General features: G+C 37.1%; 1 protein-coding gene across 1 annotated transcript; it reads right to left on the bottom strand.

Moving 5' to 3' along the window:
• Window positions 1–22,671: 22,671 nt before the first annotated feature.
• On the bottom strand, window positions 22,672–50,668 carry LOC128858509 (abnormal pharyngeal pumping eat-20). The gene is made up of 7 exons (XM_054094861.1): window positions 50,403–50,668; window positions 38,182–38,320; window positions 29,978–30,136; window positions 29,581–29,772; window positions 24,328–24,388; window positions 24,101–24,231; window positions 22,672–23,979 (listed from the first exon to the last, which is right to left on the bottom strand). The coding sequence occupies exons 1-7, from the start codon at window positions 50,535–50,537 to the stop codon at window positions 22,931–22,933; spliced, it is 1,866 nt and encodes a 621-aa protein (XP_053950836.1). The 5' UTR covers window positions 50,538–50,668; the 3' UTR covers window positions 22,672–22,930.
• Window positions 50,669–72,089: the final 21,421 nt, after the last annotated feature.

Raw genomic sequence — 72,089 nt, 5'->3', positions numbered from 1 at the left:
ATAAAGGCATAAATAGTTAATATTTGTATGAAATTTATTCATTTTTCACGAAGCCTCGCGCCAGAAGGCAGTAAGATTAGAGGAGCGGATTTATAATATCACTTCATAGCTCAATTTTAGGTTTAAAACGCCAAAGGAAATAAATATTTCACACCATTTACGTACGATTTGTTTCCATACACTTACATATCAATACACAAGACACCATTTTTGCCACAACTAAAGTTTTTATCAAGCACTCGAAGCAATTTTCTTCTCGACTTATTCGCAGAAAAATCCTCGTAGTAACCGGAAATAATAAAATACGAACTCGAAATTTAACTAGCATTAATTTTATTTATGGTCCTCAAGTACCTTAAATTTTTTTTGTTTTAGTTTTTATAGTTTTTCAAAGAGTTTGTTTTCGGTTTTTAGTGTAAGTTGAATCAATTACTGTATCTGAAATGAGTTGCATTTAATTTAAGAAAAAACAGTTTCTGTATATACTTTTAATATTAAATAAAATACTTTAAAACTTTGGAATCGAATTGAACGGATTTTTTTTTATATTCATTTTAACTGGACCATAAATGTTTATTTTAGAAAGTGAAAGAAGTGCTTAACTAATATTATATTTTGCTGATGCTTGGCCGGGCAATTGACATTTCGTAGCAATTCGCGGTGTTAAAAACACCACCGGCGAACGTGGAAAAAAGATTGAACCTTACTGGTTGCGCTGAAAAGCGAACTGGTAGTATTCTAGTTACCAACAAGTACTTTTTACTGCAGGGTTTATTAACTCATGAGTTGAATAAAATATATTATAGAAGTATATATATATTTCTATGTATAGCCAAGTGCTTAGTGTAGACATTGGAGCATATATTGACATACGTATTTACATACCTACATATGCATGTAGATTTATTAAGAATCTGCAGGAGTAAATAAAATACTTTGAGCACTCAGCCGTGTTACATTGTGGTCATATTTATGGGTTTCCTTTGTTTTATGTTTGCTTTATTTCACACTGATTAACTGAATAGTTATTTGTTCGTGAATTTAAGATATTTCAGCAGAATTTAAATTAACTATACTTTTAGAAAGTGTATATGTATCGTATGAGTTTGTACATACATCATAAATCAGAAAAGGTGTTTAGACCGGGATGTGTTGATATTTTGTTTAAAAATTTTGGAATAAAAAATAGGCGTAAAAACACATCACTTCACAAAATCACACAAATCCTGTTGCAATAATCGTCCAATAAACTTTGATATTTAAATTTACTACTATTTTTTATTTGTCTATTTTATCTGATAACTAGCTGTCCCGACGAACTTTGTTCTGCCCTAGAGGCAATAAAAAAGCAGGTTTTTGATTTTATTAAGTTTATTTTTTTATTAATCAAATATTTCAATGAAGCTTTAATAGATTGTACGCTTCAGTTAAGCACCTTGCGATACACGACATTTTTTGTTTTATTATCAGGTGCAAGAACAAACAACGCAGATGGTTTTCCGACCCGTGAACATGCCATATACAGGGTGGCTGATGAAAACCGCTACCAAAAAAAAATTTATAACTTTTTTCTTTTTAAGTTATCTGTTCCATTTTTGTTTTAATTTGCAGATTGATCTTTAAAATTTATTAAAATGGATAACTGGGACACGCAAACAAGAATTTGGATAGTCCGCCGCTATCACGCACTGGAGTCCGTAGTTTTGGTACAGAGAGAGTACAGGCGGATGTTTGGCGGCGATCCCCCGAGCAGATGGACCATAATGAGACTGGTGAATAATTTTGCTGAGCAAGGAACAGTCGCAAGAAGGCCTTATCATCGAAACCCACCAGTTCGGACGGAGGAAACGATCCCTGCTGTAGCTGCAGCTATACAAAGCAATCCAAGGGTTTCAACAAGAAGCTTATCTGCTCAACTTGGTGTCAGCCGACAGTCTTTGCAAACAATAATGCACACAAATTTAGACTTATTTCCCTACAAAATTCAAATGGTTAACAAACTGAATGCAGCAGACTTGCCGATTCGCTTGGAATTTTGCCAGAAGATCCTGCAAATGGTGGAAGAAGACCAAAACATGTTAAACTGCCTTTTCATGTCTGATGAGGCCCATTTCGATTTAAACGGCAATGTGAACAAACAAAATTGTCGAATATGGAGTACTTCTAACCCACAGATACTCCACGAGACGGAATTGCATCCTCTTCGCGTGACAGTGTGGTGTGCGGTTTCTTCACGCTGTATTGCCGGGCCTTATTTTTTTGAAGAAAATGGTCACACCGTTACGGTTACTGGAGACCGTTATTTGAAAATGCTGAAAGAATTTTTCTATCCAGAACTACGCCGAAAGAGAATTCCTTTCAACTCTGTGTGGTTTCAACAAGATGGGGCAACGTCTCACATGGCCCAGACTGTTATGACAGAGTTGCGACGAAAATTTCCCAATAAACTGATTTCAAGAAACTCCGAATTTCGTTGGCCCCCCAGGTCGCCTGACCTTACTGCACCTGACTTTTTCTTGTGGGGTTTATGTAAACAAGAAGTTTATAAAACAAAGCCAACAAATTTGGATGAACTAAAACAATCCATTCGGGCAACAATTGCGGCTATTTCTGTCGCAACTCTCAAAGCAGCAATGAACAACTTTTTACTAAGATGCCGCACTTGTGTCAACGAGCATGGGGTGCATTTAAATTCAATTATTTTTAAAACTAGTTAAGCTACATTTAATAAAATTTAATGACCTTTAACTTGAAAAATAAAAAATAAATGAATTCCATACACTAAAAAAAAAGTTATTTGAGTTTCTTAATGTAGCAAAATTCATCAGCCACCCTGTATAATTGACCATGTGAGAAACATTGATTTTCTTGACTCAGACCACAAACTCTCAAGGATTGGCCTTGTGATTTTTTAATGGTCATGGCGAATGCAAGACGGATCGGAAATTGAAGACTTTTCAACTAACTAACGAAAGATCGGTTGGGATCATCGGGATCCTCGGAATGAGAACTTCTTCACCTTCAATTTTTCTTTTGAGTATCGTCGCGTAAATCACATTGTTCCATCAATTTACTTACCACCAAACGCGTACCGTTGCAAAGTTTTGGTGGGCTTACGTTTCGAAGCATGATTACTACGGAGCCAACTTTTAGGCGTAAATTGTGCGGCACATCCAAGGAGTTTAAAAATTCAATTGGATAGTTGGTGGCTTCATCTTCATTTGTTACACAGTCAATGGATTTGAATGAATGCATTGTTCCAATGATATCATTTTGAATTATGTAGTTTAGGTCATCTACATCTGTATTCTTAGCCGCTAAAATTGCTCGCTCACTCAACCATTCATTATTTTTGTAGTTATTAATGAGGTTTGGGAATACTTTATTGATAAGTTCGTCTTTCGGTGAGACAAAGTTACAGAAATTCTGAGGAAAAGAAATCAATCCGCTCGATTCGTCGACAGGTACTCGACCATTATCTCCGATAGTCAGTAATTGCTCAGAGAAATCTTCAGTAGATGTATCATTAAGTAATGCAACTCTCATGTTTGTTGTCAGCTGAAGTTTCTTCACATAGCGCTATAGATTCGATGATTTGAGGCAAGCGTTTATTTCGTCAGCAGCCGTTGATCTTGGAATTACTGGCAGTGTTTGGCGGAAGTCGCCAGACAGTAAAATCATTGCGCCTCCAAAACATCTCGAGTCATTGCGTATATCTTTCAATGTTCGGTTAAGTGCTTCTAATGCACGTTTATGCGCCATTGTGCATTCGTCCCAGATGATGATTTTCTATGCTGATAAGTTTTTTGAAATATTACATGTTGGTTCTTCAATTTTTTGAAGATTTAATGGCAATTTTAATGCTGAATGAGCCGTACGGCATCCTTCTAATAATGTGGCTGCTATTCCAGATGAAGCAACTGCAAGCGCAATTTTGGATTTCGCTCGAGCAGTGCCTAAAATTACTGACATGAGGAATGTCTTACCAGTTCCACTAGGGGCATCAAGGAAATATAAACCACCATTTCCATTATCAATTGCCTTCATTAATGTATCATAAACATCTTTTTGTTGGCGATTCAACAGTGGTACATTCGTTTGAACTACTAAATCTACTTGTTGATCTCTGTTATTCGCTCGACGATTTCGCACTGCCAACCGAGCCGTTTCACGGGCTGCCTCGCTTTGCTCTTGTGATTGAGAAGCACGAAGTTGAGCCATACTAACACGGCGCTCTTCACGGGCAATTCCTTCTGCTTCTTCAGTCGTTTCATTCGCAATGTTTCGTATCCTTCTTGGTTGCGTCATTGATAATGATGATTCAAGGAGAATACAAATTACTGTGATTATATATTTCTGACAAAATTTATAGGTATTATCAAATTTTCTACTTAGCCATAGACAAAATTACGTTTAGCTGTCATTTGCGTTTTGTTATACCACATTTTATAGTGACTTCACGGAAACGTGTTCGAATGGAATAAAAAGTATTCTATGTCCGTCTCCTGGTCCTAAGCTACCTCTCCACTGATTTTCAGCCAAATCGGTTCAGCCGTTCCCGAGTTATAAATAGTGTAACTAACATGACTTTCTTTTATATATATAGATTAAAACTTCATTTTAATTTAAAAGAAAAAATAAGCTCAGTAAAATAATTTTTTTTTCACTTGCTTTTGCAGGCACTTACCCGAAGCTTTTCACCATGATGCATTATCTTATATGCCATCTATGTATATGTATAAGCAGCTAGCGCGTAATTTCTTTATGAGGTATTTGACCGAACTTTATCACCCAATTTGTAGTGCGCGTCTAGATGTTGTTCCACAAATGGAGGTACCTTCAATCCTATGCCACCCCCGAACGTTGAACGGCTTTTTGAGAAGCTGTTACATGCCAGAAATACGTTCGGAGGTTTGCCGTTGTTGGCTACGGGGCGACTGCCTTTAGAAAAAATCTTTTCTATCAATTGATGTTGTCAATAATGTGCGAATCAACACGACAACGGCGGTCACCTCAATATCAGACTGCCAAAACAGTTCAGTACTACTGTGAAATTTCTACATTTTCTTAAAAAAAAAAACGAACTTTTTATATAAATACCTACTTACTATATGTGACCTGGTCTATGAAAAGATACCTTACGTGTCAAAAAATCATTTTTCACTTTTTTGTTGATTCGAATAGTGTGTGAAAGGCTCTTTAAAATGGTGAAAACCAGAAAGTCATAATTTGTTTAAAAGTTTGTTAAAAGTAAAAAAAAAAAAAGAAAAGTACAAATACGAAAAAGACTGATTTTTTTGTCATGATACAAATTAGAATAACGAATGCAATAATTTGTGCAAATTAAAAACTGAACCATTCCTGGATAGTCTGAGGTGTAATGAATATGATACTGAAGTCTGTTTTCAAAAAATTTTTTACAAAAAATGTATTCATAACTTTATAAATGGTGGTTTTTAAGGATTTGTCAAAATTTTTGACTCGAATTGTGGCATTGTTTCAACATTAAAAGTTAATTAAAATATTTAAAAACTGTTATTCGGGGGTTTGCGAGGTTTAAAATCAAAATGGCGGACATATTTTTTAAAATTTAACGGATCCTCTTAAGATTCAATATACGAGGGTTTTTGGCATTGCTGATTACTTTTGAAATTGTAATCGGACGTGCACGGTCTTTAATTTTTTAATTACGCGGCGTTACAGGCATTATTCGTTATATTTCGCGCTTCCACCCTAAGCAAAGTGTTTTTTTAAATTAACATCATTATTATATTATTAATTATCTTCACAAAATAGGGAAGAATTTTCATGGCACGAGTCTGATATCGGATTTCAGAAATTCAATATGGCAGATCCAATATGGCGGACATATTTTTTCAAAATTCATCAGATCCGCTTGAAACTTTTCACTCGGGGGTTTTGGAGGTCGCTGATTACGAATCTGTTGTGAGATTTAAAAACATCAAAAAAGCTGATCCAATATGGCGGACATTTTTTTTTTGACAAGTTTATTAAAAGGCTTTTCAGAGTGAAGAGAAAGAATAGTACAAGTACAAAAAAAACTGATTCTATTTAAAAACTAAAATAATGAAAATATATCGACTTCTAAGAAAAAAAAAAACATTAATATAAAATATTATGTACAAAAATTTACGTTTTTCAAGTTTCTTCGATGCAGACTCCTTTTTTGATGTCATAGCTTCACATTTCTTCGATACCAACTGATTTTTTTTATAGGTTTTAATAGAAGATAAAATGGCTCAATATCCTCACTGTCTGCGAATTTTTTCGTTTTTACACAGTCATTGCAGATTATAAAGTGATGAAATTGCATAATGCCGACCTTTGATTTATAGAAGGATTTAAGATGGCTGTCCCATTCATACCAAACAACTGTTTCGGCCGATACAGCTTTATTATAACCACCAGGAGATGATTCAACAACGCACTGTAGTAAATCCTCATACGTGTCAATGTTACTTACTGCGTACTTAGCCTTGAAAATGCCGAAATGTCGATCTGGTGCGAACTTTGTATGACCCGTAAGGAGAAAATTTAATAAAATAGTTTTGTTAAGTCCTAGAGCTACTCGCCATTGCAGATACGATATCAGAACGTTGTTCTTATTCAGACCAACACAATTGTCACAGAAAAGAACCGAAGTTTCGTGGTACAATTGTTTGGCATTTGTTAGTACAACAATTGTTAGAGAGAAATTTGGTTACCAGCTCATGTTCCTCTTCATCCACAGTAGATAAATCTATCTTAACGAAAGCTTTTTCCATATCATCTTCTGAATGAGTGAAATATAGTTCACCATCATCATCGCTATTCGAACTAACATCATCGTCTTCATCGTTTTTAGGAACACATTTACTGTAAACGGCACTAAACACCTCGTCAACACTCATTTTTCACTATTTTGTGAACAAAAGACTAACAGAAATGATTACATAAACGTAGTAACAGAAAAGCCACGAAGTAGAATAAGGAGACGTAACGCAGCTGTCAACTTTAAAATTGTCAATTTGACATCATATTCGTAGTCAGGGGCTTTAAAAACCTTTACAAACATGTGTCACTTATTTATAGTTATTGTTGCTATTTGGAAAACTTAAATTATTTTTTCTATGTTTGGAGCGCCATCTTGGATATGCCATTTAAAATTTTTCAAACTTGACACCAGAATCGTATTCAGTACTTCGAAAAATTTTTGTCACCTGGTCTTATACGTTTTTTTGGCTTGGATGTCGGTACAAAAGCTAACTTATTTTTTAAAACGATTTCTGCGATTTGCATTAACTTTTTCTTATTTATTTATATATAAAAAATGTTTTTCACTGCTTCTGTGATTTTATTGATACTGTGATCTATGCTGAAGAAAATAAACCAAACCGGATTGAAAAATATTAATATTTAAACAAGTTACAAGGGTTTTTAGAAGTTTAAACTTTAACTGCTGTTTTCTCAAAAAATTGTTTTCGCACGTAAGGTACCTTTTCGTAGACCAGGTCACACATATATGTAGGTTGGGAAAAAAGAAATCCGATATCTCGTAAAATATCGATCAAACAATGTAAAGCTTATGCTCGTTGTCAATGTGACATTTCACATTCTTTAGCTGTTTTTTTTTTGTTCCATTCAGCTGTGAGCTATAGGGTGTTAACAATGGAAGTCAACAAAGCTAAAATTCGGTATCTGCATTTTAGAGTTTTTCTTTGATAAATGCGAAAATGCAAGCCAGACCGCTGAAATTGTGAATGGTGTTTATGGTGCCGATGCTGTAATAATAGGACTATGAATAAGTTCGTGCGGTTTTACAACAGATGGCGTAACTTGATTATTATTCCATCGATCCACATTTCCAAACATTCATTGGAGAGCTACTGTCGTAAGGCACAAACGTCAGTATAAGTTTTTTATTTGAAGCGTAAACAACAATATTTTTACCACACTTGAAAATGTCGAATTTCGTGCCAAATAATGTGTTTTTGCGGGGAATTCTTCTTCATTATTTTAATATGAAGAAAAAAGCAGCCGAAAGTCATCGTATCTTGGTGGAAGTTTATGGTGAGCATGCTCTATCTGAGCGAACGTGCCAGAAGTGGTTTGCACGCTTTAAAAGTGGTGATTTTGGCTTGGAAGACGAAGAACGCGAGGGTGCGCCGCCAAAGTTCATGGATACCGAATTGGAGGAATTGCTCGATCAAGATCCGGCTCAAACGCAAGAAGAGGTTGAAAAACTTTGGGAGTTGATCAATCAACCATTTCCAAACGTTTAAAAGCCATGGGAATGATCCGAAAGGTAGGCCATTGGGTGCCGTATGAATTGAAGCCAAGAGACGTTGAACGCCGTTTTATGGCATGCGAACAACTGCTTCAACGGCACAAAAGAAAGGGTTTTTTGCATCGAATTGTGACTGGCGATGAAAAGTGGGTCCATTACGACAATCCAAAACGTCGGGCAACGTATGGATACCCTGGCCATGCTTCAACATCGACGTCGGCGCAGAATATTCATGGCCTGAAGGTTATGCTGTGCATCTGGTGGGACCAGCTGGGTGTTGTGTATTATGAGCTACTGAAACCGAATGAAACGATTACGGGGGATGTCTACCGACGACAATTGATGCGTTTGAGCCGAGCACTGCGAGAAAAACGGCCGCAATACGCCGATAGACACGACAAAGTTATTTTGCAACATGACAATGCTCGGCCACATGTTGCACAAGTGGTCAAAACATACTTAGAAACGCTCAAATGGGATGTCCTACCCCACCCGCCGTATAGTCCAGACCTTGCGCCATCCGATTACTATCTCTTCCGATCGATGCAACATGGCCTGGCTGACCAGCACTTCCGTAATTACGATGAAGTCAAAAAATGGATCGATTCGTGGATTGCGGCAAAACCGACCGAATTTTTCACAAAGGGAATCCGTGAATTGCCAGAAAGATGGGAAAAAGTAGTAGTAAGCGATGGACAATATTTTGAATATTAAATTTGTAACCATTTTACGTCAATAAAGTTTAAAATTTCGAAAAAAACCGCACGAACTTATTCATAGTCCTATTAGCTAATTACGTGAATTTTGTTTTCGTCGATTCCGTTCAGGCATTTTTAATGCTAAAGAAAATGTCGATAAAATCACTGAAATAATCGAAGTTGACCGCCATGTTAGTACTCATAACACCGCCCAAGAGCTAAAGATTGACATCAACCAACAGTTTTAAATCATTTCCGCAAACATTTATATAAAAATAATGGATTTTTCCCCCGAACTAATGTTTTGAAACAAATATTTCTTATTAGTTAATACATTCGTCTTCTGCTATCTGCGCCCTTTGTAGGAATGCTGTTTGGGATGATGTTCACATCAGCTTAAGGGGGTAGTATGGTTAATTCGGTGTAAAACAAGCATATTTTTCGAAATTTTTTTTGTCGACACAGTTGATTTATTCAAAATTTTAAAATTACTTCATTATAAAGTCATATTTAAAGAATATTGTGTGAAATTTTCATTGATTTTTATGAAGAAATGAGTTGGTGGCAGCGAATCTTCGCGGACGTCTCATAAAAAAGTTTTATTGCGGTGTCCCTCAGAACTCATTACTGGATCAACTAAAATCAAAAAACCAGATTGATTTCATCAGCTAATAAAGTTTCGCAGGTAACAACGTCGAATTTTTTATTTTTTTTTTTTTTTTAAATTTTTTAAAGCGCTTTGAAATCAAAACACCGATTTTTCATAAAAAAACTTGAAAACTTTGTTGTTTTAAAATATGACAAAATTAAAAAAAAAAAAAAACTCGACGTCATTACCTCGTGAATAAAGTAAAGAAACAAAAAAACCAAATTTGAAAAGAATCGGTGCAGTAGATATGAATCTACAGTGGACACCGACCGTAAAAAAGGCAAGTATGAGAAAAACGCGTTTAAAGATTTGTGAAGATTTTTACAGCGTGAAATCCGGTTGGAGAGGTAGATACTTAATCCTTTGTGTCTTTGTCAATTTTACTCTAATGCACTTCAAACTTTCACACAATAATCTTAAGATGTTATAGAATAATTAAAAAAAAAAAAAAAAAATGAAAAAAAAAATACCATACTACCCCCTTAAACCCTAATTCGCGACGGTTTCTTTTCTTAGTTGTGGGGCTTCAAATCAGTTGAATATACCAAATGGTGTATCAAAATTGTAGAAATATGCAGAATAAAAGATTAACCGTTCTCGATGAAGTAACATAGAGAGTAAGTTTATTATTAACAGTTTGCTTATTCATAAGTAACGGAGAATTGTGTACATATGTATTTAGGTACTTCAATACTTCTTATAAAGGGTGGTTAAATTTCAAGGGCCGATGTTGAATGTGAACCACACCTAAACGTCAACAACACCGTTGGACTTCTTTCTTTGGGGTTATTTGAAAGAAAAGGTGTACGTCGATAAGATAGCAACAATTTAAGAGTTAAAGGATGAGATAATTCGGCACATTAATGGCATAGAACCTCAATTATGCCTCAGCGTCATCGAAAACTTGGACCATCGGATGGAGGTGTACCGTCGAAGCCGCGGTGGCCATTTGGTCGATATTTTGTTCTATACGTAATTGAATCATACCAATATTATCATAATGAAGAGAAATGACAATAATTTTCTAAAAAAATTCTATTTTATTCAAAATCAACACCGGCCCTTAAACTTAACCACCTTTTAGATAAGGAACTATTTGCATTTGGTGGTCTTTGGAGGTGTGCCGCCGAGGCCGCAGCAGCGATTTGGCCGATATTTTGTTCTATACGTAATTGAATCATACCAATATTATCATAATAAAGAGAAATGACAATAATTTCTTAAAAAAATTCTATTTTATTCAAGATCAACGCGCGCCCTTTAATCTTAACCACCCTTTACAATGAGAATAACTGTGAAAATGCAGATCGAAAGAGAATAAGAGAATACGCTGATAGAATAAACAGTAAGCGACTTAAACATCAGGACACTTAACAAAAATAATCGCTTTTTGTCAGCAATTCTCCCCCAACTTTTGACCCATGGCTGGTCCATTAGAGTTGCCTATCTAGTCCAGATAAACAGTGCATCAAAATAAGATAAATTGGAGGAATTCGTAATTACTATATATTTCAATAATCCTTACATGCGAGATTTTATTTATTTTTAAATTTCATTTATTTAAAGTCTAAAACATATTATTCGTTTTTACAGACCTCTTAAAGCTAATATGTATGAGCTTAAATTACTAAAGGTAATTGAATAAATTAAGAAAAAGATTAAAATTCATAAAATTCCTTATTTGTGTGATTAAAAGCAAGTGGAATAGAACTTAAGATCTCACTTAATTCTCTTACTGCGCGGCCAATAGAAGCATTACGCACATAATTCGTATTAGGCAATTTAAGATGAGATGGGTAAGTATTGCGTAGAGATCTAGTAGATGCATATATGAAAGGGAATGCTCCGTAATAGGGATGACTAATCAATTTCTCCTTTAATTAAACCAAAAACAAAAGTCAGAGAGTATAGACTTTCTACTCTCTAGATAGTTTAAATTAATTAAAATCAAACGCGAAAAATAGGATGCGCTAGGACCTGAGAATTTTAGCGCCCAGAGAGCATATTTAAGGAAAACCATCTGTGCGCGTTCAATTCTCTCAAATGCAATTAGTAGGAATACCTCCAAATAAATGTTGCATATTCTAATCTATAGAAATGTTATTTCATATTTTACCATAAATTTCATTGTAATCAACTTGTTTTTTTTTCAACCTTCTTCGAAATGAGCCAAAATAACGAATAAAACAAAAAATTCTTTTTCTCGCAAACCAAAATATTTTCAGCAATTATTTTGGGTTCTGCCAAAACCAATGAAAAAGGTAAGAAAATAAATTATTATACCTGCGATACTTAGAACTGAATTATAAATGTGGCGCATTTGCTACATATTCCCATACAAATGCATGTAAATACATAGGAGTCTGGACAGACCCGAGGTGCCCAGCCGAGGGTGGGTCAATAGCGCCATCCCTTCAAATATTTTACTAAAAATCCACATTTTCTGTATACAGTGAAATCTCGATATAACGGAGTAACGGTAAAGCGAATGCTTTGTTATATCTAAAGCTTATCATGTTTATAGAATATCAAATCCTTGATACAAAAAAAAAGTAGTGCACAATTAAAAAAAAAAATCGTTATAAGTATAGTTCTTATTTTCGGCTCAAGCAATAGAGAAAATTATACACTGTGGTGTATGCAAAAATATTAGGTTATTTTAGTTTGATTAGGCTTATTTTGATTATTCAAATTAACCGATTTTTTCTCAGATGTCAAATCGTCAAATATAAAGGGTATTTCTTTAAAATAAAACATGCACGAATTTAGATTCTTTTAGACTTTTATTCGAAATACGGCTCTTAACCCTTTCGGTACATCTTTTTATTGCGCCATCCAAAAAATCCAAATTTTTGTCTGAGTATTTATTTTAGGACCAATAACAATACAAATAATTTTTATTTTTTATTTTTTTTGTTAAGTGCTTTTTTTTAATGTTGCCATATAGCAACAAATGTTTTGTATTCGCTTCAATCGCAAATAAACTTCTTCTACAATCTAATGCAAGTTAACACCTTGCGAGAAATTTGTTGCCATATGGCAACAAGATTAGTTTTAAAAATTAGCACAGCTTTTAAAGCTGCGAGCGAAAAAATATTTATATGCCAAATGACAGATCGAACATTTTTCTATATACTTTATTCAAAAATTGTTGAAAACATTTGCCCAAAATGCCTCAATAATCTAAAAATGCAAAATACAAATTTCAGAGTGAAGTGCTATATGCCAGAAGGCTTTCTTTAAAAATGTTGTATTACCGATATATAATGGGCGGTTATTATTTATTATATTTCTGTTTAACCATTAAATTTCAATTTTTGAAAATATGTAACAAAAAAGTTGATATTTTTTACGGTTGCCTGTCTTATGTCTATGTTCCTTAAAACCAATTTTTCGAAAGTTTTTCACCGACCTTTGAATTGTCGACTGATCCGGACGATTATCTCCACCAATGAAGTCACGAATTTTGCTATATTGGGTAGTCGAAAAAGTCTTTTCGTATTTCTAATCAAACTTCAACTCATTTTTTATATTTATAATAAACTTTATCAAACCAAATATGTACCATTTTGGTCGACCACCTTTTGCCATTTTTCTTCTAGAGACATTATTCCATCAGTCTAAAACTTTTGTGGTTTCTCAGCGAAAAGCTGCGGCACGTAATTTTCACAGGCTTCTATTCAAGCCAACTTTACTCCATTAAGGGAGTACTGCATTGACCGAAGCAAATGGTAGTCCGATGGTGCAAGGTCAGGGCTATATGGTGGATGCATCAAAACTTCCCAGCCAAGCTCTCCCAGTTTTTGCCGAGTCATCAAAGATGTGTGTGGCCTAACGTTGTCCTGATGGAAGACGATGCCCTTTCTGCTGATCAGTTCTGGCCGTTTTTTTTCGATTGCGTGCTTCAATCTCATCAGTTGTTGACAGTAAAGTGTATAATCAATCGTTCGAGCAGGCTGGAGCATCTCATAGTGGATGACTCCTTTCCAATCCCACCAAACACACGGCATAACCTTTCGAGGCGTCAATCATGGCTTTGCGACCATTTGTTGAGCTTCACCACCCTTGCACCATGATCTTTTTCGCACATTATTGTCGTATTTGATCTAATTTTCGTCCCTGGTACCATTCGCTTCAGAAATGGTTCGATTTCATTTCGTTTCAGCAAAGAATCGCAGATGTTAATTTGGTCCATTAAATTTTTCACAGACAATTTATATGGTACCCAAACATCGAGCTTCTTTTTGTAACCAGCCTTTTTTAAATGGTTCAAAACCGTTTGATGGTGAATGTTTAGTGCCTTGGCGATGTCATGGCTGCTTATGTGACGGTCCTGGTCAATCTTTTCCATAATTTCATCGACTTTTTCAGTTTTGAATAATTTTAACACTTTGCGCTATTGCGTAAAATTGTACAACTGTCCACTTGAGAAATGATATGACATAAAAATAAGGCGCGCCTAGGAGTGACATCTAGGCTTCACTTAAGAAATATACTTTATAAAGCGGTGAAGAATGCTTCGCTTCGAAAAATGTTTGGATCTTTTTAATTTCAGTTTTGTCGGGTAGGCAAATCGACTCGCTCTTCAGTAGATAACTCATTTTTGACAACAATTAAATAAGTCTGATACTTCGCCATGTATGTAAAGGCGTTTGCTAATGGGTATTCAGAAGAATATATTCAATATTTGTTTGTTATGTCTATGCAGTATTTTTGTATGGACTTACATAAATAAGGTTTTTAAGGGACGCAGCAAAAAATTTGTCATATTGAATTTTTCGGTTTAGCAAGGTGCGTTTTATTGCGATTTTACTATATGTGACCTGGTCTACGAAAAGGTACCGTACGTGCGAAAACAAGTTTTCGAGAAAACAGCAGTTAAAGTTTAAAGTTCTAAAGTATCAATAAAATCACAGAAGCAGTGAAAAACATAAATAAATAAGAAAAAGTTAATGCAAATCGCAGAAATAAAATATAAAAACTTGAAAAACGTAAATTTTTCTAAAAAATTTCAAACGAATCCGATGAATTTTGAGTTTCGAAAAGCATATTGGATCCATCATTTAGAATCTTTTAAATTTGATATTGGATTCGCAATTAGCGACACCAAAACCCCTAAGTAACGAGTTTAGAAAGAATTCGATGCATTTCTCAAAATTTGTCCGCCATATTGGATCAGCTTTTTTGATTTTTTTAAATCTCACAACAGATTCGTAATCAGCGACCTCCAAAACCCCCGAGTGAAAAGTTTCAAGCGGATCTGATGAATTTTGAAAAAAATATGTCTGCCATATTGGATCCGCCATATTGAATTTCTGAAATCCGATATCAGACTCGTAATCAGCAATGCCAAAAACCCCCGTATATTGAATCTTAAGAGGATCCGTTAAATTTAAAAAAATATGTCCGCCATATTGAATCCGCCAGTTTGATTTTAAATAATCTCACTTCATATTCATATTTAGCGACCTAGCAAACCCCCGAATAAAAGTTTTTAAATATTTTAATTAACTTTTGATGTTGAAACAATGCCACAATTCGTGACAAAAATTTTGACAAATCCTTAAAAACCACCATTTATAAAGTTATGAATACATTTTTTGTAACAAATTTTTTGAAAACAGACTTCAGTATCGTATTCATTACACCTCAGACTGTCTAGGAATGGTTCAGTTTTCAATTTGCACAAATTATTGTCTTTGTCATTTTAATTTGTATCATGACAAAAAAATCAGTCTTTTTCGTATTTGTACTTTTCTTTTTTTTTACTTTTAACAAACTTTTAAACAAATTATGACTTTCTGGTTTTCACCATTTTAAAGAGCCTTTCACACACTATTCGAATCAACAAAAAAGTAAAAAATGATTTTTTGGCACGTAAGGTACCTTTTCATAGACCAGGTCACATATGCATATTGTTTTCTGTACGACTACGCGTGAATTTTCCGTGTGAGAATGACTATAAAATGTTCACGTACTGAATTTTCTTTCATAGATGTGCTCTATACGAACAACTGATTCACATCGTCAATAAAGCGGTAGTCATGTGCGCTGAGTCAGTACCTCTTGTTTAGCTTCATCACAAAATCTAGCAGATGCACGCTGTAGTTTGGTATCTTTAGATAGTTTTTAACAATTAAACGAGGGGTGCCTTTTATATGTCGAGATTTGGCAACCCTGGTGTTGCAATCGTTATGAAATACTAGCGCTATTTGTGTTCTTTACAGTAACTTAAACGATTCATCTCGGTCCAAAAATGGAATTAAATCGTGAACATTTTCGTGCGATTATTTTTTACAACTTTCGACGTGGATTAACTCAGCAACATTGCATGGCTCAACTTAATTCATTTTTTGGCGATGAAGCTTCATCAAGGACCAGTGTTTATCGATGGTATGGTGAACTCAATCATGGTCGTAGTTCACTCCAAGACGAATTTCGTGAAGGTCGTCCAAAATCAGTTGTTGTTCCGAAAACCATTGATGCTGTGCGCGAACTGATATTGCAAGATCGTCATGTGACCTATCGTGAGATTGAGACAATCTTAGGCATTAGTGGGACCAGCATACATTCAATATTGCATAAACATTTGACTGTCAAAAAAATTTGTTCGCAATTTGTCAATCGCTCAAAAAAAGGCTCGTGTCGATTGGTCGAAGGAAATGCTCAAAAAATACGATCGTGGGGCTTCGAAACACGTCTATGACCTCGTGACAGGTGATGAATCATGGATTTACGCGTATGAGCCCGAAAGTAAACAGCAGTCGACAGTATGGGTGTTTCAAGGTGAGCCAAATCCAACAAAAGTTGTTCGCGCACGAAGCACTTCCAAGCAAATGGTCGCCTGTTTTTTTCGGAAAAACTGGACATGTCGCAACCGTACCACTAGAACAACGCAGAACAGTAAATTCTGAGTGGTACACAACCATTTGTTTGCCAGTTGTCTTCTAAGAAATTAGGAAAACCAATCGCCAAAGACGGATCACTCTTCACCAGGACAATGCGAGCTCTCACACATCGGCTCAAACAACTGCATTTTTGAGCACCCAAAACATCGAATTAATGGGTCATCTGCCGTATAGTCCTGACTTGGCAATCTCTTACCTTTCCAGCAGCGCACCTACTAGACAGATAATACATCGTTACAACTTCCGGTGTTCGAGAAGCTTTTCTTAATAGAGCTTTTTTGGAGACCATCAATACCAAATATTTTTCTTGTGGAGTTTCACTGGTGTATATTCTGGAAACGTAATCTTAATTTATTGAACTCACCCTGGAGGTGGCTTTCAGCTCTAATGAAAATACACAGACATATATTACTATCGAGTAGTCGTTAATTAGCTTGATAATTTAGATACAAAGTTCTATTAATAAATTTCATGCTTAGCCATCCGTAAAAGAAAAACATTTTGTTGTAAAAGACGCCAAACATCACACAATTATAAGCATTAAAATCCATTCAGCTGCCAACAAATAGGCACAATTGCAATACCATTTAGTTCTCTTCTGGTTTGTTGGATGAGTTCAGCTACTCTATATATTCAGTTCCACCTACCAAATCCTATACAAAATATAATTAAATGAAAGTGCCAACAAAAGTTGAATGACAAAATGAATTCTTGATACAATTTCAAATTTGGAATATAAAATTAAAGAGAAGGCAAATGCAAAGGACACGTACGGATGAGTTCATAAAGAGAGCAATAGTGATGGTGACAAGCAGACAGAGACACAAAACTGGAAGTGTGGTTTGGGAGTATGTTGAAGAAGTCGGACGGTAGCGCATATCTCACAGAACAGGGAGAAGCTAAGCAAAGGCAATTTCAATGGCCACGCCAACAAAAGCTCACCAGTTGTAAATGCGGTTAGCAATAGAATGCTAACAAATATTCAGATTAAATGCTACCACGTCACGTCACGCTGCTCTCTCATTATAAGTTCACTTGATTCACCTGCTTACCTCAAATCCCCTTTTGTTGGCAACCAGTCGCCTGGGGCACTAATAAAGACGAAGAAGATTAAGACGAACGTAAAAAGACGATTGTGAAAGGTGAAATTATTAACTTGGCAGTTGGATCGCAAGAAGGCTAACTATAGCGAAAGCAAAAACAACAAAAACGACTTTAACGGAAATGGCATTTCCTCTGTCTGAGTGTGCGAAGTGATACAGCACAGCAGCAGTGGTACTTACAGAGCCAAACAATGCAGCCAACAGGAAATGCAATATTTCGTGGATGTGTTTGTGTGTGCGTTTGCTGGCAATAAATAGAAACTATTCATCTTGCATCGAAAATGAAACAGTCTCAGTGCTCAATAAAAGTGGATTTTCATTCAATGTCTGTAATTACTTCTTTGCGTTCCACTTAGTTTTGATGCGCCACCAAGCGAACCAAGCTAACAATGCCAAAAGTAGTGTGGCGGGTGTGGCAAGATGTTGATGATGATGGCGATGATGTAGGCGATGCTGCCAGGCAGCAAGCAAAGAAGAGAGTCGGGTGAATTTGGCAGGTGAAGAATTACGAATTTTAAAAGTTGCACCAACTTGTAAGTTACTGAACTTGCTGTTGGAACGTGCAACACAGGAGTGGCAGTATAATAACACAACAACAACACCAATAGCACCATGAATTGTGGAAGGCGATATGCACAATGTTGGCAATGGCGGGGGTGTGTGGGCTTTGGTGGTCGGCTGAGCAGGAAATTGCAATTATTGCAAGGAATTGCAAAGAGATTAAAAGTAGACAAGCAGCAGCAACAAGCGGCAGTTAAATGTGGCAGCAGCCGCCCTAGCTACAGCAACAGCAACTCGCTGCCGACTAGCAGATACTGCTACCTGCCAAAAGCGTTGTAGAAAAGAAAGTAACATGACGCTATGCTGCTTCTTTGTTATTCTTCTTCTTCTCATTCCACTTGCCCCTTGCAACATTTGATGAGGCAATCAGTGCGGAAAGCTTTCGCGCTTCGTAACATTCTTCCTTCCCTTATTTTTGTTGTTATTGCAGTTGCTGATCTTATTCTTCGTTGTTGGTTTTTCTGCACCATTTCACTGCTCTTATTCCTGTTGCAGCGTTTATTGTTGCTGCCTTGCTCATGTACGCAAATTAAAAATATTTTACAACAACAACATTGCTGGCATTCGTTTTTTATTGTTCTGTGTTGCAGCGGTCTGCGTTTATTTCGCGAATCAAGTTTTTCGATTGTAGTTTTTCATTTTAATTTTCATTTATGTAAATGAAATTTGCAGGGCTTGGCGGGATTTTTGTAGTTGGTTACTCTTTGGTGGGTTTAACGCAAACATTTCATTATCCTGACGGGAGTTTATTGTCGTGCTTGGAAAATTTTATTTTTCGAGATAATAAATGGTGGACATCAAGTAGTGGGAAATTTTAATTTCAGTGCACTGGAATCACAATGACTCGCAAGCTCGATAAGTGGAAATCGCGATATTTCGTAACAAAGTTCAATAACTTGGAAAACTGTGGAAAATTTTACCCCGAATTTATCCATATCCTTAGCTCTGTTTTAAAGTTTGGTTCCTGTGGGCAAAAAGTAAGGTGAATTTGGTTGTAAAATGAAAAATCTTTATTTATTCTTGTAAATCAATTTCATCCCCTTCAAAATAGTCCCCTCTCAATGAAATACACTTATGCCAACGATTTTTCCAATCCCCGAAACATGCCAAATAGTCCATTTCCGGTATAGCCATCAACACCTTCTTCGATTCAGCTTTTATCTCCTCAATCGACTCGAAACGCGTTCCCCGTAGTGGTCTCTTGAGTTTTGGGAATAGTCAGAAGTCACACGGAGCCAAATCAGGCGAATACGGTGGTTGCGGAACGATATGCGTGGAATTTTTGGCGAAATGGTCACGCAGAACGAGTGCAGTGTGAGTCGGTGCATTATCGTGATGCAAAAACCAAGAGTTGTTGGCCCATAATTCTGGTCTTTTTAGACGAATTGCTTCACGTAAACGACGCATAACGCTCAAATAATATTCCTTAGTAACAGTTTGGCCAGGTAGAAGGAATTCATAGTGCACCACACCACGAAAATCGAAAAAAACTGTCATCATGACCTTTATTTTTGAATGACTTTGACGTGCTCTTTTCGGTCTGCCTTCGCCTTTAGCACGATATTCGGTTGATTGGTTGGTTGTTTCAGGGTCGTAAGCATAAATCCAAGTCTCATCTCCCGTAATGATGCATTTGATCTTGTCCTGATAGTCTGAAAGCATTGTTTCACACACGTCAACGCGACGACTTTTTTCCAAGAAATTGAGAGTTTTCGGTACCAAACGAGATTTGACTTTTCGTAGGCCCAAATGGTCTTTCAAAATGGTTTTCACAGATCCTTCTGATACTCCGATCATATCAGTAAGGTTTTTAACAGTCAACCGACGATTTTTGAGCACTAACTCTTTCACTTTATTGACGTGTTGGTCATCTGTTGACGTCGATGGTCGTCCGGAGCGCTCCAAGTCATCAACACGTTCTCGATCCTCTTTGAAGTCCTTGTACTACTTATAAACATTTTTCTGCGACATGGTCGAATCTCCAAATGCCTTCTGCAACATGCTAAACATTTCCGCAGCCGAAATTTCATTCCGCAAACAAAATTTGATGGCACTTCTCTGCTCAATCAAATCAGACATTGTAAAAATCGAAAAATGCACTCTTGGTCGTTTGGTAAACACAATCGTAAATATATTACTGATAATGACATTCACATGAAAGTTGGCCCAGATGTTATTAACAGTGCTGCCAACTCATGAAAAAAATAACTAGAGCGAAATTTTAATCCCGCGAAGTTTGACAAATAAATTCACCTTACTTTTTGCCCACAGTATAATTGGCACGTACACCCTGTTTGGGTATTTGGCCGAGCTCCTCCTCGTACTTGTGGTGTACGCCTTGATGTTGTTGCACAAATGGAGGGACCTACAGCTTCAAGCCGATTCCGAACGGCAGATATTTTTATGAGGAGCTTTTTCATGGCAGAAATACACTCGGAGGTTTGCCATTGACTACCGAGGGGCGACCGCTATTAGAAAAATGTTTTTCTTAATTTTGGTGTTTTCACCGAGATTCGAACCGACGTTCTCTCTATGAATTCCGAATGGTAGTCGCGCACTAACCCATTCGGCTACGGCGGACGCCAATTAACAATCTTAAAACGTCTGGGAAAACAGTTATTGATGGGCTTGCAGTTCTTTGAAAAACGGTCCCGCCTTAATTGTATCCTTACAAATAATTTTTAATTTGTGAAAATATTCTGGAACTTTCATTGATGATTGGAAATTTATCTCAATTAGCCCAATTCACAACGGTGGCAGTAAGAATGTTGGTAATAGACTTATTTCTAAGCTATCTACTATCTATCAAATGGGTAACTACCACCCACAAGCGAGCTTGACAGGCTGGGAGAGGCTGCAGATGGACAAAACTGATGTTACCTGTCATGTCCGAGTCGCAAACCCTTCTGTCATTAGGCAGAGGGGAGCATAGACGGCTGGTTGGACTGCTGACGGGCCACTTTCTGTGGGCGAAGCTCATGGAAAGGTTGGACATCTCAGACAGTGTACTCTGCCCAGCTTGTGAAGAGGAGGATGAGACGGCGGACCACTTCCTTAGTGTCTGCCCCGCCTTCGCTCGAATCAGGTTTGAGGTCTTTGGCACTGATGTGCTACGAAGCGACCATCTTGGCTCCTTGGCACCACAAGATCTACTCAGATTTCTTCGGAGATCGGGTAGATTTAAAGAAAATTAAAAGCGAATCCAAGTGTAGTACAATGGACTCAATTAATGTCTGAGTGCTGCACTTGCTAGTTGTCCTGACAAAAAAAAAAAAGCTATCTACTGTGTCGAAACTCTATGAGAGTATCATTAAGAATAAGAAGTATTTTGCGCAAACATTTCTGAGCTCGCCAAACGATCTACAGTTTCGAATCCTGCTGTTTTTAGTGAATACTGCATTTCGTCTTTTTTTGATGGGTTTCAGCTTAATTGCGTCTATACTGATTTCTCTAAAGCTTTTGATAAAATTTCGCATTCTTTACTAATTCTTAAGTTGTCTTGTATGCGCTTTTATTCTGTGTTTCTAAATCGGATTTAAGTCCAAGTAAAAGACATTTCTTATGAACCTTTCTTCGTTTCATCTGTTGTTCCTCAAGAGAGTATACTAGAGCCGCTGTTTTTTGTTTTGTTTATAAATGACATAAGTAGCTGCTTTCGTTTCGCGAAATTCTTCATCTATGGTGATTATTTAAAATTATTTCCCAGAATTTCGAAACTAGATCACGCACTTGAGTTTCAAAGTGTCATTGATGTCCTGGAACTATAGTGTGCTTGTTCTTAGACTTCTTTAGACATCGAAAAAAGTTTGCATCTGTCATGGACATTTTCAGCCACCCAATCTTGTTTCACCATCGCTATGTATGAAGAAGCAGAGCTTTGCTGAACCACGTACGCTATCAATCCCGGGTTTCACTGCTGTCTCCAGAATCTGGATTGGAATGTTGCTCACAGAACCTAAAATCATAGCATAGTGTCACGAAACTTCATGTACATGACAACACGATTGGAATGTAGGATTGGAACATAGCCATCTGCTATTTGCATCTGTCTTGGTCAATATTTTTTTCGTCAGAAAAAAACCATAACTGCACAGGCGCTTCAATGGTTTTAATTTTGTTTACAAGTTGTTTTGATCGGATAACTTGCTGTTCTCGTGTTTGCTTCGACATAAACTGTCTTTGCGCATAACGCAAGATCATCTTCTGAACACCTTCTTTAATAATTCGATGGATAATACCCTCAGAAACATTAAGCTCCTTCGCTCCTAAGCAAAAGCCCTCAGTGATTTTGAAGGGGCCTCATCAATGATCGCCTGCACTTATTGAATAAATCCCGCTGATTGTAAAAAGTTATTATTGTTCCTTGTAAAGGGCTTATTGAATAGACTTTTTAAATAAATACAGAAATAGGTACTTTTCTTATAATTATTTTTTGTATATTTCACTATCTACTAAAGGTGCAATAAATAATTTCAAAATGGAAGTGCCAATGACATTGGGTAATACAAAGGTCATTCGTGCTTCCATCGTATTGCAAACGTTACTAATTGATGAATAAATATTACTTGTATTTAGACACATACATATATGTACATATGTTCCTATATATACGGGTATATATTTGACCTATGTTCTCAAATAACCACTACAATGAGTAATTAAATGAAATCAAACGGCGTTAAACAGTTGAAGCATTCGCCACCGGTACCAGAACTGAATATCTGCTATGCAACACTATTAAGCACATCTGGTATTAATTGGTCTTCATCATCCTCGTCCTCGTCCTCATCTTCATCGTCATCGTCATCATCACCATCATCGTCTTCCTCGTTGTCATCATTGTCATCGCTCTCCTCATATTCATCACCGTTAGCACCTTCATTAGCCGCATTAGTAGCGGAAGGAGTTGCTAAATTCGAATTTACCGCAGCCCCTGTATGAGTGACTTGATTATGAGTGGTTGGCTCGAGAAAGTGCAAGGGAATGGGCATAGGGCTTGAGAAGGCCGCTAGCGCATATGGTGAAGAAGTGCTGGTGTGTTGATTGGGAGGTAAATAGGTGCTTTTCATTGCAATATTTTCTTCTGTCTCTCGGCTGGGCACTGATGCATCGTGCGACTTCAAAGTGACTGCTGTTGCATTAATTAAATTCAAATGAGTATCTGCTGTTTTTGTAATTTTTGCAGCTACTACATCAGACGTATTTCTTGTCGATTGTAATTGTGCAACATTACCTTCTGTAGTAGATGTTAGTGGCTTAGTATTATTAAATTCGTTGGCCAATGTGGACTTAATGTCATTTATATTCGTCAACTTGTCAACGGCGAGCACAGTTGATGCAGTTTCTCTATTGAATTGTGGTTGAGCTTGTGCTGGCTTTGTGCTTACACTGATGGCTGTAAAATTGTCGGCTATTGATGATGTTGTTGCTGCCGTTGTTGGACTTGCTGCTGTTGTTGCTGTCATTACCGCATTATTTGTGGGTTCTACTTTATTCCCCAGCTGGTGATCACCGCCGTCATTAAAATTGCCCACATCAGTGCCATCCGCGTCATCGTCATTATTTTCCGTTTCAGCTGCCCAACTGGGCATTGGCGGCGGTGTGATGTGCGGTGCTGACGTTGAAGTCAACATAAACTCATCTAAAATCTCGCAATTTTTACCCAAATACCCTTTTTTGCATTCGCAGCGATAACTGCCATCATCCTTGGTGAATGGTATGCAATGCCCTTCATTTTCGCACGTATTCGGATGTTCATCGCAGTATGTCAGCTCTGTAAAGTAGTAAAAAAATGGAAATAAAAGTGCATGAAAATTAAAGAATTTCAATGTTTTCGCCTGAGTTTACTACTGCTTCTGGTGCAATTATTGGTTGTTATATTTTGTTCTACTCACTTTCATCGCACAGCATGCCACCCCAGCCAGGTTTACAATTGCACTCCCATGGCCGTTCACAATCGCCATTCACACAGCCTGGATAGGGAAAACATTGGTCACAATTTGGTCCTGTCCAACCAACTTTGCAGCTGCAAACAAAAACAAGCCGAGTATCAAATAACACCCACAAAAAGTGGTATCACAGTAATTCAATATGTTTTGTCATTTTCGGCGCAGAAACTCACCGGCATTCGCCCGGCTTGGCACAGTAGCCTCGCTGCTTGTGACAGCCCGTTGCACAAATAGCTAAACAAGAGTAATGAAAACAGTGAAAAACAATGAATAAATAAAAACAACAGAAAGCCACAAACTTTCTTACGGCCAGATATACACACAAGGTCACACAAACCGTTACACTTCTGTACGAAATTAACATAATTTGGTGTTACAGAAGAATTGTTTTTGATAAAAATATTGCCAAGCCATAAACATCATAAAAGACACATGTAGGTCGCTCCATTTGTGAAACAATATCAAAAATTCAAGAAAATTTGCGAAGTGCTTATATATACATTAGGCCGGGTCGATTTGTGGGGAGGCAAAAAAATCGCCCAATGCTCTGTGAAAATCATATTATAGGGATCAAAATAAGAAACTTTGCTGAAGGAACCATACCTCTAAAACGAATTCTGATTGAGTTAGTTTCTTTTCTCGTGTAAAGGCCAAAAATGGTGATATTTTGAAATGATTGTATGGGGAACCCCCCAGGGGAGTTCCAGGAGGTGTGCCACTGGCATGGGTGGATCGGCCGTCCAAAGTTAGTGGGGGTCGGTCATACATTTGGACTCGATTGGAGCACTCTAAATGGGTCAAAGTGTGATTTTTCGTTCGACCCAAATTGGGGGACATCAGAATTCGTTTTAGAGGTATGGTTTCTTCGGCAAAGTTTCTTGTTTTGATCCCTAGAATACGATTTTCACAGAGCAATGAGCGATTTTTAAATCGACCCGCCCTAATATACATATATACAATGACCAAAACCTTGGCAGTTGGAACAAGAATTGAAACCAACCGCTGATCGTACTCGATGCCCCTTTATTAATTGAGTTCAATATTGGTGGCTTTGTAAGAATGAAACATTTAGCAATTATTGCGACAAGTCCTCGTAGATAGACATTTGGATGTAAGGCTTGGCTAATATATGGTTAGGAGCTGGCAACAAAAGATCAATCTAAAATTTACAACGAATTTCATGATTAATTATTTCCAGAAAAAGGCAACCCTATCTGATTGGGTGTAAGTTTAAGTTTCGATAAACAGATTTTCTTTACTACCAATTCCTGTTTACTCCATTATTAATTTGTAATTGTGGCGATTATGTTATGAAAACGCTTTCTATAAAACTAAAACTGTAATATTCAGGGTTAGGATTTTAAGGCATTTGCCTATTTTGTCTGCGTGATCCTATCTGCTAACGAAATCAAGAATTACGCGTTTGACATCTTTTTTATACAAAATATAAATTTTTATTTTGCCTTTTTTGTGCCTTTTTTGATTTTATCGCCTTTTTCCGCCTTTTCTAGGTGCTTTACCTTTTTCTTGCCTTTTTATATTTAAAGCCTGACAAAGTACCTTGGATTTGGCACAGCTTTTTTGTTTTACAACACTGCTCTCTACTCTTCAGCTAATTTCTATTCCTTCTTCAGCTTGCGATATGATAAGTTTCTTTTTTTTGTAGATAAAACTTGACATTTTCAAAATCGTGCGTTAATTTTCTTCGTGAGTTAAATATTTGCGATAATTTAAAATGCCTAAGGCACACTCTTATAATTCCGTGAAAATCCGCGGCTATATAAAAGAATTTAGGGAAGACATACTTGCGACTGACGAAAAGATTCTCATTTGTTCATGCTGTGGAATAAAAGTAAATCACGACAAAAAACATCATATTCAACAACATCTTCAAACGCAAAAACACAAAAAAGCGGCGACATTGAAACTGGCTCCGAAGGCACAATATATAACTTCATTTTTAAATAATGCCACATCAAACGAGTTTTTCAGAGATCTCACCAAAATGATGGTAGCCTGCGATATACCTTTGATAAAAGCCAATCATAAAGAGTTCAGATCGTTTATGGAAAATATGTCCAAAAAAAAGTTCCTGATCAATCGACTATGCGGAAGTACTATTTAAAAGAAATTTATGAAAATGTTTTGGAAGAAATACGGTCGCATATTGGAAACAGCAGCATTTTTTGTCAATTGATGAGACTACGGGCAAAGCAGGCAGAATCGTTTGCAATGTCATTGTCGGTCATTTACGGCAAAGTGGCCGAGGCTTTCTTCTAACATCGGAAGTAATACAAAAGGTAAACGCTTCGAAAATTGCTAAACTCTTTGATGCCTTAGAAATTCTATGACCAGAAGAAGTAAAACGGGATAAAGTGCTGATATTTGTTACAGACGCTGCACCATATATGAAAAAAGCGTAGTTGGGATTCAGTTATTTTATCCACGAATGATTCATATTACATGAGTTGCGCACGGAGTTCACAGGGTATGTGAGAAACTGCGAAGCCAGTTCTGCCAATTGATTCCTTAGTTGCAAATATGGAGAAAATATTTTCAAAAAGCTCAACAAGAATTCGATTCTTTCAAGAAGAGCAACCAGATCTACCTCTACCACCTCAACCAGTAAGTTTTTTTTTAAATCCATGTATTTAGGTATAAATGATTAAAAAATTTGGTCTTGACACGCTGGGAAACTTGGTTGGAGGCAGTATCATATTATGCGAAAAATTTTAACGGAATCAAAGATGTTGTTGATGGTCTCAATGACGAGGCGGCTTGCGTTATTTTTGCAAAGAAATTGTTTGCAAACAAGGGAATTCGAGAGGATTTGGCTTATATTCAGGCTAACTTTGGGTTTATAGTAGGCGAAAGAAATTCATTCAAAATGCTTCAGAAAAGAGGTTACTTTTACACCTAAACATATTTACATACTTTTATATACTAGTTCAATCCGCTATTAACTTGTTCATCATGCATTGCCTTACGGACTATTTATATAAAATCGTTTTAATTTCAATATTTTCAAGTGCAGAACACATTTTTATTTCAGGACGATTTTAAATGACTTAAAAGTTGGATTTTAGAACGTAGATTTATACCGATTTACTACTTTTAATATTGAAATTAAAACGACCGTTTTCACCATCTTCAGTTAACGCTAAGTGGCACTATATTTGACAGAAATCGTCGGTGATCTGTCAGATAAGGTGCCAGTTAGCGTTAACTGAAGATGGCGAAAACGGCACTAATAAATATTGAGTTGAAAAATGCACGGTCTACGAATTAGTAGTGGATTACGCTAGTATATACTAAGATTGGTTTTTTAATAATTAATATATTGGCTCGCCTAAATATTGTATTGGATGCACTGCAGAATATAGAACACAATTTAAAACAGGCCAGAGGGCCAGTAGCTACAACAATATTGGAAAAATTTAACATGGTATTTCAAGCGAATCAAGGTCTGAAAGTGATAAAAAAAATGCCGGGATTCTGAATGGTGAAGAGTCGGTAGCATGGCCAGAAAATATAACCACAAACGAGGTGGAGAATTGGGCACCATTAGTCTCTGTGGATGTCGAGAGGAGCTTTAGTTCATTCAAATCAATGCTTCGTGATAATCGCATGAGGTTATTGCCCGAAAATTTTAAAAGGCATTTAGAGGCACTGTCCTACTATGATGGCAAAGGCGAAAAATCATAGTCAACCTCTTTATATATTTTTAAAAATATTTAACTGTACGTAAAAGAGTGTACATATTTATAAAATTTAAAAATAAATGCCTTTTTTTTGCCTTTTTTGAAAACTCATTTTGCCTATTTTCAAATGTTTGCTGCCTTTAAATCCTAACCCTGGTAATATTAGTTTGAGGAAAAAAAAATATTTTATTTTCTCGCTAGATTGTTGTAGTGGTCGATATTTCGTAAAAGTTTATGCTCGTTGTCAAGGTGACATTTAATACTAAACAATGCTTTTGATGCTTTTTGTTTGTTCCACTCAGTTGTTAGTTAAAGGGAACAATGGAAGTCAACAAAGAGGAAATTCGGTACATTTTACAGTTATTCTTTGATAAATACGAAATTGTGAATGATGTTTATGTTGCCGGTACTGAACAGGTAATTAATCACAATTTTGGTTTCGTCGATTCCGTTTAGGCATTTTTGATGTTAAAAAAATGTCGAAAATGTCGAAATAATCGAAGCTGACCTTCGACCATAAAACAGTTTTAAACTATTTGCGCAAAAATAATGGATTTATTTTACAAGCACCCAGAGCTGTTGATAAGTTTTAATCTGCTGTGTAGATTATGTTCGAAGAAATCATGTGGAGACTTGTGGATGGAGGACTTCCGTTTTCTTATAAATACCGGACAACTGTGCAGTTAGTAAATTTTCAGCATTCCTATATTGTGACGTAATTTGTTCCTATTTGAGATCATTAAAGAGTAATTTCTAATTATCTACGAATCCCATTAAGTCAAGCTCGTGGAGTAGGTGTAAGTAAGCAAGAATGACGAATACAAAGTTACGCCATACCAAAGGTCATGACGTGGGTACAGAAAGTAAAAAACGAAAAGAAGGGGAAGCAAAAGTAAGTGGAAAGCCTCGAATGATTGCATGAATAGTGCGCTCAAATATTTGCACGAGCTTATGTTTGCACACAAATGTTTGTTTATTTTCTGTATTAACGCCACTCAATTGTCTACTTCGTCATTAACAAAGTAACGGCAAAGGGATGACATCATTTTTGTATTCGGAAATACGTTGGATTCTTCTTTTGGAGACATCTTACTTACAGACCTAAGAACTTCCCTTTTTCATGCATTTAACTGTGGAGAAAAAGTTTCAAAGAACCTGTGCATAACATCGTAGATAATAAATAATAAATATTGTAGGCGTCGATGTCATTGCCTTACTTGTAAAATTTACTTGCTTTTAAGATTTACTCTTTAAGCTAATTTTATAAAACAAAAACAAAAAATAAATAGTAGATAATAGTAAGTACCAGTGTCTTCTTCTTTCTGTGGAATGTTCGTTTGGTTTCATATGCCAGGTAGGCATAGGTAGCTTGAGTAGAGAGACGTTCCTCAACCATAGTTATGCCCATCCTAAGGTTTATTTTTGGCGAAGCCAATGCGCATCGTCTTCAACTTCATCTCGAAATTGATATTTCACTTTGGCCTAGAATCTAGTATTATTCTGAAATACCTAGCTTATTTATTTGGACTCTACGAATTACATAAAATATAGTGATTAAAAATCAATGCTTTGAAAAATTCTATAAATCTTAAAAAGTGGACCGACAACCTCAAGCAGACACATTTACTAATACTACAACAATTTGCTTTGGAAATTGATCAGTTACGGAATTTTCCAATTAATTCTCACTCAAACCACACACTCGCACTCCGAGTTTGTCCTCACCTGTTTGGCACAACAGTCCAGTATAGCCTGGCAGGCAATTGCATTCGAGTGGCTTTTGACATGTGCCATGTTGGCAGCCAGGCAACACGGCGCAATCACTGCAGCTGCGGCCCGCCCAGCCTAGACGACAGCGACACTCACCAGGTGCCTCACAGTAGCCGCGTGTATTATGACAGCCCGAACGGCAGGTTGCTGGAAACAAACAAAAACAGCACCGAAATAAAAAGCAATTGAGATTGGAGCGGCTTTAAAAAGCAAGTAGCCGTATTTACTTTTGTTGTTATATCTACATATGTGTTTGTAAGAATGAATGATCTGCTAAAGACCTACATAAATTTTGCTTGAATATGAAAAATTTTAGCGAACACATATACATACATATATTATATTTACTTACGTTCGGTACAAAAGAGACCATCCCAACCAGGTTTGCAGATGCATTCGAATGGCCGGTTGCAGTAGCCATGTTGACAGCCTGGCAGTGGTATGCAGCGTTCACAAAATTCGCCTGTATAACCGATGCGACAGCGACACTCGTCCGGACGTTGGCAGTAGCCTAAAATGAATACAAATCTTTTCATTTGTGTTTTTACATGTAAAATGTTTGGGTTAGTGTAGATTTGCATGCATCGAGGTGTGTATTCTGTGATAAGCCTAAATAAGCCTGAAGAAGTCTGCAGTTGAGTTTGATATTAATAATTGGTCAATACCGATACGAACCAAAGTGGTTATACCCGCACATTTACGATAATAAATAACAATGAAAAACGATAAAATCGATTACTTGCATATGGGAAAAGCTACGAAAAGGAATTATTGAAACTTGTGAAAGAAATATTTCAAGCAGAAAATAATTTGGTTTATTAATAGGGAATCTGATGTTATTTTGATAGAATTTTCTTGCTTGAAATCTTGGTCATTCCGAAATTAAGTAAAGCGCAGCTTAATCGGAGATTAGGATATACGTAGAGAAAAACTTGCCACCTTAAAATGAAGATCGTCTGAGATAGAACCAGAAATCTACAATAATGCCGTGGAAAGTTGGGTTGATAAATTTTAAAAACCGCAACGAAACTATGAAATGGGGTAAAGAGGGATAAAATGCGGGGTAGCTAGAAAAACCAGACATCTATTCTGAATACTTGAATTTAATCTACAACATAATTTATTCATTTAACTGCCATACAATTGTCGTATACAAACGAGGATACTTATAAGGATACTGCATAAAAGGAAAACTGTGTAAGTTGTCGTTGGTAAGTACATGAAGTATGAGAATATTGTTGCTACAACAATAACATTGTACTACATGCATATACTGCAAACTATAAATAAGAGCTATTTTGTGCACCGAGTGCTTTAAATGTTCATATTGTACTGAATGACGCGGCGTATGAGTGATCTTAATGGGCAAATAATGGACTTTTCATTGTGACGGAACTGCTTTCGATTTCTCTAAAATGTGACGTATTCTTAACCCCAAGTAAATTTAAGAGCAAGAGCTAGCTTACTGCAGCTTATTTGAAAAGTATTGAAAGTGACACCAATGATCAAAATGTATGCGCCATTTTATTATTTCATATTTCATTTGAATACATAAACATTTTTTTTATTATTAGTTCAATTCTATTAGTTCAATTTTTGTTAAAGGTCGTTTGAAGTTCATGTGTTAGTGTATCTTTTACAATGGAAACAGCAGAGTGAAACGGAAACGTTCTGCGATAAAGTTCTTTGTTTTAGAAGGCACATTGAGTGCCAAGGGGTTTTGACGAAAACCCTCCCCGGGTGCCAAGAACATTTTTTGCTATAAACTGATGTAAAAGTAGAAAATATTCAGTTCTGCTCCAATCCCGGATGATTTTGTGGTTTATTTTGGATTTTATAGCGGTTTTTTATGTCGCACGTTTCCGTACGACATGGCACTGCACGACGGAATGGTAATCGTAAAAATCACTGTCGTACGAAAATGTGCGACGCGATTTTGTTTGCTATTTCTTAATTTTTTTTACGCATTTTCATTTACATTTATTTAAATTTTTTATTATATCTGGTTTTATTTCATTTTTTTTTTTTTTATTTGCCGTTTTTTGTTTTCTTTATATTTATTTTTCTTTATTTTCTTTCTTTTTTTATTTTTATTTTCTTTTATTTTTGTAGATTTGAGTTAGAAAAATGGCGAAGCGAAACCTTAAAGATCGTGAAATACTTGAAGCGTTGGAAGAAAGTGATGATGACTATGGTTTTTCTTTCGATGACTTGATTGATGAGAACTGGCTACCAGATGATTCGGACACTGACTCTGATAATAACAATGATACTAATAACATTGATAACGTAGTCGATTCTTCCGAAACAAACATTTGGACTGAATTTAGTTCTCGTCAAAAAACTTTTACATTCACTGGGCGATCAGGCTTGCAACAGCCTATTCCAGCAGATATTTCCTGTATCGATGCATTTCTCCTATTTGTTGACAACGACGTTATTGAAGTAATTGTATCAGAAACAAATAAATATGCTGAGGAATATGTAAATAAAGGTGCTCTTACCAGATTTTCTCAAAAAAAAAATTGGGTACTAACAACAGATTTTGAAATGAAGAAGTTCCTTGGCCTTCTTTTGTGGATGGGTTTGGTGAAGGTCGGGAGTTTAAAAGACTATTGGTCCAAAAATTCGCTCTACAACTTTTCAATTCCGGGGAAAATAATGTCACGTAATCGCTTTCAACTATTGCTTAGTTTCCTGCACTTCACAGACAATAACTCAATTGTACCAGGTGATAGGCTTGGTAAAATAAAACCACTATTGGACATGCTACAAATGAGATACCAAAGAACTTACATACCAGGTGGAAACATAGTAATTGATGAGACCCTTATTCCATGGCGAGGCAGACTATCATTCCGACAATATATACCAAATAAAGCTCATCCTTATGGTATAAAGCCTTTTAAGCTTTGTGCTACTGAAGGATTCACCTGGTCGTTGAAAATATACTCCGGAAAGTCATCAAGTGGATTGACAGAAGTCGGTTTGCGAGGTATAGTTGTTCTGAAGTGGAAAGATAAACGCGACGTCAGAATGCTATCTACGAAACATGTCCCGATAATGGTGTCCACAACAGATGGAGCACCTAATCCTGAAGAGCCTTCAACTAGTCGAGGAGCGAGACGTAAAAGACGAGCAACAAAAAAGCCATTGGCTGTGGTAGAATATAATAAGGGGAAAGCAGGCATTGATCTTTCCGATCAAATGGCTTCTTACTCAAATACCCTCCGCAAAGGGTTAAAATGGTATCGAAAGCTGGGAATTGAACTTTTACTCGGACTTTCCGTGGTTAATGCCTTTACTGTGTATAAAGCATCGTCGAATAATAAAAGCATGAGTATACGAACATTCCGTGAACACGTTGCTAAGGACCTACTAGGCCTTACATGCCCGCAGCCTGTACCGCAATGGCAGCTTTTCATCACCAAAAGAGTAGATGAAAATAATAAAACCATCCGGCGTGCTTGCGTTTTATGCTACGCTGAAGCAAAAAGAAAATTTAGTCGAAAGGAAGCAAGAAAGAACATAAAAAGGACAACTACGTACTGTCCGCAATACCCCAACACACCCCAATTGAGCATTGATTGCTTTCCAAAATATACGCATTTAAAAAATTAATGTAAATTGAAATTATCATATCTTAATTTTAATATTTTTCTATCTTTTTTATACTTTTTTCGAATGAATTCTAATAAATTTTCAAAGTTTAAAAGAACCTCCGAGTTTTTATCATAAAAACTGCACAAATGAAGATATCTCTATGAAGCTTGGACCAAAATTTAGGGCAAACATTAGGCTACTAGAAAAACAATAAAAAACCCCCGTAGAGTCAAACAGAAATGCACGACAATATCTAAGACTAGACAATGCCTGACGCACGTTTTCGTACGTCGTGGCACCCCAGGAAGTTTTTGGTGTCGCACGAAAATGTGTAGCCATGGCACTCAATGTGTTAATAAATAAATCTATTCAAAAAGTTGAATAAGTTTTAAAAAATTCATAGGTGTTGCATTTTGCATACAGCGGTGCAATTTAGATACATAATATTTTTTTTGATGACATTTGTTCTTCAACAGTAGCGGTTTGTTTCTGCTGACAAGTCCATTTTCATTAAAACGTCTTCGCACAAGTCTGCTTGAAATATTCATTTATTTCCAGCGTAATCGCAGGAGAGTACTAAAGAGGGTCACGCAATTTTTTTTTTTAATGATGGGCTTGTCTTGCTGAACTATTGTCATACTCAGCGATTGGAATCTCAGCGTGCTTTGTCTAATCTACAAGAAAGGAGACATAAAAGAGCCTTTCAAGCGTACTTTGTGAAAGACAAAAACCCTTCATCACAAAATGATTGGTATGGTTTCAGACCTGTGGTTTCGACCAAATATTCACATTACGCCAAGTCCTGGAGAGTACTTAAGAGAAGCAGATTGACACTCACCACCTTTTCGTTGATTACAAAGCTGAATTAGAGAGTATCAAAACGGATCGCCTGTATATCGCCATGTCTGAATTTGGTATTCTCGCAAAGCTCATTCGGCTTTGTAGGATGACTCTAATAAATACTATCAGCGCAGTGAGAATTTGAAAAGATCTTTCCGAGTCATATGAAACACAGCGGAGATTCAGACAAAGGGATTCCTTATCATGCGATTTTTTCAACTTGGTGATGAAGAAAACTATTCGCATCGCCAATATCGACATCTCCGGCAATATTTTCTATAAAAGAGTCATGCTGTTCGCTTACGCTGATGATATCTGAGTATTTTTTCGCTTCATTTCGAAGGTAAAATTGGCACTATTAATATTATCTGACTTAGGTTAGGTTAGGTTAGGTTTGGCAGCCGCATCGCACATAGAGACAACGATGCCACTTAGACCACGAAATGGGTCCGTTGTGAAGCCGCGGGGGCTGAGCTACATTTCCCTCTCCATATTAAACCATCCTGAGCTTTTGACAAAGCGTAAAAGGTTGTTGATACCTAAAATGTATAGATTATCTATATTCGTTAAGAAGTAGGATTTTAAAAATCGGTTCCTGCTTCTGGCTAGAGCTGGGCATGTGCAAAAAAGGTGTTGAATTGTCTCCAACTCCTCCTCATTTCTGCAGCTACGACAGAAATCATGCGTGTAAACGCCTAATCTCTTTGCATGATTTCCTATAAGACAATGTCCTGTGAGGGCCCCTACTAAGGTCCTGATTTGAAGTCTATTCAGTTTTATAATGCTCTTGGACAGACGTAAATTTAGCCTTGGCCATGTTTGCCTAGCAATTTCACAGGTGTTAACGCTAATCCATCTCTGATTTGTAGACCTGATTAATGCGCCCTTAATGAAAAGCTTACAAGTTGCGAGAGGTATCTCCATAAAATTACTTATGTCTGGCAAACAGGTACCTTCTCTTGCAAGTTGGTCTGCCCTACAGTTCCCTGGTATATCTCTGTGGCCTGGAACCCAGCACAAGATTATACGATATTGTTTGGCCATCTCATTTAGAGATTGGCGACAACGTAAGACACTCCTTGATGTTCTTTGGAATGCATCCAGGGCTCGTAGGGCAGCTTGGCTGTCTGATAGAATGCAGATATCCGTTGATGATATTCTGTTTATTTTTAGCCATTTTAAGGCTTGATGAATAGCGTTTATTTCCGCTTGAAAAACACTACAGTGATCCGGTAGTTTAAAGGATTCACTAATAGAAAGTTCTTCGCAAAATAACCCTGATCCTACACCGGTATCCATTTTAGACCCGTCCGTGTAAATCTTAACGGGTGTGTTGGGTGTTGGATCTTCTTCAAACCATTCCAGTCTAGAAGGGATTTTCATTAAGAAATTCCTTTCGAAGCAGAGAATGGGAGGATGATAATCGCAGTCACTGGGTATATCCGTGTAGGAGTCTAAGATGGTCGAATGTCCCTGTGTGACAGTCTTCCATTGTGAGCTCGCTTTGAGCCTTACAGCGGAGCAGGTCGCTAAGTATTTGCAGAAGAGATCTAGGGGTGGCAGATGTAGTATGATATCCAAAACCATGGATGGCGTGGTTTTCATGACGCCACATATTGCTAATTCCGCTGATCTCTGCACCTTATTCAATAAATTAGAATAGGTTTTTTTCTGAATAGCACACCACCAGACAACATTTCCATATAGAAGAATGGGTCTGACGACAGCAGTGTAAAGCCAATGAGCAACTTTAGGTTTAATTCCCCAGGTCTACCTAAAGCTCTCTTACAGGCATAAAAAGCTAGGTTCGCTTTCGTGACTCTTTCTAAGATGTTTGACTTCCAAGTCAGTTTCCTATCTGTGATTAGTCCCAAGTACTTGGTTTCTTCCGAAATCACAAGAGCTTCCCCCTTGAGCATATTTAGTTGAGGGATTTTGTGTTTCCTAGTGAACAATATAAGTTGTGTTTTGTCTGGGTTGACTCCTAGACCACACTTTCCTGCCCACCTAGAAAGTATTTCTAGAGCATTTTGTATTAGGTCTCTTAATGTAGATACAAATTCACCAGAGACAGCAATGACAACATCATCGGCGTAAGCTATCACCTTACAGCCCACCGATTCCAGTATTAACAGAAGTTTATTTACAACTGCGTTCCATAGAAATGGTGAGAGGACCCCGCCTTGCGGTGTACCTCTACTTACCAATCTCCTGAGCACCGATTCTCCTAGTTTCGCTTCAATGATTCTGCTATTTAGCATTTTGCCAATGAAGCCTACCAAGCCCGGTTCTACCCCAAGATCAGTGAGTGCTGCAGTAATTGCCCCCCCTTCGACATTGTTAAAGGCCCCTTCAATTTCAAGGAAAGCTGCTAAAGTAAATTCCTGTTTGTGCAGTGAACTCTCTGCCGTGTAAATAAGGTTATGTAGAGCCGTCTCTACCGATTTCCCTTTCGTGTAGGCATGTTGTGACGTAGAGATAAGATTTCTATCTATAGTTAGGCTTAAATGAAATTCTATCAACCTCTCCAAAGTTTTCAATAGGAAGGAAGAAAGAGATATCGGTCTTAAGTCTTTTGGATGGGTATGTGAGTTTTTACCCGCTTTTGGGATGAAAACAATTTTGACTTGTCTCCACTTAAGAGGTATATGACCGTAGAGAAAGCAACCTTTGAAGATTGCTAGCAGCCAGTGTGCTAGATATCCGGCGGTCTTTTGCAGTTCCACTGGGTAAATACCATCTGGACCCGGTGATGTAAAGTGTTTGAAACTTTCAATCGCCCATAAGAGCCGATCCTCAGATATATCATCTATTCTGACTTCACGACAGTGTACTGTGTCTTCCATATAATGCCTGGAAAATGAGTGTCGAGTAAAAGTTCTAAAGACTCTTTACTGGTTGTAGTGAACGTACCATCACTTTTCTGTAGCAGTTCCCAATTTTGAGGACTTCCCGCTAAGATCTTACGAAGTCTGGTGGTCTCAGTTGCCCCCTCAACCTCTTCACAAAAGAATTTCCAAGATTGCCTTTGGGCCTTCCTGATTTCCTTCTTGTAGATTTTCAGAGCATCTTTATAATCTTTCCAATCTTCTGCGAGACGTGTTTTCTTTGCCTTATTAAAAGCACTTCTGCTTGTTTTTTGAAGCTTGCTGACTTAGAGCAGATATATGTACATCATTTTGCTCGATAACTTTTGTCCCATCTGAAACTAGTTTCCTGATTCCGTGACTCAAGCAGCTTTTGGCCCCATTGGTCAAAAATATAAGCAGCCCATTTTCACAAACCTGTCATGAAGCCAGACTAATACCAGTAAAAAAGTTTTGTAAATGATTAAGAGTTTATGGCGGAGAGTTAAATATGTGTACTATTCTCTATAAATGAACCGACATTTGTGCTCTCTGTAATGACTTTTGGACGTTGTTGATAACATAGAGATAGCAAAACCTTTTTGTCTAAGGCTGCATTTACATAAGGCGATTTTCTAAGCGTTTCAACAAACAAAAATCGCTCTTGTAAATGGTGATTAACCAAAGTATTCGGCAAAAACATCGCTCGCCTTAAAGTAGGCAGCAATTCTTCCACCAACTTTTTCTCGGTGCCACTCTGAATTTCATACTATATGTGTAATTTTTTTTTAGTGTAAACGTATATCCGAAAAATACACTCAAAAATAGTTACCAAGTTATTTAAATGTTCTTTTTTCTGCATCTCTTAACAGTTAGTTTCTCTTTAAACTCTTTCAACTTTAGTTGCTCGCGTGAATGTTGTAGACGTGCAGCTAAAAAATTGTCAAGCGAAACAAATGGCAACTGTGATATTAAATATTTACTTTTGGAACTGAATTTATAAGAAGGTACGAGCATACTACATGCCTTAATTTTGACGCACAGAGTGAATTTGGGAAATGAGCTTTAACGATTTGCAAAAGCAAAAATGTACAAAAATGTATTTATTTAGGGAACTGGCTTGCCACAAGGTTTTATTCGTTTAATGAATCAGCCTTCATTTCCTCATACTCCTGCACTCAAATAAGCCAATTTTTATTGTATTCATCAATTTATTGTAATTATAGTACTCCTTGATTTATTTTTAGATTTGCCAATTTCATCTTACCATTCATTGGGTCGCATCCTTTTCGGCACTGCGGCACTTGACACAGGTCACCCTGCCATCCGGGCAGACATTTGACATTACCCTTTTCATCGCAAATGTAATGTAAATTAATTTTCTCCCGTTGCGTTTTTTGACAAGCCTGAAAATGATATAAAAATGTTCAGTCATTGAATTATGAATAGTTTTTGATATGTAATATTTAGAATTTTTATAAATAAGGAAATATACATATATTTTTAGTTATGAATCATAAATTATGGTTTAGAGTTGCATTTTTAACACGAGCGCCGATGTCAACGATAGGGTAAAATCGAAATGTATTTGCAAGAGATAGTCAAGGCGAATAGAATACAGAAGGTAACGCCTTCCGGAAGCCGTTACTTTATTTTTCGTGATTTTGGCAATCTTTGACGTTATGGACTATTTATATAATAGGACTATGAATAAGTTCGTGCGGTTTTTGTCGAAATTTGAAACTTTATTGACGTCAAATGGTTACAAATTTAATATTCAAAATATTGTCCATCGCTTACTACTACTTTTTCCCATCTTTCTGGCAATTCACGGATTCCCTTTGTGAAAAATTCGGTTGGTTTTGCCGCAATCCACGAATCGATCCATTTTTTGACTTCATCGTAATTACGGAAGTGCTGGTCAGCCAGGCCATGTTGCATCGATCGGAAGAGATAGTAATCGGATGGCGCAAGGTCTGGACTATACAGCGGGTGGGGTAGGACATCCCATTTGAGCGTTTCTAAGTATGTTTTGACCACTTGTGCAACATGTGGCCGAGCATTGTCATGTTGCAAAATAACTTTGTCGTGTCTATCGGCGTATTGCGGCCGTTTTTCTCGCAGTGCTCGGCTCAAACGCATCAATTGTCGTCGGTAGACATCCCCCGTAATCGTTTCATTCGGTTTCAGTAGCTCATAATACACAACACCCAGCTGGTCCCACCAGATACACAGCATAACCTTCAGGCCATGAATATTCTGCGCCGACGTCGATGTTGAAGCATGGCCAGGGTATCCATACGTTGCCCGACGTTTTGGATTGTCGTAATGGACCCACTTTTCATCGCCAGTCACAATTCGATGCAAAAACCCTTTCTTTTGTGCCGTTGAAGCAGTTGTTCGCATGCCATAAAACGGCGTTCAACGTCTCTTGGCTTCAATTCATACGGCACCCAATGGCCTACCTTTCGGATCATTCCCATGGCTTTTAAACGTTTGGAAATGGTTGATTGATCAACTCCCAAAGTTTTTGCAACCTCTTCTTGCGTTTGAGCCGGATCTTGATCGAGCAATTCCTCCAATTCGGTATCCATGAACTTTGGCGGCGCACCCTCGCGTTCTTCGTCTTCCAAGCCAAAATCACCACTTTTAAAGCGTGCAAACCACTTCTGGCACGTTCGCTCAGATAGAGCATGCTCACCATAAACTTCCACCAAGATACGATGACTTTCGGCTGCTTTTTTCTTCATATTAAAATAATGAAGAAGAATTCCCCGCAAAAACACATTATTTGGCACGAAATTCGACATTTTCAAGTGTGGTAAAAATATTGTTGTTTACGCTTCAAATAAAAAACTTATACTGACGTTTGTGCCTTACGACAGTAGCTCTCCAATGAATGTTTGGAAATGTGGATCGATGGAATAATAATCAAGTTACGCCATCTGTTGTAAAACCGTAACGAACTTATTCAAAGTCCTATTAGTATGGCTCGACTTCGTGCTTCTCAATCACAAGAACAAAGCGAGGCAGCCCGTGAAACGGCTCGGTTGGCAATGCGAAATCGTCGAGCGAATAACAGAGATCAACAAGTAGATCATTTTCGACGCACAAGAAGAGTGCTGATTGAATCAAGTGCTGATTTGAATCGAGAAGCTTTTCTATATAAGATTGCAACACTGATTACTTCTTGCATCCTAGCGTTTGCATTGAGCCATTAAACGTTGTTTGCGAGTATTGTGGCGCATTGAAGTTTTCCGGAGAAACGCCCGGATTGTGCTGCCTTAGTGGAAGAGTGGAATTGCCATTATTGAATTTTTTGGAGGCGCAATGATTTTACCGTTTGGCGACTTCCGCCAAACACTGCCAGTAATTCCAAGATCAGCTCCTGCTGCCATTAACAAATCAGAAGGCCAATCCTTGAAAGTTTGTGGTCTGAATCTAGAAAATCAATGTTTCTCTCATTGTCAATTATATGTGGCATGTTCACGGGTCGGAAAACCATCTGCGTTGTTTGTTCTTGCACCTGATAATAAAACAAAAAATGTCGTGTATCACAAGGTGCTTAACTGAAGAGTGCAATCTATTAAAGCATCATTAAAATACTTGATTAATAAAAAAATGAACTTAATAAAATCAAAAATCTGCTTTTTTAATGCCTCTAGGGCCGAACAAAGTTCGCCGGGTTAGCTAGTAATAATATATATTAAAAAAAAGAAACGGAAGTGATATTACATGTTTGTAAAAATTCAGTGAATGGTTTGGTGACATTTAAACAAAACAATTTAATGAGAACTAAAAGCGGCATGTTAATTTGTGAAAAGGCGAATTACAAAAATACCTCCAAATACAGTTTTTTTGCGTTTTAACCGATTACGCCGTGGCAAGAAAGTATTTGTGCCCATTCCAATCGACGAGGCTTGTCCGCAGGCAACAATCTTTGCATCAATTGAATCTTATACGGGAATAAATGCAAATCAATGCGGATAATTCGTTGTAAAGTGGTCCGAGCAATGCCCAACTGCTGAGAACGGCGATTTTGGGATGTCCTTGGCGACGTCTCAACACTGGCCCGTACAAGAGCAATATTCTCATCCGATCTCCTTGGTCGTACAAACCTTGGTCGCACCTTTCGTACAAACGTTCAATGGTTTTCTTAGAAGGCGCACTTTTCAAATTATTTAATTTTTTATACGCACGTTGAGTTTTCACAATTGACTTCTTTTGTTGAATGTAAATTTAAACAATTTGTGAGCGCTCGCGTGGCATGTACTGTCCATGGTAAAAATCTGCTTGGACTGACGCTTCCAACGCAGTATGTCATTAAGCGATCTGTCGTCTTTGTCAAAAGATACAGGGTTGCCAGATGGGTCCGTCGAATTTTGGCTATCCTGTATTTGGTAGTTTATATTGCTTTCGCCTACTCCTCCTCTTCACATGCAAGTATATTCCCGGTATATGACGTCGCAGCGAATTCAGAAGGCGCAAACTTTTATTTTATCATTCTTGCGATGTGGAGATATTAGAACTACCGATTTGATTTTTTTCTTCGTTCCCGGATTAATATGCCAAATTGGAATTTGTACATTAGGCGAGTTCTCTTTGTTTATTTACATTTTTATTGATTTTATCTTGTTAATTAATTCATTGCTTACATCAGATTGCATAGGACTCGTAGAGTTTTTCTTGAAGCGTGCATTCTGTTTTTAAAAATGGTTCACCAGATAAAGTACAATGATGTATTGCCCGATGTTCAAAAAAATTAAAAAAGATTATGCATAATAGGCCGGGTCGATTTGTGGGGAGGCAAAAAAATCGCCCATTGTTCTGTGAAAATCATATTCTAGGGATCAAAATAAGAAACTTTGCCGAAGGAACCATACCTCTAAAACGAATTCTGATGTCCCCCAATTTGGGTCGAACGAAAAATCCCACTTTGACAAAAAACTTGACAAGGTTCAGAGACTAGCATCTGTTCTCATAACTGGCGCGATGTCAACCACACCATCGAAAGCATTATATGCGACATTAAACTTCCTGCCAGTAGATCTGCAGGCAAAATATATCGCGCGCAGCACGGCAATAAGGCTGAACACTCTAAGCAAGTGGCCAAATAAGAGCTACGGTCACGGCAAAATCCTGGCTGGCACTTCGGAGATTCCCGGATTGGTAGACTATGCACTCCCACCCAGACTTGCCATTACATCGTTCACGACCCTCCTACCCTCAAGGGAAGAGTGGGAACGGGACGATGTAAGACAGGGCGAGTCTATCCATGTATACACAGATGGCTCAAAGCTCGAGGGCAGGGTGGGCGGAGGTGTATATTCCGGGGATCTCCTTCAGTTTTCGGCTCCCCGACTACTGTAGTGTCTTTCAGGCCGAACTGATGGCAATAACGAAAGCCGCGACACTGGTACAGTGTGATGCGATATGCGGAAATGACAACTACATTTTCACTGACATCCAGGCGGCGATAAAATCCCCCACAAAACAGCCGACAACCTCCAAGGTAGCCATGAAATGCCGCACATCTCTTAACGAGATGGCTGAGTCATTTCGTCTAAGGATAATATGGGTTCCTGGCCATCGCGACACTGAGGGTAACTGTAGAGCCGATGAACTAGCGAGACTCGGCACCAAGTTGACCGATGAGTGCATAGATAGTGACATAGGCATTCCCTTACAAACATGTAAGCTACTTATCCTTGAATAAATCGTAAGGAAAGCAAACGAAAGATGACGCAATGAAGCCACCTGCAAAATCGCCCATCAACTGTGGCCGACTCTTAGTGCTAAACGCACAGAATCTTTGCTAAGCCAAAGTAAACACAATCTTAGCACACTGATTTCAGTCATAACGGGACATTGCCTAATAGGTAGGCACGCCCAAAGGATGGGTGTGCAAGCACACGACTTCTGTAGAAGTTGTCTTGATGAGGAAAAGGAGGAGACAATCTTGCACCTTCTGTGCCATTGTCCTGCTCTATCCAGACGGAGATTTGCTATTCTAGGCAAACAATTTTTTAACGAATTGGAAGATCTCAGTTCCACAGAAATAGGAGATCTTTTAAAATTTTTGAAAAGCGCACAATGGTTTTAGGAGAAATAGGGAAAGCTCCCCCACGCGGCATCACAATGGGCTATGAGCCTGAGTGTGTCCCACAGGACAACCGCTTCAACCTAACCTAACCTACCCTAGAAATGGCAATGAAAGGGCGGAAAGAACCCTTGGAAGGAAAACCGAGTGAGAGAGAGTCCAGTTTACACAAAAGAATTCTCTGTGACACAGTGTCAAGGAGAAATCAGTGTAGATACAATCAACTTGAAATCCACACGAAAATGATTCAATAAGATGTCCCCGGTACAGAGACCTAAATTACCAAAATTAAGGGATGAAAACTAAGCATATTGAGGAATATGTATATACATATATTATACAATATTATATCTACATACATATACGTATTATGATACATATTATAAGTATATGTATAGAAATATGAGTTGCGCTTACATCTTTTTTGGGTGTTGGCCGAGCACCTCCTCTTATATGGGGCGTGGGTCTAGATGTTGTTCCACAAATGGAGGGACCTGCAGTTTTAGGCCGACTTCGCAGTGTTTATTGACCCTGCGCACTTCCGAATGGTAGTCACGTATCAACTAATTCGGGTACGGCGGCCGTCCTAATTGTATTATTTATTGCTTTAATGTTTTTGTATACGCTTTCTAATGCCATTGCATTTACGTAGCATTTACATACATATGTACATATACACGATTTCTGTTCAAAAATAAGGTGAATTTTTAAATTTCGCGGGCTACGTACAGTCAATTTTTCGATTATTATTATTTTTTATAATATGTTGGTACACTCGTCTAGAAGATAATATTTACGGTTTTAGCAATATAGCATTTTTAGTTTGCTTCTGAGAGGCATAAATAAGTCAAGTGTTTTGCGTGTTACGCGATTTTCTGCTCAAATTTTTTCGTAAGTTTTTCAAAAAAATGCGCTCTATTATATGAAAAAAAACCTCATAAAATAAACTTGAGAATTTCTATAAAAGTCCCAAACATTTTAACAAATGCAAAAATTGCCATTTAATTTTTCAACTTTTTAATTAAATTTTTCAGAAAATTTCTGGGTACACAGTTTTTCGCCCATTCAATTTTGGCACATGTTTGGTAGTCTTTCTCAACATCCACCGTTGCGGACGGGTTGGTGCGTGTCTACCAGTCGGTAGTACCCGTTTCGAGTGCCCGAGCATGAAATATCAAATGATAGCAACCGTTTTCTATAATCGCAGTTGCCCCTCAGCTGGCGAAGGTTCGAGTGTATTTCTTCTTATAAAGAGCGGTCTTCCGTTCAGATGTGAAAAAACCTCTAACTGGTGGAGGAGCTCGGTCAACCAACCAACAAAGGATATGTTGAAAAGTATTGAGGGCAAATATTAAAAAATATGCATTTTTATGTGGTCGTCCAATAATTTTATATAACTTCTGTAATCATTTTCCGGAAGCTGTGAAAAATACTGTTTTACAGCAAGAATGATAGAAAGAACATTGCGCCCATCAGACAGTGCGTGACGTCACGTTTGCCAAGTAGTGCAGTGTTGCCAACCATTTGCTCTTCACAATAAATTTAGTGCTTTTTTATACTGAAAATGCGACAATTTTTAAGTTTGGTGTTTGTTTCTTTTTGTTTTCAATTTAAGGCTACCGAAACTGTGAGATAAAAAAAATTTATTATTAAACAAAGTAAGGTTAAAAAAGGTCACTCTGAGAAGATTTTAGTCCTAATAAAAATTTGTTGATTCTTATAAATTTTAGTATTTTGAAAGTGAAATTTTAATTTATTTTCTTTTTGAGGTTATGCCAGAATATTAAATCTTCTTCTCTTAACTCTTCTTAACTTTGAACACCTTTTAAAAGCGTTTGAATTTACTGAATGCGAGTTAAAACTATATAAATGTAATCGTTTCGTCCGGTCCTCATTCCTTAGTGGGACATAGGGCATCAAGAGATGTATTCACAGTAAAAATAAGCAACAAAACACCAGAAAATACTGAAAATACCATAACGACATTTTTACAAAAAGAATACTTTATTGTGTTACATAACCTGAAATACAGCAAATAAGTCATTCCCTTAACAAAAGAGTTTCTTTTACCAAAAAAACTCATAAATTAAATTGTACATTTCGATAACACATTTATTTAAAACAAAACGCACATTTTAAAGACAATTTGTCACGCATACAAAGTTTTTCAAGTAATTCAATAAAAATTTGGTATTTTATTTTCTTTAAATGCGTTTTTATATCCAAAGCTAGGCAACACTGCAATAGCGGGACATAGATTTGACTGCTGAAAGGAGAAGCAGAAAAAGTTGGAAATTAAAAATGTTAATAAAGTGAAAAATGTCATATTGGCTGATAAGAAATATAAAAAAGCTTATATCACACGCTTTATTGAGGTTCTTACTATTCCAATTTTTCACTGCACATTTCATTTTTCCTTATTTTTCACTTATAAACTTTCACGAATTATCTTATTCTTGCGTAAATATTCACTAAAACGTTTGGTTAATTAACGCACATTTCAAAAAAGAAACGAATATTCATAAACATCAACAATAACCGCAATCATGGGCAATGTGACCAGATCTTGAAAAAAAGTAAAATTAAATAAAACTAAGTGAATTATTGAACTAATTTTTAAAAAGTGTATATTTTACAAAGTTATAAACATTACATTTTAATTAGAACATATTACAAAAATTTCATGAAGAAATAACTAAAACTCGGAGACTAAATAACAAAAAAATTCTAAATCAAGTTACGAAAATATTAATCTGGCCATATTGGTGCTAAAACCACGTCACTCATTGTCAAATTCGCTGAGAGCAAAGTAACGGAGCCACGATGGGCGCCATCTCATTATTCTCTCCATCGTGGTTTTACAGTATTACCTGTAAAGTACTTCTTTCTTAAAAATTATTACTTTGTACTTTGTACATTTTTCGGAATTTATAGTGGTTCTGTGATACCCTCTCTGTGACAACAAAGAATCTCCTAATTTTTGCATATTTACATAAACTCGTGTGCATAAGAGTATGCACCCAAAAACAGAATTAAATCCTCTCAATCGCTTGACAAGCTTAAAGTCGCTTCGTTTACAGATTATTAAGCACCATGAATATTCTACAAGTCTGTAACGTTCCGTGCGCTATGTGCCTAACTGATGCCTTCACGCGGTAACCGACTTCTGGGAGGAAGTTCTTCATGAACCACGAGGTCAGCTATGAAACCTTTTATTTCAGTATACAAATGTATGTACAGTTAGTAACATAAATAAGTATACAGGAGCCTGATTTATGGAATTGTTTGACGCTAAAGCTTTCCTTAACATGTAATCAAAATATTTCATACATGGTAATTATGTACTGGGATAAGCTTTCATATGCGCCTTAATTTAGCGGTAAATTTTAGGTACCGTTATCCACACTTTGCCTTGTCTTTGATGCCAGCGAAATTTATGTCACACAAGTTAGTATACAGCAAACGATTGTTCAGTAAGCATAACATTTACTTTTACGTATTGATTAAAAAAGTTAAAGCTATTAAAAGGAAATAATTAAAGCGAGTATAAAAATTTAGGGGTACTTCCCTATAAATTTTTCCGACATTTTTAGTAATGGCACCAAAAGGAAAAGAGCTGTCTAATGATTTAAAAAAACTGATTATAAAATATCACAAGGAACGTAAATCATTGCGAGAAATCGGTCGTTTGATAGATAGGAGTTTTGCTATAGTTCAAAAAATTGTGAATAAATATAAAAGTGCGGGAAGCACCGCTAATAAAGAGCGTTGTGGGCGTCCGCCGCTCTTAAGTCCCAGAGAAAAAAGCTGAGTCGTCCGCAAAATCAGGACAAACCCCAAAATAAGTGCCCTCAAATTGAAATTTGAAGTTAAAAATGAGACTGGAAAACAATTTAGCACCCAAACTATTCGCCGGGTTTTGCATAGTGCTGGTTATCATGGGCGCAGTGTTAGGAAAAAGTCCTTCGTGAGTAGTGTCAATCGGAGTAAGCGGATTTCATTTGCAAAAGATCATGAAAAATATGACCAAACGTTTTGCAACCAAGTCATATCTTCTGATGAGTGTAAGTTCAGTATCTGTGGATCTGATGGCCGTGAAAACGTTTGGAGAAAAGTTAACGCGGAATTGGATCCAAACAATAGGACCGGCACTGTGAAGCATGGAGAGGGCTCTGTGATGGTTTGGTGATGTATGGCTGCGAACGGAGTTGGAAACTTGGTATTTATCGAAAATATTATGAGCCGATATGGTTATTTAAATATTTTGAAAAATAATTTAAAAGAAGGCGCAACGAAATTGGGCCTTGGAGGAACGTTTATCTTCCAGCAGGATAATGACCCCAAGCACACAGCCAACATTGTACGAGAGTGGCTGTTATATATTACAATGTGCGAAAACAGCTGAAAACACCGCCACAGCCCCCGGATACCAACCCAATCGAACATTTATAGGAACATTTAAAGCGGCAATACGTAAACATCCGATTAGAAATAAGGAACAATTGAAAAACGTGCTTCAAGAGGAATGGAATAAAATACCACCAGCTGTAACTGAAAACTTGGTGAAATCAATACCATCACGACTTAAAGCGATTGTAAAGTCTAATGGTTATTCTACCATATACTAGGATTTGATTTTAATTATGCTTTTGATTACACAAATTAATAATATGATGAACTGTATACTTGGCTCAAAATCACTAAGGTGCAGAATTCTCTTTGCTAGCAATTTAATGTCTTAAATCTTGACTTATTTGAGAAAAAAAACTAATAAATTACTTCAACTAACCTGTTTTGGTTTACATCAAACAATATAACTAATTAATAAAGCAAATTTTAAATAAAATCAATATACATGCATGGATAATCATTTGGGGAACGCGTCCTAATGTACAATCTTCAGCAACAAGTCCAAAATTTAATATAAAAATTTGAGGTAAGTTACCCATTTCATTACTCAATACACCGTATTTTTTATACAAAATTTAGTTTTAGAAAGGATACTAAAAGATTATTTATTTTTAACTATAAAAATGTCCAATATAGTTTGTCCGATATCGCACAAGTCATTTCAGTGAACGTATCGATAATAGATCAAAAATAATTTTAAGTGAATGCAGCCATTCGGTGTCTAACGTCAGTCGAGGAAGAAAACAATAACAAAGCGGACTGTCAGAGTACTTATCGTCAAATAAAATAAATCTAAATGATAAGTACCTTTCAATTCATTATTCGTAGAGCGTACATCAATAGTCCGTCAATTCGTGAACGTAATTATTACATTTAATTATTGATGAAATTCTTTTTTACGACACGAAATAACAAAGTAAACTCACATATTTTCCTATTGCCAAACCCAGATAGCATTTAAGATGGCCGCCGTCTAATCAAAGCGCCCGCTTATTTGAAATCGTCATTTCGTGAACGGTCATTTCGGAAACGTTCCCGGACATGATGACACGTTCCCAAAATGCCTGTTGCGTTCTCGGAATGATGAAATATTATTTCTAAGGACGAATCATTTACAATTTTTTAATAAATTTATTTTAAAATTTTGTTTCTTTATAATTACACCATAATGGAAACTCCTGATAAAGAAAAAAATAAAAAAAAATCTCAAAAAAAAACTTAAAAGGATAGTGCAGCTTATTTGCGCCAAAGAGAAAAGGCGAATGCTAGAAAAAGAAAGTTTTTAGATAAGATGACTGAAGAGCAGAAAGAAATTAAACGGGCTAAGGACAGAGAATATTATAGAAAAAAAGGCGAGGCTGGTCATGGTAAAGGCCCAATGGATGGTGTAGGAGGATACCTAAAAAGAGCTGCCAACAGACATGTCTTGATGGGTAATGATGTTAGAACAGCCTCAGAATTCGCCGATTTGTTCAAAAATGCTGCTATCGAAGTAAAAGTAATCCCAGAAGACAACGTGATTGAGGAGAAAAACCGCGTTCCAAAGTCTCTGGATGCTATTCCAGGCATAATGGATATCACAAAAGTGTACTGGCAAAAAGGACTAGACGTTTTAATACAATTATATCGATACGAACATTTTCATAAAGAGCTAAAACTATCGAAGCTTTCTAGCCTTTGTAATATGAGTGCAGTTGAACCTGAGGAGGTTTTTATGCCTGCAATTAAATCCCCTGTTGACGAAGAGCCCATGATCACAGATAACGATTTGAGTTTTGAAAATAGAGTAAGCATTTATAAATCTGTATACTGGTCATCTTCCTCGGACAATGAAGATTTAGAGACAATATCTCGTCGTCAGCAGATTAAAGTTAAACAGATTGATGTTGAAGCAAATACGTCTTATGGCAAAGAAAATATACATCCAAATCTCGTATCCCCTGGGACATTCTTGCTTGTTAAAGTTCCTACTGAGAAGCCAAATGTTTGCTTCAGATATGTTGGTACCTGCCAGACATGTGTCGATGACGATGATGGATAAATCTTACTAACCTTTTTGAGATCTCTGCGTAACAATATTAAAATTTAAGCTGGAACCTAAGGATATATCATATATTGATTTTGAGCAAATAATCAGTATTATTCCAACACCGACGCCAAAAAAAGAAAAAAGTCAAGAATATTATTATTTTGATAATGATATTGATGTTTTTGAAAAGTAATTAGTTTTGTAAAAAAATAAATAAATAAATAACTTAGTTATTTAAACCGTTGTTTATAATTTAAATATTTCATTATTTCTACCTAATTATATCAATATCATCATTTCGAGAACATTTTTGTCATTCCGGGAACGGTTGATCATTTTCGGAAACATTACAATTCACTCAATAAAATACGCATAAATGGAGGTATTCAATATTATATAATATACATACATATATAGATACATACCCATGTTTTTAAACAAAGCTCAAATTATGCGCTTTGTTTGGTTTTTGCGGATTTTATGGAACTTATGAAAACGTTCCCGAATTGATGGTTTTCTGCAAGATATTTACTACTAAGCAATATTACTAAAAAAATAAAGAATTCTGTGCGCTGCCCTGTAAAGGTTTAAAAATATACAAATTAAGCAACAGTATAAACTAATAGTCATGATTATAGCTTGCAATTTTTTTTGTCATAAAACCGATTTTGAAATTCGCAACCTTGGTGATTTTGAGCCACTTACTTTTGAGACATAAAGTTTTATAAAGTTTAATATAAAAAGCTACAGTTTTGTTCCTTTTTAAAATTTTGTCATTATTTGGATTAAATATGATTTTTGAATTTCATTCATGTAAATAAAACACAATTTTGCTATAACTTAGGTTGTTTGAAGGAATCGATTGGGGGAAAATTGAAAACGTATCCCGTGTATACTTACTTCTGTTACTAACTGTACATACTTAATCCATTGATTCGTTAAAACTTACCCTTTGCTTCCATTGTGGCACATCCGAATTTGCATATCTCAAATCATAATTTCGTTTGTGATATGAAATTGCCGACAGTAGTGCTGGTGTCAGCATAAAAAAAGCCAAATAAATTGGCCAATTAGAACTCATCATGCGTTTCTATTATTATTATTGTTTTTTTCACATGTAATCAAACAATTATGTAAGCAAAATATTTTTTATAAAATTTTGGCGAGTGCATTTATTTATATTATTTTCCTGGCAACGCCTGTAATACAATTCGCACTTTCTTCTGGCACAAATCCAAACAATGAAAACACCAATATGTATGTATGTATGTAGAAGTAAAAAATAAATAAATAAGTAAAATATGAAAGCAGAGCAAACGCATAAAATTGAAACAAAAAAATCACAACAAACAATAAATAAACATCACATGCGGGTAACTATAATTTGTGGTTCGTGTGCTTATTTGACATACATACATACATATGTCGGTACGACATGAAAGTGAGACAAAAGCGACGCGTAGCATGTTAAATTCTCGTTTAGCGCGTCTTGACTAGTGAAGCTACAAAAGCTCGCCAATGCGTCTGCGCGCACACCAGTCAGGTAAATAATAACAACAGGTGAATATAACATAAAAAAATGAAGTAAAAATAAAAACACTTTCGACATGTAGTAAATATGTAGTAGGTATTGGGAGAAATTTCGCTGACAAATTTAAAGTGGCAAGCCGCAATAATGAACGAGCACACAGTTTCGGCTTGCACGAAAGTGCAAAACGATATTTGTTCACGAAATTAGTGGATTTCATTTATGTAAATTCTTGGACTTTTCGAATAAATTGAAATTAAACATTTTCTTTTGCACATATTTTCGCACCTTAATTTTAATATTTAAATTAATGCAATAATATTCCGTTAGTTTCAAATATGTAGCACATGTAAATGTTTACAGTGTCCAACACGCATTTTACTTTTATGACCAAAGTCAATAGAACTGGGTTATGACGGCACATAAGTATTGAAGAAAGTACGTACATACAAGTAACCTTTAACAAAAAAAAAAAAAAAAAACAATTCAAACAGCAATAAGAGCTTCCGCATACGTATGTGTAACTAAGAAATTCAGTCACTATTTCGCAGATTATTTTTCATGCATTTGCACACTGATATTTAAATGAAAACAATTCATTGTCGGCTTTTTCAAAAATACCACTTCACAAGATTTAAAATACGCACACATACGCATGTATGTACATATGTATTCTTTAATTTTTATCAATGATTTTCACTGTTGCTTTCTTACGCTACCGATTGTCCAACTACTGCGCGCAGCTCTGTTCAAACTAAATTATTTTTGACCATTCAAATGCAGTTCAAGTCCATGGCAACGTGAAATGTGGCTTGAGTGTTTTTGATTTTCACTTCTTTATCATTTCGCAGAAGCCACAGTAGCTGAGCTTGAGTTTGAGTGAAAGTAGCTGAGTGCGGCTTTGTTGATAAGTTGATTTTGAAGTATGTCAACTAGTTTGCGTAAATCAGCTGTTGGAGTTGCTACAAGTTTTTCGATAGATTATATGGTTTTTGTTAAATTTATGTTGTCGCTTTATTATATGGACACTGCGAGGCGTACGCTGTGCGGAAAAGTCGTTCGGTATACAGTGTGTGGTGAAAGTGCCGGTCTTCTGAAAATTAATCAGCCGACACCTTTCCTTAGGTGCCCTCTTTGTGCCCCATTAATATGGTTTTCTTAATGTGAAAGTGAAAAGTTTGAAAAGCTTATAAGTTTCATCGCAAAAGATCAGATTTAATACTCATACTATAGGGTGGGCCATCTAAAATTTGCTTTTTGAATTGGCTATAAAAAAAAACTAATCAATATTTTTTCAAACTTTTTACTTTATTTTAAGGATTGAACATTGTCATTTATGAATGAAAAATAATATCGTTCAAATGACTGCCACGACTAGCTTTACAGTAGGCCATTCGATCAACTCAATTTTTAAGCACATTTTCGATTGGTTGCGCTCCAATTTCATGAATGGCAACTTCGATTTCGTGTTTTAAAGCATCAATCGGCTCTGCATGGTTCGCATAGCATTCGTCCTTAACATCTACCCACAAAAAATAGTCCAACGGGCTTAAATCACAGCTCCGAGGCGGCCAATTGATATCGGAATTTCGGCTGATTATTCGGTTTTCAAAAACGGTAGCCAAAAGTTCGAGTGTAACTTTGGCAGTGTGACAAGTTGCACCGCCCTGTTGAAACCAAATGTCGTCCATGTCATCCTCTTCAAGTTTTGGAAACAACTCGTTGAGCATTTCACGGTAACGCTCGCCATTTACTGTAACCGCGGCTCCTCGTTCATTTTCGAAAAAAATGGTCCGATGATGCCGCCAGACTAAAAACCGCACCAAACAGTGACTCGTTGTGTATGCATTTGCTTCTCTACAGTAACGTGTGGATTTTCTGAGCCCCAAATCCGACAATTTTGCTTATTGACGTAGCCACCGATGTGAAAATCAGAAAAGAAGAAGAAGACTCACCACTTTGGAAATAGGTTTTCAATAATTCGTAAATGTCAAACCTTTAAGTAAATTATGAACACATTTGACATGTTATTTGTGTTACCATTCTCAAAGAAATAGGTGGTTTGAAAAGCAAACGCTATATGCGAGCCTCCCGCCCCCCCTGTATTTGCATATATTCTTCTTTCACAGCATTACAACACGGTGGATGCGTGAAAGCTTCCTTCACAATGCTCCTCCAAAGCGTTCGATCTTGAGCTTTTGCTTCGTAGTTACGTATTCGCAAATCCTTGAGATCGTATTCCACTGCATCTATCCATCGGTTCTTCGATCTGCCTTTGGCCTCTACGCCCATCAGCTTTCGTGTTATGGCTTTCTTCACTGCACAGTCAGGATCTGGAATAATTGCTCGTTGGCATCGATCTTTTAAAGTCCGGCCAAAGACACCCGCACCAGTCCTACCGTCTGCCAGCTTCGACGAATTTGTGTACCAGATTTTTGAAACAGGTTTAATGTATAGATTACCTATGTATCTCGCAGGGCTCCCGAACTAAAATAGACAATTTTTAATTTCTAGACAGCTTTAGTACAGGAGTTAAGGCATCACGCATTTACGCTACAGGATTGGTCATGAATTTAGTTTCAAGCTCCATATGTCCTGGGCAATTTTCGAAAATTATGATCATAAATTTTGTTAAGTTTTAGTTTCCTGAGGTAATTTCCAACGTTACTTCTCTATTATTTATTAGTTCAATTTAAAAAAATCAGATCGAGTAAACCATCATGCTAAGGAAGCATAAGTGACTACTGACTATTTTTGACAAAGAAATAAATTCCAAGTAAGTCATTCTGTGGTGTAGACCTCATGTTGACGAAAACGATCCTGGTCACCTTGCTGGTAACGGCATCGTAGTGAATAGTCAAAGTTATTTCCATCAAGAACAACGCAATAATTCTAGTGCCGCTCTAATAAATATTTCAATACCACTTTTGTTGAACGAGTTATCTTTTGCCTCAAAATAGTACTGAGATTAAGCGAGCGACATTTCTTACCGGCCTGCATATTTCTAGGTCTGCCGGCTGCCCAATCTGGCGCACACGGTGAATGTGGGAGCAATTTGAATTTATATTCATATAGTTGTGCCATTGTTTCGACTGACTTATGACACGGTGCGTTGTCTTGATGAAAAAAAACGTTAGCAAACGCAGCACCCACTTTGAACAGAGCTTTCCTTTGATACCTTTACGATGCCAGCTAACCCACGCAACTTCACTTTTCGATCACATTTTACTACTACTTACTCTAGTAGTTATTGGTCACGTTATTGATAACCTAAAGGACAGACACTTTTACCCACTATTGAAATCCTACGGCCACTTTACCGTCTCAAAGTGACGATGGTGTACACTTTCAGTCAGTCAAAAACTATATAATCATCGAAGACCAGCAATTTCTGTAGACGGTGAAGCTGAACGATTATTATCCGCTAATAATAAAAGAACATCCTTCCTTCAGTATATAGATATGGTTTCAGCAAGATGGCGTCACGCAGCACACGGCGAAACTGCGCGATTTCTTCTCTAACAAGCCGATAAGCCTTTCCGGTGACATATCCTGGCCACCCAAGCCGCTCAATCTTACACATGTGGATTTTTTTCTGTGATCACCTCAAAAGTAAAGCCTATAAAACACACCCAGCGGCCATCTCAGCACTAAAACGTAATATCGTTAGCGAGGCTAATGACATCCCGACATCACTTCTCCAACGAGTGGCTTGGAGTACGAACGCCAGATTTCAAAAGTAAAGCCGACATTTAGAGGAAATAATTTCTAAAAATTAACTCCGCACTTGTTTTCTTTGTAATAGTTACTGAAATACAGTTTTATCATTAGTAACTCCTTTTTAATTTAGCTTTTCTTAAGGGGGGAGCCTGGTTTATGAGGTCTAAAAATAGCATCTCTTTGCGAGATTTTTTTTTTAAGGAAAACATTTATTTAGCACTGCAAAGTTTTTTCTATCTTTTAATGAACATTTAAAAAGTATAAAAAATTTTTCTAATGGTTAAAATAAGTTGAAAAAAATGTTTAACATAGAAATTAGTAGAGCGCTGCAACGCTGGAGTTTCCAACTGGCGTACAAGATACAGCTCGTAATTATTATCTAAAGCAAAAAATTCCAATGGATTTCTAATTAGCATGATTTTTTATTCTAGATGAACTAAGAAAACTGAGAGAAATTCTAAAATTTCAACTTTTTGGAGGTTTTAAAGAAAAAAATGCCTTTCTATAAAAAAAAAATTCACTTCAACTTGGTATAAAAATCTTGAAAAATTTTTGTTTATCTATTTTGTTAGTTCAAATAGAAGAGAATTTAATACTGAAGGGAACAAGCTATGATTCATTTCAAAAGGTTCATTAGTTTTTTTTTTATTCATGTAAGCCAATTCAAAGAAATCATAAAAATGAAAAGTCGAGAAAAGAAGATAAAGTTTGTACTATAGCTGTCCGGTCACAGCGTAACTACCTAACGCTCGCCTCCCTTTGGCTTTGTATCTACGGAAATATTGAGAATTAGGCTCTGTAACTTTGTGTGAATATTCTGAAATATATTAGGAATCGCTTAAAACGAAAAAAAAAAAAAATTGATTTTTTTGACCTTATAAACCAGGCTCCCCCCTTAAGTATATTTCCAAAGAGCGAATTTGGGTAGCACATCGAGCGTCTGTATTTGATGCATCCATTTTAGGTCGCTACTAATTTATTATATTTTTCATTTACACGAACGAGTATAAATCCTAGTTCTGTATATATGTATTCGTATGTATGTATGCATTGTAGTAATATTTTTAACTCGGCATGAATTTATACTGACCTGCTACAACAGTTCTAAGAGTTTTATTGTCTGTTAATGCACTAGTATGTGTGTGTTAATAAACGTGTGTATATTAGGTTTATCTCTGTTGTCAGCATGTGGCACAGATAAGTTTAGTTAAGATCTTTTTTATAACGGTTGTATAAGTTTTGCCGTATTTAAGTTTAAGCTCACATAAGTCCACATTACATATGTATACATAGCATATGCGCATATCCGATTGCCCTTCATTTACATAAAAGGACAACTTACGTTTCGGGCATAAAATGATTGCATTTTTGTTGTAGCTTCTTTTATTTTTCTGCAAGATTTTCATTTGCATACTTTCTGCAAATGCTTGAGCTGTGATTTTGTCGATTTGCTTGCGAACTCAATTTTTCCATCTTTTGATTGAGTAATATGACTCAATTCAAGGAAAACCTTTTTGAATTTCACGCAATGGCACTCTGAATATCAATTCGAATGCTCAACCGCGTCAAATATATCTGCGCTGCAAATTATTTTATCTTTATTTGGAAGTCATTAAATAAACTTTTGCGGAAATAAGTTTTTGCTGCTACAATTGCCTCAATAAAATGTGAAACTATTTTGCATAAATTTGCCCCAGCAGCAGCTACTTGTGCTTACCACAGCGATAAGTCGAAAGCCACCTCAAATATGCGGTCAGTCCTCTTGAACTTGTGTGAGTTGCTGCGCCGGAAAGAAAGTGTGTGCTTGTCGTCGTCTGTCTGCCAGGAACAGTATCACCCTCTCAAATCCAATTATGATCTTTGTTGTAACACTTTGCAACACTAAGGAATTTTCGGCATAAATTACACACATGTTGCATGAGCACTGGGTTCACTTGGGTCGCATTGTGCGGCCACTCAAAATTTCCATATTGTTATATCTGCATTGTTATGTGTGCGCATGTGTTAGTAACCACATAAGTACGTTTACTCTCATCACCCAAATAGGGAGTCAATGAAATATTGTATATGAGCACCAATATAATTGTTGCACACACATGCATGTATAGATTTGCATTCAGGTACTTACATACATTCTACCTACATGCTACTTGATTACATTATTTGTTGCAACGAGCTTCGATCCAATGTTTTTGGTTCCTCGCTGTTACGACACCACAACACTGGACACAGATTTTCCAAATTTATTTGGCCAACAGGTGGCGAGAGGTCCTTGTACCGATACCACATTGTGGCACTTTTGGAATGTATGGCAATTATTCTAATTTCAGTATTAATAGTATGTGCTAAGCTATGGCTTTTTGTGTGTACAAAAACAAATGTTTAATAACGATGCTTGTCTTGGGAATAATGTGACATGCAATGTGCAAAATATTGTTGCGGTCGATTCTTCTCGGCTTGAAAGTATTCGATGTTGAGAAAACAAAGTTTAAATGGCACTTTGTGTAAAAGTATACTCGTACGTTGCTTGCACTTTGTTAGAATTATAGTAAACTACACAGGATGCGCTCAATAGAAGTTTCCTATTGAAATTTATAAATTCATCAGTAAACTACATATGTTATGTAAGGCATGTTTCTGCTGTTACATTCCGGAATTTACTGAAACGTTTTATACAAAAGTGCGTCGACGACAAGAAGCTTTTTTCAACGACGACAAGAAGCACTTTCACGTAGGCGCAAATAGTACACCGCGGCTAAGGTATGAGTAAGCTCCTCGACTTCTGGCAAGAACATTTAATGGAACAAATTACTTACTTAGGTGGCCATAACAACCCGTTACCCCCGTTACGGCCCACCTCACTAGCTCTCTCCAGGCGTCTCTGCTCCGCGCGCGCCTTCTCCAATTCTGTACACCAAGCGAGCATAGGATTTCCTCTACCTGGTCTTTCCACCGGAGCAATGGTCTTCCTCTGCGTCGGCTCCCTTGGACTTCGCCCTCGAACACCTTCTTTGCTGGAGTTTCTTCATCCATACGCACGACATGCCCTAGCCAACGCAGGTGTTGGATGGAGATGCGTTGAACTACGTCAATGTCGGCGTAGAGCTCATACAGCTCGAGGTTCATTCTTGAACGGTAGTCTTCGCCAACGCGCACAGGACCGAAGATCTCACGAAGAACTTTTCTCTCGAACACCCCAAAAGCGGCTGCATCGCTTTGTGACACTACCCATACCTCTGCGCCATAAAGCAACACGGGTGTGATGAGGGTCTTGCAGCTGACTGCTTTTTCTCTTTGTTCTTTTGTAAGCTGCGTTCTTCGCTGCAGTAGCTTCGCGACACTCTTCGTCGTACCGTTGGTTTCGTTTAGGTGGGCGTTGGAACCCAATGGTTTTTTCAGCGGCAGCTCGCATAGAGCGGGATATATGTGCCCAAAGTCCGCCTGCGTCTGCAGGTAGAGAATCGTGGAGGAGCAACTCCGAGAGGTGAGCGGAATAAGTTTCGGCAGTCCGTTGTGATATCAGCTTAGCGACGTCTAGCTTTCGTTGCGTAGTGGGGCGCACGTTCTTCGCATTGCATAACCGCATGCGTATCTTGGCTGCGACTAGATAGTGGTCAGAGTCGATGTTCACTCCACGGAACGTTCGCACATCCTACACACATGAAGCATGCCTTCCGTCGATCACAACATGATCAATTTGGTTGCGCGTTCTCTGATCAGGGGACAGCCAGGTGGCTTTATGGATGTTGAGGTGTTGGAATCTGGTGCTACTAACTACCATGTTTCGCGCCGCAGCGAATTCGATCAGCCTTAGACCATTGCTCGATGAGGTCTCGTGGAGGCTGAACTGACCGACAGTGGGATCGAGGACAGATTCTCTCCCAACCTTTGCGTTGAAGTCCCCGAGTACGATCTTCACGTCGTGGGCTAGGCAGCGGTCATATACTTGCTCGAGTCTCGCATAGAAATTGTCTTTGAAGGCATCGTCCTTTTCCTCCGTTGGGGCGTGCGCGCCAATCAGGCTTATGTTGAAGAACCGTGCCTTGATACGGATTGTGGCTAGCCTATCCCTTACAGGTGTGAACCTAGAGACGTGGGACCGAAGCCTCCCGCTTACAACTAATCCGCAGCCTAATTCGCGCCGGTCCGCATGGCAGCTGTAGTAGATATCGCAGCCTGCTTACTTAGAGTAGCCTTGTCCTGTCCATCTTATCTCCTGGATGGCGGTGATATCAGCCTTAATTTTTTCTGGATAGAGGCACCTTCCCTATTTAGGGTTCGGACATTCCAGGTGCATATCCGTAAATCGTAGTCCAGTTTTCGTTTGCGATGGTCGTCAACGTTGAGGGGTTCATTATCCGAGGCTATTGCGGTCTTCACTGGTTGTTTTTTGTTTTCCGTGGCGGGTCCCAAACCCAGCGCACAACCCAAATTTAATGTCCTGGAGGGGACATTCGTCTCACACATTCGTTCACTGCCCGGCGGGTGCTCAGCAGCTATCCAGGATGGCCAAGGAAAAGACAGGATCAAATCCAGGGGGCTGTGTGTCGACTTGGATAAAGCAAGTGACAAGGATAGATCCCTGGAGTTTGCCATGTTAAACCCAGTCAAGGCCGTTGACTTGTATTGCTAAATCCCATACAACAAATTATTGATAGTAAAATATCCTTGGTATGTGTCTTTGTTGAGTTTCTCCTCAAGCTAGTGGGCTGAGTGTTGAAATACAGATGATTTTGTGAGAAACACTCGGAGGGGATACCAGACAAGGGAAGTGGGAATGCTTTGATATTAAAGATCTTTGTAGTTTTGATGTTTCATTTCATAAATAAAAACTGGATGGTGAAAGATGGTTATTAGTATTTTTGTTATTATTATGAGGGAACTTAACACTGCCACTTGGAAGATCTATTAAGCCCCATTATTTATTCAAAGTATTTCCTCAATAAATTTCAGTAATTGTCTTTATATTTATTTTCTCTTCTGGTAAAATATGTTTACCCAGGTGTTTGTGTCGCTTATGTTTGGCGGTTTCATCCTCCTCCCTAAAGAACCTGCAGGTTCCATTGAAGTACGTTGTCGGTTCTTCTTCTTCTTAATTGGTGCGATAACCGCTTACGTGATTTTGGCCGAGTTTAACAAAGCGCGCCAGTTGTTTCTTTCTCGTGCTAACCGGCGCCAGTTGGGCACACCAAGTGAAGCCATGTACTTCTCCATTTGATCTTTCCAATGCAAAGGAGGCCTTCCTCTTCCTCTGCTACCACCAGCTAGTACTGCATCGAATAATTTCAGAGCCGGAACGTTTGTATCCATTCGGACGACATGACCAAGCCAGCGTAGCCGGCTTTTTTCGCTGTGTTATGTCTATATCGTCGAAAATCTCATACATCCTGCGATATTCGCCGTTGCCAACGTGCAAAGGTCCAAAAATCTTACGCAGAATCTTTCTCTCAAAAACTCCAAGCGTCGCCTCATCAGATGTTGTCATCGGCCACGCTTCTGCGCCATACGTTAGGACGGGCATGATGAGAGTCTTGTAGAGTGCTAGTTTCGTTCGTCGAGAGCGGAGTTTCCCACTCATTTGCCTACTTAGTCCAAAGTATAATAGCACTTGTTGGCAAGAGAGATTCTACGTTGGATTTCTAGGCCGACGTTGTTATGGGTGTTAATGTTGGTTGCTAAATATTCTCAGGTTAGTAAGATGATAATTTAATCTATTGTACAACACTCTGTTAGAACTCCTGTGATTATTCTAAAATTATGCTCATTTAATTCCATACAATTCTTAAATCGGTTAAAGCCACCCATCATTAATTTTGATTAAATCCGATTGTCCCAGGATCATCTTCTTTCATGGCTCAAGCTGCGAAAGATATTATACGGTTGGCTTTACTGCGGCCCATACTATTGAATTTATTTTTCAATACATAAATATTGGCTTTATTGAAAATGTATTATATTGTTATAATATCAAAGCGCGCATATTGACCTTTGAGGTCTTCGTATGTTTCCTATGACATTCAAATGAAGAACGAAATAGTTTAGAGTGCACTGCATGAGTTGTAGCATTTGTAGTATGTTTTGGAAAATTTCTGGCGAAGAGTTCATCAACGTTTAAATCACACCGAGCAGTGAGCTTATGGGGATGTAACCATACCTCAATAATGCCTCCGGATTTTATTCACCCTAAATCGGGCAATTTTGCTTGTTTACGTCAGATCTTCTTCTTGGCGCGTGGTGTCTTGAGTGTCAGTTGGACACACAAAGTGAAACGAAGTGTTCTTCGCCTGATCTTCGTGACGCAAAGTAAGCTTTTCTTACTTAGTCTAAGGACTAAGCATTTGTTGGCAAGAGAGATTCTCCGTTGGATTTCAAGACTGACATGACTATGTAATAATTGAGCCAAATATTACCCACGTTGCAAGAGTTGCCCTGACGTAAGAAAATTATTGATGAATTTTTTGGGTAAAAAAAGTGATGTCAAGTTGAAAAACAAATCTCTAAAAACACTCTTTACATCTTTTATGGGGTGATGGTTGCGATTGAACCAACAGAGTGAATTCTTGAGATTCACTTTAGAATAAAAATAACAAGTGCGCTATTAAATGTCAAAGTAATGTAGTAGTTTGCTTACTAAATATTGTCAGGTTTCATAGCTTAAGAGCCCTTTTAAATTATTGAAATTTGCGTTCTGCCCCATCTACGAACTTTTTATTTTTTATTAAATACCCAAAGTACACTTTGTTTGTGAACAAATCTCGAAAGCTGTAGAGAAAATCATTGTCACGTACAATTACCACACTCGAAACTGAAACTTCATAAAATAAATGCAAAAATGGCTGAATGTTGATATAGAGGGCTCATATGGCTGAAAGTAAAATATGGAGTTGCCGCAATAATGCAGCGGTTACACAAAACTGGAATAAAATGGTGGTAGTTTTTAATAAGTAGTTTGAACGTTTCACACTTCAACCAAGGCAAATGTCTTTCCGAGTACAACCACGCATAAGAAGAATTAAATATAAAAATGCGTGGGCTCTGACAAAAAAGTGAAAACTCAACTATCCAACTTGACTCGACACTCACACAAGAAGAAACTTTTGAGCAGCAAACTAACATCAAACAAATATTTGTAGAATTTTGGCTTTTTGGCTTACGGATGCAAGTGTAAGAGTGCGTGCGCATGTGTGTGTGTGGGGGTGAATGTGTGCGCGTAAAAAATAATATTTTAAGTTGCAAGGGACTACACACGTTTTATGGGTATTAATATACATATGCAGTTACAAGTAAGGGAGATATTTGGTTAAAAGTAGAGTGCAATGAACATGCACACACATCCAACGTGATTGCGGCTGCAACAAGCAGCTGCAATTTCATTATAAAGTAAACAGATAAGTTCGGTAAGTAAGTAAAGAATTGAAATAAACACAAAAGGAAACTAGGTAGACATAGTTTTTATTAAGAGTCTTTTTTTTTCTGGCAGAACTCCTCAGGTGTTTCAATCAGAAAATCACAAAAATTCACATTCAACACCGCAAACATTTGTTTTTCTTGGCCTATGTTTATGTCTGCCCAGATGCAATAGCTTTTACATATATGAACAGTGGGCACCTCGGTTTTATTATCTGCACATTGCTCCCATTCAACACTTAAAGCTGTCTGTAATGACGCCTTTGATGTTATTTTGTGCATTCTGATTATTCTTTCTAAGAGCTCCCAGACATGCTCAATTGGGTTCAGATCCGACGATTGAGGTGAAGTTTTAAGCTGCTTGCAGTGGTATATAAGCCATTCTTACTCGAGATAAGATAAGTGTTTTGGGTCATTGTCTTGTTGGAACAAGAACCCTCTAGCATTCAGTACGAGTTTAACGGCACTATCATGCAAATTATTCTTCAAAATGTTTCAATACAGATGTTTGTCCGCTTCATCATCAATAAAAACCATTTTTCCCACTCCAGATGCAACTATGCACCCCCAAACCACTGCATTTCCTTCTTCATGCTTATCGGTAGGAATACGATTTTTTTTTCATTTTTGAAGTGAAACTTCTTTAGCGGCGGTCTGATATTTGAGCGAGAATGGATAGTGAATTGGAAAAAATGTAACGTTTAGAGATTTCGTTACGCGAGAGAGAAAAAAAGATACAACGTAGAGAGGAGGAGAAAGAGAGCTATACATTTTCTATACCTAAGACATAGGCTTCATTGTAAGACAGAGTATACAGATATATAACATAGAGAGAAAGAGAGCTATACATCATATACAGCGGCACCAATCGGACGACGCACATCAACAATCCCGCTTAACAACAACAACACGATTAACGCTAAGCGATCACATTTACCATTAGTTTGTGCTTGTGCGACGACCATTCACAAGTCTCAGGGAAGCACGTATTCTGAAGTTGTTTACGAATATGATAAAAAACATTCGCAATCATTAGTTTACGTTGCTTTATCACGAGCCACTTGTATTGAACGTAACGAATGGAAATGATTTTATATTCTACCATGGTCGACGAGCATCAGTCAGTATGTCTCATTTACAAGATGAATTCCGGAGACTATCGTTAAATAGAATGGAAACTGTGGATAAACAAATAATCGATTTCATGACTCAGAGAAGAGGGCTATCTGAATGTACTCTTAATTGTCAGAGCCTACGAGCACATTCCGCAGATTTAACAGACTCTGTCATCCGCAAATCGAGTATAGTAATATACTTTTTTACGAAACTTGGTTAAACGATAACGAGGATATTAGTATTCCAAATTTCAATTGCGTCATCAAATATAAGCGACTAAATGTTAGAGCTGGTGGTGTGGCAATCTACCACAATCAAGATGGTAGCGTAAATATCGTCACACCAAACATGGAAATGACTGCAAGGCAGTCTCAGTCATATTCATCAACAGTCACACCAGTTGGCGATGTGTGCATTGCAGAATGTCAAACGCTGAATGGAAAAACTATTGTCATAGCCGCCATCTATATCTCACCGAACTAAAATCTTGATGACATAATATATTTCATTCACCGCTCACTACTGGTTTACAGCCACGTAGGTGCAAATGCACTTGGAAGAGGCGAAGACAAAATTCCATTGATTCTCGGGGGAGATTCCAACGTAAATTTCGGATCCAATGATTCTTTGCCGTAGATTCAATTTCTTCGAGAAACATTCGGTTTGCAGATAAACAATAACCCTAAAGAATCAACAACAAAATCCGGAACTACCCTAGATGCAATTTTCACACGTTATCTAGAAAATATTGAATCACGTACACATATTTCATATTTCAGCTATCACAAACCAATTATATCAGTATTACTAATTGAACCGCCAACAGATGATAGCATAATGCATACATATATAGTTAATAAAATCGAATTTTGGTTACACAAATTTTATACTGTTGTATTTCTTTTGAAATTATTCCTGTCTCCTTCTCTTCCTCTCTCGCTCTTTCTCTCTCTCTCTCTCTCTCTCTCTCTCTCTCTCACTCTTATTCACACTCATTCACACACAGAAGTTTCACTTCTACCACGTGTACGATGCTGCACATGATTGTTTTTTTTTATTATGTTTTGTATTTTCTTTTCGCCAAACTTTTGGAGGCCCATCTGATCCGGAAACATTAAATTTCGACTCATCACTGAATACGATGTTTTCCTAAAAAGAATCTGGTTCATTTATATAGCTTTTGGCGAACTCCAATCTCCTCTTTCTGTTAATAGCTGAAATGTAGGGCTTGCGGCGTGCCACTCTACTATGATAACCAGCGTTTTGCATACAACTACGGGCTGCTTATGGGCTTACTTTTTTATGCAAAGACTCTAGAATATTTTGACATAGTATCGAAGAGGTTTTGGGTTGGTAGCGCGACTGATACTACTATGTTCTACCATATAACTGTATGTAACCAAATAACCGTTTGGTCGGTTTTATGAGAGTTCTGAAATTGCAGATTGTTAGACTTGGAGCTTTCGGTGAAGAACGCGTTATAATTAGCTCGAAAGTGTAGAATCTTGCTTTTTTTGTACTCATTGAAAAATTTAAGTTATTGTGTGAGCGCAATTATCTGTCCGAGATTTTCTGGAATGGTATTATGTAAGCTCTGGGATATTTAAAGTTGAGTCATTTTTAATTTTATGGCCTTAACTAGACACAAGAAAATTCGCGGACGTAACGAGTTGCGTTCAGTGGTAGTTAAAATAAGGGTTTCATTATCACTAAATCTTCAGTTCATCAGTGTTTAACTATCCCCTATTACATTAATTATTTAGTGTACTATGTCCCACCCTGGTCCACGATTTATACGGGATAGCGCAAAAATACGCTAAGAATGAAAAATGAAGACGCTAAACAATTTTCATTTACTTTTCTTGTTTTTTTTGGTAACTGTGGTGTTGCGAAATAGAGGCACCTAATGTGGAAATTTTCTTTTATTTTACTGATTTTTAAGAACCCGAAATCAGTACGGGAAATCTACTGATTATCTGAGATCATATTGATTTTTTACGGGTTTTTACATGTAATCCTTAACGGCCGAAAGACCCCGCTACGGGGACATATGATAGTACTTATGCGATAGAAAACGAAAAAGGACATGAAAAGAATTCAGTTTTCATTTAATTTATTTACCATTGCTGTAGTTTTCCTTAACAAATATTGCATCTTTGTATATCCCTGGTTTATTGATTATATAAAAGAATAAATCAAGTAAATATATTGAATTCATATCTAAATAAATCAGTTTAAATGTTTAGTTTAAGTTTTCATACTTATAAACGTTTGAGAATTTCACCTAATATTCCGGCGTCTTATTTGCGAGTATTACAAAAAAAGCTCTCGGCCGTTAAGGGTTAATAAATATGCACATATGTGTATACGTAATATTTTGTACTTTCCCATGTACACAAAATACATATTTTAAATGTCATTTACGTTAGCAAATGCTTTTTTTGTTCAGCTAAGAATGTAATGAAATTTCTCCAAAAGTAACCAGTAGTCGGCTGTGATGAGCGCCGATACTCGCATTTCGACCTCTCCGAATATGTTACAGTGGAGTAACAATAGGGTGGCATGGGTGGCAAAATGCCACGGGCCCCCGACCCAAGAGGGCCCCGGCCTACAGGCCGCGAGCTCAAGAATTTTTTTATATTGTGCATGAGTAATTTATTTTATGTGAAAATTATATTTTTATAAATTCTACCTAAAATCCAATCAATAAGTCGTTAAGCATTTCAATCGAACTTAACAAAAAGATGTTTATTCATTTTTAGAGAAGCACGCGTGACGAGTAATTTTACTTACTTATGACCGTCAAAGACCCGTCAATCAAAATACCGATAATTGCAGGTTCTTATTCATTTTAAAATGCATCCATTGGTTTCTACATATTTTGGAGCGGAACGTTGGCAGCGCGGGTGAGCATTAATAGTCGGGGAGTTCCCGATTTAGTTTTTATTTCGTCTCGCTACTGCGGAGGTGAGTTGGCCACATTATGTTAAGGGATTCCCGGATTTGATATTTTTTTATGAGGGCTGCGTATTGTTTGTACGAGTATTTCAATGATTGGTGATTTGTATGTTTGATTTTGTTATTTTACTGAATATGAAAGTAAAGTTTATTGTGAAAGTTACGAAAGAGAAAGAAGGAAACTGAAGAAAAAATTATTTGAAAAATGTTGACTTAAATAATAAAAAATCGATTGAGCAGTGCTCCAGAAGTGAAGAAGCGGAGCTTACTAAAAGTACACCAGTGTTATCAGATGCAGCACCTAATATCAGAGAATATCCAGATCCAGAACAACCACAACAAGGTACCGGCAAAAATCAAAGTGAATTATATTAATTATATATTGTAATATATGAAAAATATTGTATCTTCGCCACATGTTACTGATAAGGGTAATTTTAAAGAGGTAACTAATCAAATGAATAGGTTCGTGATTGAAAACGGGCATTGCAAACCAAATGGTTCTTTCTTAAAAGATAGTAACAATATATCTTTTATAGAAAAACATTACTATTGTATATTGTTTCCAAGTCTGGCGTCAAGCTTAAACGTACATGGCTTTCCTATTCTTTAATACTTCAGAGTGCGTATTGTGAACCGTGTTGGTTATTCGCAAATCGGGCATCTAAGAATATACATAATGTTGGGATTGAGGGCTATGACGACTGGAAACATATTGTAGATGGCATACAAGGACTTGAGACATCAAAAATTCATCTGGATTCCTGTCTTACGTATCAACAGTGGTGACTACATGGAACACTCAGTGAAGAGCAAGAGTCTATGCTCAAAAAAGAAAAATCCTTTTGGCGACAAGTACTTTCTAGACTCTTTGATGTTACTCTGATACTTTCAACATGTAATTTAGCCTTTCGTGGCCACAGAGAAAACGCAGATAGCAGTAATCAAAGCTCCAAAGGAAACTTTTTGAGTATTGTTGAGTTATTAGGAAAATACGAGTCGATTTTGCAAGAGTTGTTAAATAAACCAAAGGGCCAAATAAAATACTTAAGTCCGAAAATACAAAATTAGCTCACGTCTGTGCTGGTTTTAAAAGTAGAAAATGCACTTATAAATGAAATAAATGAAGCACCATTCTACTCTTTCACATTCGATACAACGCAAGATGTTTCAAAAATGGATCAAATGTGTGAACTGTACCGATATTGTATGGGATCCCTAAGGCGCTTGTCATTAAAGAAACATTTTTGGGATTTCATGAAGTTAAGGATCAAACTGCCTTACCAATGTCCAAGCAAATTATTAAATCCATAAATGACAAAAACGTTCCTCTAAATAAGTGTCGAGGACAAGGATATGATGGTGCTAACACAATGAAGGGACTTATGGTGGAGCTCAAAAACTCATTAAAGATGTTGAGCCAAATGCCGTATATGCTCACTGTGCTGCTCATAATTTAAATCTAGTACTCAATGATGCAGTGAGAGAGGTTAATGATATGCAAATTTTTTTTTGAAACAATTCAGGTTAGGTTAGGTTAGCCTGGTTGGGAATAAGCCACGCATAGACCTTTTGGTCCCTAGCGATACCAGATGGAGACCGACCTCTATGAATACCTAAAGTAGATATCATGTAGGATGTCAGCGCTTTTGGCGAATCTAAGTAGGGCTGGGAGCTCCGCTTTTGAGACGTCCTCCAGACCCTTTGATAATGCCGGACAAACGCACAGAAGGTGTTCTAAAGTCTTCTCAACATCCTCTCTGCATTTTCTGCAAATTTTCCGTGTTAGCAATCCCTATCTTGTACGCATGTGCAGCCAATAGATTGTGACCTGTTAGCATACCTATGATAGTTCTGCATTCCTTTCGCGAGAGCGTAAGTACGAATTGAGTCAGTTTTTTGTCGTTAGTTCTAGACATGACTTTTGCTGTTTTGCATGTGGTCAGGTTAGTCCACCACTTGCCTTTTCATGTGGTCGTCCATTTCGTTGTATATTGTGTTTAGCGGTTTTGGTATGTCGTTCTCTTGTTCAAATGGTAGTTTCACAGTCTCATCTACTATTTCGTGAAACAATTAAACAAATTTATAATTTTTTTGGGCATAGTATCAAAAGATGGAGTATTTTAGCAAGTTTGAAATCTAATGAAGAAAGCGAGTCTTCAAATTCAATAACATTGAAAACATTAAACCCTACTAGATGGGCAGGACGTTATGATGCCGTTTTTGCTTTAAAAGTTCGGTTTGTTGAAGTGCAAAAAGCGCTAACGAAAACAATCCTGTTAAATTGCAAAACAGATGAAAGGAATGAAGCTGTTTCACTCAAAAAGAAGATCGATAACTACAATTTTGTTATGTTACTGGTTTTCCTTTACAAGATCCTACTTACTATCGATGCAGCCTCTAAAGCACTTCAGTTTAAGGCCACCGATCTTTCAAATGCCAAGAAACGACTTGAAGTATTGGAAAGGTATCGACATGAATTTGAAAATTTAAAGATGGAAGCAGATAGTGTAGTTGAAAAATGGTCCATCACCCCTGAATTTTCTAATACTCGTCAGAGGAAGGCAAAACGCTTTTTTGACGAGCTCTGCGAAAATGAGCGCCTCCAAGATCCGTAAAGTTTGTTCAGAGTATTCACTCGTTTTATCACTCATTTTATCGAGCATTGGACATCATTATAAACCAACTGAAATCGCGTTTCATTCGAGTGAATGAAATTGTTTCAAATTTCAATGTTTTACAGCCTTCCACGTTAAAAGTTTTAAATGACACTGATTTATTAAAAAATGCTCTAGAATTTGTTGAGATTTATAAATAAGACATATCTGCGTCATTTGGCAGAGAAATTCTAAGTTTTCGATCCACCTTCAGAGACGAAATAGAAAAATTGTCGTGTATTAGAGACCTTGCTGATTTATTAATAATAAAAAATTATTTTATGTCTTGCAGCTTTCCTGAAGTATGCATTGCATTAATGCTATTTCTCACAATTCCTGTGACTACAGCTAGTGCTGAACGATCATAACTTCGATGATGTTATAGACACTTTTGCGGAACAGAAATCTCGAAAAAAACAGTTTTCTTAATAAATAACTTATAGAAATTAAATTGTTGTTTTGTTTATTAAAATCATCTGTTGAAATAAAATTTGTTTCTGTTAATCAAACTGAGTACAACGTGACGGTTTTTATTGATAGGGCCCCATCATAAGAATTTGCCACGGGCCCCAGAGGTTGTAGTTACGCCACTGATACGTTAACAATTAAAATACATATGAGATACCACTAAGCTTATACAAATTGACGATATAAGTATGTTTATAATTGGCGTTTACAACCTTTGTTAGATGTTTGGCCTAGATCCTTCTGCAATTTGTATTTTTTGTAAGTTTGATGGTCCTTACGAAGCGATTGTTTTTGGCAGAAGTAAAATAAAAAATATCTGCCGTACGGAATCGGCTTACAACTGTAGGTCCCTCCATTTGTGGAACAACATCAAGACGCACACCACTAATAGGAGGAGGAGCTCGGCCCAACACCCAAAAACGGTGTACGCGCCAATTATATATATATATATATACATATATATACAATGAAATCAATTTTATTTTGTTACGCTGTGCATCAAGGTGAAGAACGGAAAGTTCAGAGCCGATAGTTGAGCGTTGAACCTAACAAGCACTAAATGAACTTTTGCCCCTTGGCATCAGGTGCAGTTGCATTAAGTCAACAGCAGCAAAACGCTTGCTATTGACTGATGGCTCAATAATACATATTGCAATGGTGATCAATATCTCGGGTTGTTTGCGGTGCAACATGCCACATACAACTGCATATTTACTTACCCGTAGGGATGTACATTTTTCTATTTTTGCAATCTCGGGATTTTTGGGTTGTCGTTGCCTGGGATTTAAATACTTATTATTTTGCAGCAACTTAAATCGAATAAAATTGCATAGAAATTTGAAAAGTTCTCCTACGATACTAAAAGAATGGGTTTAAAATGTAATTTACAATAATAATATATTATTAACTTAAACAGAAAATGATTAGCAACAAAACAAATAACAATAGCGGGCACTCATCTGATAAAGTTATGTCGAAAAAAAATCTGTGCAAAAATACTTAAAAACAGTGGAGGAGTCTTCACTCCTTCCTGTATAATATAGATTGAACTTGAAGCCATAACTAAATTTTATTATTTATATATATACATACCAAAAGTTGATGACCATCGTGTGATATTATTTCAATCTTATTTGACACAATACGAATATTAATATAATATTTCAGTCATTTGAAGAGTTGAACATTGAGCGGCTGATTTCTACCACAGAAGTGTTTACTACATGCAAACTGGTTTTCAGTGTTGATTTTTACTGTAAAAGCGACTTTTTTGTTAGAAATTATAAAACCCGATGAGTCCCCGGTATTGTTGTGAAATAATAAAAAATACCGGTATTGACATCACCACTTATCAGACAGTGGTGTGCTGTTCCAACAGATATCTGGAGCCAATTTTGTGGCGACGAACTATAAATAGTGTAAAATATGTGTATGCACTTGTAGGTGTTTACCCAGAAGTAAATCGCACTGGTGTCGAATTAGCCCGTTAGATGAAGGTACCACTTCGCTTATAATATTCCGACTTTTTGTAATTGGCTGTGCAAATTGCGGCTATCTTTGAAATAGCCATTATTGCATAATCTTATTTGTAAAAATGCACTCTTATTGTAAAAAGTTGTGTTAGTCAAATTTCAAGGAACATTGAGAACGGCATGGATATGTCATCAGATCACTCTCCTATTTATCTAACACTGCACGAAAATGTAACGACAATACAACATCCATTTAAACTGACTAACCACCTTACAGATTGGGATTACTTTAAACACATTTTGGAAGGCCCAGGTGACCACCTGCCGATAATCAACACAAATGATCAACTCGATGACGAAGTACTTCTATTGACAAATAACATCCAACGCGCAGCTTGGCAGAGTACACCAACTATAAGGAAAACCATTTCAGGTCACAAGTATACCAAAGAAATAAAGGAAATGGTATTGAAGAAACGGAAAATACGAAGAAGATGGCATCAAACAAGAACAATATTATTATTATTAAGTTAAAATATTTTCCAATATATTGGAAAACAGCGGAAGTCGTTATGTTCAATAAGCCAGGTAAAGATACTCACGATGTAACATCATACAGGCCTATCTCCCTTCTTCCAATACTATCGAAAATGGTGGAAAAATTGTTAATCAAAAGGATCAACATAATAATAGAAAACAAAAAAATTATACTGACGCACCATTTTGGATTCCGCACGAAGCATTCGACTATCGATCAAGTACATAGGATAGTGCGAATAATAGAAAATGCTTTTGAAGAAAGAAAAACCTGTTCTGCGGTATTCCTTGATATATCCAAGGCGTTCGACAAAGTATGCCACTATGGGCTACAGAAGAAAATAAATGCGTTGCTACCCAAGCAGTACTTCACGATCCTACATTCGTATTTATCCGACCGTTACTTCAGAGTAAAACAAGAAGATTCATATTCATGTCTCAAACCAATCAAAGCAGGGGTTCCCCAGGGAAGCGTACTTGGCCCTTTATTGTATTTGCTCTTTACATGCGATCTGCCATGCAATTCAAACTGCGTAACAGCTACTTTTTCCGACGATACAGCTATTCTTTCGATAGGAAACACGGAAAACACATCGGCATCACAATTACAATTAGCCATAAATGAAATATATGACTGGACCAATAAATGGCATATTAAACTAAATGAAAGCAAGTCTGTGCATATAAATTTCACCCAAAACAAAATCAAATATGTTCAAATATATTTAAATGGTAGACAGGTTCCATACTCAAATACTGCAAAGTATCTGGTC

This window comes from Anastrepha ludens, chromosome 3 (genome assembly GCF_028408465.1).
Source record: "Anastrepha ludens isolate Willacy chromosome 3, idAnaLude1.1, whole genome shotgun sequence".
NCBI classification, from domain to species: domain Eukaryota; kingdom Metazoa; phylum Arthropoda; class Insecta; order Diptera; family Tephritidae; genus Anastrepha; species Anastrepha ludens.
This window is presented reverse-complemented; position numbering and strand designations above follow the sequence as displayed.

Bases quoted from the DNA above. Each gene is read 5' to 3' on its own strand.
- LOC128858509 (XM_054094861.1), bottom strand. From the start codon at position 50,537: ATGATGAGTTCTAATTGGCCAATTTATTTGGCTTTTTTTATGCTGACA. The intron at 29,773-29,977 runs GTAAGTAAATAT...GTTTGTTTCCAG, and splicing joins TGGTCTCTTTTGTACCGAAC to CAACCTGCCGTTCGGGCTGT. The intron at 24,232-24,327 runs GTGAGTTTCTGC...TTTTGTTTGCAG, and splicing joins GCCAAGCCGGGCGAATGCCG to CTGCAAAGTTGGTTGGACAG.